This window comes from Erigeron canadensis, chromosome 4 (genome assembly GCF_010389155.1).
Source record: "Erigeron canadensis isolate Cc75 chromosome 4, C_canadensis_v1, whole genome shotgun sequence".
Lineage (NCBI taxonomy): Eukaryota > Viridiplantae > Streptophyta > Magnoliopsida > Asterales > Asteraceae > Erigeron > Erigeron canadensis.
In genome coordinates, this window is record NC_057764.1 from 22,448,955 (window position 1) to 22,521,043 (window position 72,089).

The 72,089-nt window shown below is 34.6% G+C and overlaps 5 protein-coding genes across 9 annotated transcripts in view; 3 read left to right on the top strand and 2 right to left on the bottom strand.

The window, feature by feature from the left end:
• LOC122595145 (G-type lectin S-receptor-like serine/threonine-protein kinase At4g27290) overlaps positions 1 to 2,853 on the bottom strand; it is a 3,511-nt gene extending 658 nt beyond the window's left edge. The window contains exons 1-5 of one of the 3 annotated variants that reach the window (XR_006323200.1): positions 1,350 to 2,853; positions 948 to 1,210; positions 536 to 743; positions 134 to 367; positions 1 to 39 (exon numbers count right to left, since the gene is read on the bottom strand). The exon at positions 1 to 39 is cut by the window's left edge and continues 112 nt beyond it. Coding sequence is in view for 2 of the 3 variants with exons in the window: in XM_043767463.1 (XP_043623398.1) it covers positions 1 to 39; positions 127 to 367; positions 536 to 743; positions 948 to 1,210; positions 1,350 to 2,682 (2,084 nt within the window). In the remaining variant the exon portion in view is untranslated. Of the gene's footprint in view, positions 40 to 126; positions 368 to 535; positions 744 to 947; positions 1,211 to 1,349 lie in introns of all 3 variants that reach the window. The other 2 variants (XM_043767463.1, XM_043767464.1) reach the window with 2 other exon arrangements.
• Positions 2,854 to 14,541: 11,688 nt separating this feature from the next.
• On the top strand, positions 14,542 to 22,451 carry LOC122595415 (AP2-associated protein kinase 1). Of its 2 annotated transcripts, none has more exons than XM_043767769.1 (9): positions 14,542 to 14,763; positions 14,864 to 14,888; positions 17,828 to 18,316; positions 18,647 to 18,812; positions 18,899 to 18,949; positions 19,419 to 19,601; positions 19,732 to 19,825; positions 20,596 to 21,278; positions 21,905 to 22,451. In XM_043767769.1, the coding sequence occupies exons 3-9, from the start codon at positions 17,850 to 17,852 to the stop codon at positions 22,241 to 22,243; spliced, it is 1,983 nt and encodes a 660-aa protein (XP_043623704.1). In that variant the 5' UTR covers positions 14,542 to 14,763; positions 14,864 to 14,888; positions 17,828 to 17,849; the 3' UTR covers positions 22,244 to 22,451. The 2 variants fall into 2 exon arrangements, with proteins under 2 accessions (XP_043623704.1, XP_043623703.1); XM_043767768.1 differs by having other exon boundaries at positions 14,550 to 14,763; positions 21,902 to 22,451.
• A 6,161-nt stretch (positions 22,452 to 28,612) lies between these two features.
• On the top strand, positions 28,613 to 33,935 carry LOC122595880 (protein EMSY-LIKE 3-like). Its single transcript, XM_043768353.1, has 10 exons — positions 28,613 to 28,826; positions 30,447 to 30,658; positions 30,740 to 30,849; positions 30,934 to 31,174; positions 31,635 to 31,850; positions 31,924 to 31,992; positions 32,419 to 32,652; positions 32,747 to 32,815; positions 33,262 to 33,325; positions 33,653 to 33,935. Exons 1-10 carry the CDS (start codon positions 28,793 to 28,795, stop codon positions 33,697 to 33,699), a joined length of 1,296 nt encoding a protein of 431 aa, XP_043624288.1. The 5' UTR covers positions 28,613 to 28,792; the 3' UTR covers positions 33,700 to 33,935.
• An 11,131-nt stretch (positions 33,936 to 45,066) lies between these two features.
• LOC122595984 (zinc finger CCCH domain-containing protein 14-like) lies at positions 45,067 to 49,322 on the top strand. Its single transcript, XM_043768476.1, has 3 exons — positions 45,067 to 45,280; positions 46,656 to 46,716; positions 48,422 to 49,322. Exons 1-3 carry the CDS (start codon positions 45,220 to 45,222, stop codon positions 49,152 to 49,154), a joined length of 855 nt encoding a protein of 284 aa, XP_043624411.1. The 5' UTR covers positions 45,067 to 45,219; the 3' UTR covers positions 49,155 to 49,322.
• A 1,570-nt stretch (positions 49,323 to 50,892) lies between these two features.
• Positions 50,893 to 53,226, bottom strand: LOC122595404. 2 transcript variants are annotated; one of them, XM_043767757.1, is made up of 3 exons: positions 53,068 to 53,226; positions 52,818 to 52,854; positions 50,893 to 52,541 (listed from the first exon to the last, which is right to left on the bottom strand). In XM_043767757.1, exon 3 carries the CDS (start codon positions 52,497 to 52,499, stop codon positions 51,153 to 51,155), a length of 1,347 nt encoding a protein of 448 aa, XP_043623692.1. In that variant the 5' UTR covers positions 52,500 to 52,541; positions 52,818 to 52,854; positions 53,068 to 53,226; the 3' UTR covers positions 50,893 to 51,152. The 2 variants fall into 2 exon arrangements, with proteins under 2 accessions (XP_043623692.1, XP_043623691.1); XM_043767756.1 differs by lacking the exon at positions 52,818 to 52,854.
• Between the last annotated feature and the right edge of the window lie 18,863 nt (positions 53,227 to 72,089).

Genomic DNA, 72,089 nt, shown 5'->3' on the forward strand with positions numbered 1-72,089 from the left:
AAAACACCATCCAATGCGTACTCTGGGGACATGTAGCCGCTGAATGCAACAAAATGTTTCTAAGATTATTTTTAATTATAATCTGGGAAATATACAATAGATAAACATGTAGATTTTGTTGCTTACTATGTACCAACAACTTTCTCTGTGTTTGCTTCATTCTCATTTCCTCCAAAACTTCTAGCTATACCAAAGTCTGAAATCTTGGGGTTCATGTCAAGGTCTAGTAGAATGTTGCTAGCTTTAAGATCTCTATGAATGATTCTTAATCGTGAATCTTGATGTAGATAGACAAGTCCTCGTGCAATTCCTTCAATGATGTGGAAACGTGTTGTCCAATCAAGTAGTGTGCTTCGTGTTTTATCTGCTAATTAAATATGTAGGTTATTTCAACATAGGTTAAATAGACGAGTATAGTTAAAGACGCCTGTAAAAGAAAGTTACCATTTTATCCTACTAATCATCTTGGAGATAGTTTCAGTAGACAAGTAGTTGTCCGTGTTAAAAGAATGAATGGAAAATATATGAATCTCACCGAATATAAACAAGTCTAAGCTCCTGTTAGGCATGTACTCATAGACCAAGAGTTTCTCTTCTCCCTCTATGCTACATCCAAGGAGCTTTACAAGATTACGGTGTTGAAGTTTGGAAATGCAGATTACTTCGTTCTTGAACTCGTCTAGTCCTTGACTGGATGTGCTGGAGAGACGCTTGACTGCAATTTCCCCGCCTTCTAAGATACCCTGAAGATTACAATACAATAGTATGATTTCCTCCATATCTTTCTTTATTTTCGGCATGCTTACACTATATAGATCACATCCATATTATTTGTCATGCATGCGTATTAAATTAGAGTGTGGCTTTACAATCTCTGAGATAAATGTGTTAATCTTATGAACTACACTAGTACTTAATTATGATGGGGTACTATATTATGTTGTTACCTTATAAACTGGTCCAAATCCACCCTGTCCAAGTTTATTATACAGTGAAAAACTAGCTGTCGCTTTTTCTATTGTAGAGAAACTAAACAGCGGTAACTCCATAGTTTCTCTCTTGCTTTCATGGACTTGCAATGATTCCCCTTTTGGTTCTAAGTTATCTTTTTTTCTCCATGTGTAGCAGAACCATCCGGAGCTTAAGCTTAATACTAAGATGGCCAATAACACTACAATTAGGATGATTTTGATGTTTAATCCTCCTTTATCTGCGATTGATCAATTGCAGGATCTTAACATAAGCACACCATATTTTACTCCAAACATATACAAAAAACATCAAAATCAACAAATTTGTCTCATAAAACATGTAGGTGTGAATTTGTTAACATAGAAAGAAATACTTACCTAAGTCAGAGGAAGCCATTCTTATAAAGATATATTGACCACCCATGCCCTCTGGTACTAATTTGATGTCTATGAGGTCATTAAACCAAAGCAAACAACCGGTTCCTTTTCCTCTGATATCGGTATTTGCATAAGCCATGCATGTACAGTTTTTTAAGCACATTGCTTCACATTCCTTTAGGGACATGCTCATATTAAACCAGGAAGTTTGTGTGTTAGGTAGTTTCACATTTGAATACCTTCTAAACCCATCAGTTTTGCAATCCAATGGTGTTCGCCTAACACAACCACCTTGCCACTCTGTTGTCTCCCAATTTTTTGGGTCTCTTGGAATAAACTTTTTTTCATCGAAGCACAAACAAGTTTGTAAGCTCATTACAATGCAACGTCCATAAGCCCCGCAAATGTTGTATGTATCACATATATCTTTTGGCAACGCAAAAATAAGCTGCCATGTTTTAAGCTCTTCTACCCACACGGAACATTCAAACTTGCCAGAAGAATTCAGGGTTGACCTCAATAGGACAGAATTGTTTACTAGATTATAAGTAAAAGCCACTTCTGTTTTATTTATAACCATATTGTATGTAAAGATTGTATTTTGTTTATATCTCGACCCACTAAACCATTCACCGTTCCATGGGCCTCCCACGTACTTGACCACCTCACCTAGTTTTAATACGTGTTGAGGATATCCACGTGTGTCGGTACTCCACGTGAACTCACCTGGAGCCGGATCTTTGCTATTCTTCCATGAAGTTAGATACCATTCCTTTCCCGTCAAGAAATTTTTCCCAAACGTCAAGCCAGGTAGAAAAGTACCACCAAAAGTCATGCCAGGTAGAAAAGTATCAGTTGGATAGTCAAAACTCATCCAAATAATCTTGTTGTTGTTTCCATTTGTCAAAACTAGATTTCCGCTGTCGAGAAGCTTTGCAACTGTGTTCCCATATGAATATGTGTTTGATGACCACATTATATGATCAGTATTATTATTCATGATGACAAGATTACCTGGATTGACTATCTTTACCACACCTAATGATCCAACAGTGAGTGGGCGGTCTCTGTTGGCAACCCAAACCACAGTTTGAACAGAGACTTTCGTATACCAAATACCCAAGTATTTATTCTCCGTGCCATTTGGTCTGAAAAATCCAAGCTCAAACGTTCTGCCTGGCGACACCAATTTATCTTCTTCTCCCAAGAACTGTGAATCTGAAATGATGTTGATTTCGGCTGAGTAGGTTTGCGCAATGTGACGTAACATAAGCAACAAAATTAATAGAGTTGCTTCCTCGATTATAATCTTCCTTTTCATCAAGATTCTCATTTTTTTTTCTCCAAATTTGTTAATTATTCAATAATATTGTTCCTGCCTTTCACTAGAAACTAATGAAGGTCTTTAATTATTTTCCGTTCTTTTTTTCTATTGTTATGGTAGGTGCAAGGTGGTCTTTTGCTGGCCAAGAAATTTTGAGTGATCGAAACCTGGGTATCTTAATGAATCAGGTTCACTTAATGAATCGGGTTGACTCAGTTTTTTAGAAAATATAGTTTAGTTAACCCATAGGTCATAGTCACCCAAGGGCCACATAATAAATGTTATGCCATAAGACCAAGGCAATTTTGAATCAGACAGGTGATCGATCTTGTTAGCTACTCAATAATTTTGGATTCAAAATGCAAGTTGTTGTGAATTCTTCTCCCACCTTCTACCCCACATTATAATTAGCAACTCTATCTCAGAATATACATTCAAAGTTTTTGCTTTTAGAAAATGGAGACAAAGGTTTTTATTACGAATGAGGAAAGTTAGTTTGAGAACCCTTAAAAAAAAAAAGAACGCGAGAACCAATCTTGGCCATTGATTTTGATCTTGATGATATTTAATTTTCTCTCCTCATTTTCACCCAATTCATTCAAATGGTTTTATCTCACAAACCGTACATCGTTAAACGAAAAAAAAAGCATGGGTAGTCTTAAAATTTCGTGCTCTTTCATTAGAGATGCGACTTGATATACTTTTGACAAACTTTTAAATTTCGATTTTTTTTTTTAATTTTTTTTTTTAGCGATAATCCTACACATGTGCAGGACATGTGTAGGGTATACATCATACACATGTGTAGGTTATACATCCTACACATGTGTAGGTATGTCCTACACATGTGCAGGTAAAAAAAAAATTCGAAAAAAAAAAAAATTTCGAAATTTAAAAGTTTGTCAAAAGTATATCAAGTCGCATCTCTAATGAAAGAGGACGAAATTTTAAGACTACCCATGGGTTTTTTTTCGTCTAACGATGCACGGTTTGTGAGATAAAACGTTTTGAAAAATTTGGATGAAAGTGATGAGAGAGAAAAAAGGAGATGAGATGTCTGACCCAGATTGGTTCTCGCGTTCTTTTTTTTTTATGGTTCTCAAAATAACCCACCCCTGTTACGAATATATCTAAATTTTTACGACATACCATACGTTTAATTAGTTAGTTTCATAATATATAACCAAAACTAACGGTATCCACCATGGTTACTTGGAATCTATTTACAAAAGGCTTTTACGTACTCTAGTAATATAAGCTTAAATTTAAACTCAAAATTTTTTAAAATACAATTAAATATGGAAAAAGAGAGGAATTCATATGATCAATAGGTTGAAGTTTGTAACCTATTTTTAAAAGTTGAAGTTTTTAACCTAGCTAGTTTCAAAAAGTTTTTATAAATTAAAAAGGTTCATATTAGGGAAAGGAGAGTGAGGGGAAAAGGGGGCAGCCCTCGGCCCGATCATCCAATTCGCTCCAACAGACAGGCAAGCAACTTCGTCACTTTCGTGTACCCATTGGACGGCAGCCCTTTCGGGGGTTCCTTAGGGACCGATTCACTCTGCGTAGATTGATTGAACGCAGAAAAATTTCCACTGGCAGACGATCGTGTTTTTCACAGGATTTATCGTTACTCATGTCAGCATTCTCACTTCTGATATCTCCAGGTCTTGTCACCAAAAACCTTCCCGATTGACAGAACGTTCCGCTACTGACACTTGAAAACGCTGCTTTCAAGGTCTCGTCACTTCGGTGAATCACTTGAGCCCTGATACATTTTCGGTGCCATGGAGCTAGACCTGCAGTGAGTTATTACGCTTTCTTCAAAGGATGACTAGTCTTTACAAAGAGTTAGCGTAAAATTAATAAGTCTTAAAAAGCCTTCAATACCCCATATCGAAGGGTATACAAACAAAAACACATAAAACTACATATAAATATATATACAGTAGTATATGATATCTAGCCATACTATACTAATAGTCTAATAATGCACAAAAGTTATGTTGCACGCATGCTACCAAAATGAGAGTTTAATGGGTAGAAAGGCGTCCACGGTGCATTTTGAAGTATAAAACCCCCTAAATAATTTTATTCATCTTATTATTGAAGCAATATACTTTTATGCGATCTCAAACTACAACTTAACAATGCGATAAATCAGGTCTACTAATCAGGTCTCATGAGTTGGAAAAGTAATAAATAGTCTTCTCACCTAGGCTTGTCAAGCCGCGTAGTAGAGCGGAATAAGACAACCTACATCAAATTCATTCAAATAAAAACTAATATAAATGCACATGACGACAAGTAGCAACTATGCTTAATAGTTTATACGGTAAGGGGGAGGGAGTCGGAGGGCTATCTCCCTCATCTCCTTTCAATTATCCAATCAAATTACTCCACCTCATTTCAATCCTTTAACTTTTTTTCAACCAACCTTTTTTTTAAATTTTCATAATCTATCCTTAACATTATAAACTTTATATAATTAACCTTTTTTTCCAATTTATATGTTTTATTAATAACAAAACACATTACGTAATATTAAAAAAACATTACGTAATAAAAATAAAAACACTAAATAATTAAAAAAAAAGTTTATACTATGTCAAAAAAAATGTTGAAAAGAAAATAACTTACAATGAGCTAATAAAAAAACATAACTAATTTCATCTTGTTAGATAAAATTAGCTACATTTTCACTTTGTTAAAAAAAGAAGCTAAAAGTTGGAGAGAGAAAAAAAACGTTCAGAATAAGAAAAAGAAAAAAAAAAAAAGTTTGCCCAGTTTTACACATATCGTCCCTGATGCCTAATTTCTTCCAGAATATAAGTTTGGGAACCTGCCACTTCTGGTCCCTGTCTTCAACCTCCCCCTCCATCTCCCAACGAGATCCAAGCTCGCTCCCCCTCATCTCGCTGCAGTGGCGGCCATGATCGAGCTCCCTTCCAGCCTTTCCTCCATCTCGCGATCGGCTCCCTCCCCTTAACCATATCATCTAAAAGTTTTGACCATTATACAAATCAGTGGAAAAAAAAGGTTAAGGCCTTCCATGATTTTTGTATCCCAACAATTTAAAAATCTTAGCTTGTTTTTTTATAGATCAATTAGGTATAGATTGGAGAAAACTCATATCATATCCACCTCTTTGAGTTTAATCCTCCCTTCTTATTAATCCTCCATTTTTTTAATATTAATCTAAATTAATTTATACTTTTTGGTTTTCCATCACCAATTTACACTTTAACCCCAATTTAAAACAATTAATTTACACTTTTTGCTTTTCCATCACCAAGTTACACTTTAACCCAATTTAAAATAATTAATTTACACTTTTTCATTTTTCATCACCGATTTACACTTTAACCCAATTTAAAAATAATTAATTATACTTTTATACAGTTTACACTTTTAGAATATAAGAAACTGTAAATTTTTTAATTAACTAAAGTTGAAAAAAAAGGATAAACTGGAATCAATATTTATATGAAATTAATTTTCATATGTTTCTTCTTTGGGCGAATATGTTTTGGAATATTTTGACCGATTGGGTAGCTATTCTATTAGCAAATACTTTTTAACTTTGATTAATATATTTTGAGACTACCCGTCTATTGGACGGGTCTGAACACTAGTATAGTTATATTTAGCATGACTCTCCCTTACTACACATCGTACAACCATCTCGTATAAGTCCAACAAAACCAATTACCAAATCTTCAGCATAAAACTTTATAAATTATAGCTATATTAATGGAGATAAGTGACATACCTTAATCAAGATATAACTATATCCCATAATTAAGCAATCTGACAAATCACTGCCCGTATTTTTTATTTATTTAAATGTCAATATATTAAGTAGCTGCATGTATAAATAATGTTTTTATGTATTAAGTAAAAAATAGGTAATTAACGGTTATTTTTGTTTATTAAGTAAAAATAAAATAAAATTTGACTGAATGCATTAAGTTTTTAATTATTAAGTATATTTGAAAAAACGGGGCCGACATTTCATGAAACACTTGTTGTTCATGCAAAAACAACCGACGTAATAAAAATTTAAAAACCAAGCAAGTAATTAGCTTACATTTTGGATTCATCTGAATGGATGAAGTAGATAATAATGATAACATGAAAATCTTCAATATATCTCAAAACTTGTACAATCTATAAATAAGAAAATGAGACCTAAGATTGTTAATGTAAAATTAATAATCAATCAAGAAAGAAAAAAAGGTGATTGCTTGGTTACTATGGAAAAAAAAATTCAGATGAAATATATATATATATATATATATATACGAGAGCAAGTATTGCGCGTTGCGGCAGTGAGATAACGGGTATGATAGGTCATAGAGTGTGGTAGCCAAATGCCTTAACCGTACGGGCTCCGCCCTCGGATTTAAAAATTCGTCAAAAGTATATCGAATGACATCTCTAATGAAAGAGAATTAAATTTTAAGAATATCCATATAATTTTTATAATTCGATGTACGGTTTTTGAGATAAAAGATTTTGAATGAATTGGAGGAAGAAATGATTTATGGAGAGAGAAAAAAAAAATGATTGATTGAGATTTGAGGAGAGAGAAAGGGTGTTAGGTAAATATAGAATTGATATATGAGCATTTTAAAAAAGTAAATGTTAAAACTTAAAATGTAAACAGGGAAGATCTGTTTTATGATATAGTATAGATATAGAAAGTCCATCAGATCTTTGAGAAAAACAAATTCAAACATGAAGGACGATGTGCAAACAATTGACTCTAATAAAGTAATAAATGGGCAGATAAGCATTGGGAGACTAAACTCTCACCTAAACCCCATTGATATTTCGTTAACAAGACAGGTTGGAAGTGGCTCAAGAATAAGATTCTGGATCGATTTATGGAAAAGACAATCACCGCTCTACATGACCTACCCGAAACTCTTTAGATTGGAGAAGAACAAAGGCTGCCTTATTAGAGACCGATGCACAGGAAACGGAAGATTCTCACAGTGGGAGTGGAAATGGAACTGGTCTAAACCTCCATCATCAACAACCGAGCTCCACCAGTTACAAGACCTCCTATCGAACATCCAAGACCTTTCTCTTTCAGACGAACATGACACATGGAAGTGGAAGGCAGATCCATCTGGTCTTTTCTCAGTGAAATCAATGGAAACCCATCTACAATCATCCATATTTGGGCAAAACCGGTGGACCTTCCCATGGAACAAACTCGCTCCCTTAAAAGTGAACATTATGGGATGGCGACTTCAGATGAACAGGCTGCCGACTTCAGATTTATTGTTGAAGCGTAACATACCACAAATCTCTTGCTTATGCCCGTTGTGTAACTCCCTCAACGAGACAGCTCAACATTTGTTTTTAGACTGTAGACTCGCTCTAGTCACATGTACAAAATTGGTGCCATCTCCCAGCTACAAAACCATCCAACCCAAGAGAACTCTTTGAGTTTCACAAACCACCGATCTTCAACAAAAGAAAAGGCAAACTCATAAATCTCATCATTTTATCCTACTGTTGGACGATTTGGAAAATTAGGAACGAATGTACCTTTGCCAACAAAGCCCCTTCAATTCGGTTTGCCTTTAAAGAGACTAAAGCAACAAGCTTTCTATAGATGTCTAATAGAAAGAATTCACCAAGCTCACATGATATCGACTGGACACATTGGAGTTCTTTCGATTTGTAACTCATTCCTTGTAAAAGTTTAGTCTACTAGCTCCTTAGCTAGCATTTTATGAAATAAATTGACTGTTCGAAAAAAAGAAAAAAAAAACCCTAAGGTGGTTTTCCAAATATGAAACAACAATTAGCGTGGATTAATTGGCAAACGTGATGGCATGTTAACCCGGAGGTTGTGGATCCTATCCCCTCCTCCGTTTTTTTTATAAATATTTAGTAAATATGTTTGTGATGTTGGAATAAACATCATTCGTATTATAAATATAATGAAAATATGACAATAATAATAATAATACCTGATCCAGAGGACCTATAAGAGCAATAATGTTTGCCATTGATTGCGGGTTCCTAAAACAAGATGATTGATTATAGTGGGATAAAGATTTAGGAAAGAAAATGCACACAAGAAGGATGGAAGATTAGAGTTCAAATGGTTGGAAATGACTCTCTATTTATAGAGAAAGCATTTACAACTTTAGCCCTTGGTGTTTAGTATGTGCAATATAAGTCCCCGTAGTTCTAATCATCTAATGGGAAACCCTATAGTATGCCTTTAAGAGTAAATACGCCCATCGTATATTTACTAGACATAAGGATTTCAGTTATCGTCAATTATCATATCACAAATGATAAACGATCAGTGACGGTCACATTTAACGTGGTTCTAACATGTGACCTCTGCAGTAAGCTCACGTAAGCATATTAGTTGCCTATGTGACTGCTTACGTGTCACTCGATCAATATGGTGACGCCACGTAGGGAAATGCTGACGTGGCGGGCTTAGTGAGCGCCACACGTAAACTTTCTGTTAGGCTCATATATATATAGATGGAGATAGTGATATCACAAGATGATTATATTTCGCAAATCAATAGATGATATTAAGAATATAGGAGGAACTATACATGATGTAAAAATAGCTCGGGTTATGGTCAGTTAGATGTATTTAGTGTATTTTTTGATAAATGTAGTAACTTTATTGGTGTTACGGGTCAAACAAATATTGAATAGATGTAAGTATAAGTAACTCTAAACTTTCGAAAGATTTTCTTTAATATAAAACTCATAAAGACGTTATTGTGCAACTAAATGAGTAATATTAACTAGCAAAGTACTGTCAAAAACGTTTAAAAGTCAGTAAAAGTGGCCAAAAATCCTTAAATTTGATAGAGATCATATATAACAATCTAGTCATTATCGTTATTTATGTCAATATAAGACTAGTGATACAATTTTGTGTGTGGATTACCTTCGGTCCGAGTTTTTTCACTAATTAACAAAGAAGGTTAGTGAATTCTAGGTGTCATATACTTGTAACTTTAAGACAATTTTTAGGATAATTATATGAAAATTAATCATTTTCCATATTAGATAGACATTCAATATTGCTACTCCATAATAAAATATTTAAACTAAAGTATTAAATTTTGAAATTTATGAAAATATGGATACGAATATAATACTATCACCAACAACATCACGAAATGAAAACCGGTAGCTCCGTCTTCGTAGGTGGAGTTTTTTCTTATGTCCCGGGCTTCTATAATTGGCATAAGTTTTTTTCAACCCTTTTGTGACCTTAGCAATTAAAATTCAGATTAGGTTCTAGAATGTGTAAAGTTTTATATATCTAGATTATGTATCGTTACCTCTAGCATCTTGTGGTGGTTTTATTAATAAAATATAATGTATTGGCGTTCAAGAAAAAATAACTTTATTAAATTGTTTTTATTGAAACTAAAGTACTATTTGTTTTTAAACTAAAGTAACAACTATTTTTAGATTATATATACTACGTTATAAAGCATTTAGTTTTCTCCAACCTTTTCAACTAAATTGTTGATAACCTAAAAGTACCCCTTCCTTTTTATTCAATAGTTTAAAGATCTTCACTTGAAATGCCTATAATATGTCCACTTGAAATACCTATGACACTCTTAATGAACTTAATTTACACCATCTATGATTAACTTTTAAATAACTAAACTACCTCATTTTATATCAATTACGTTTAGATTAATAACCACATCATTACCCTCCGCCACCCGCCACCGCCACTGTCACTGCCACTGCCACTGCCACTGCCGCCACTGCCACCGCCACTGATGAACGTTCATTTGTGATAATTTCCCCAATCATTTGGCCACATTTTAATGTCTAAATGAGTTTATAAGTGTGAACTTTTGGTACTTAATGGTTGATATGTCCATTTATATGTATATATATATATTCCAATATCGTTTATAAGTCGTTTTTATACTTTATTATGTGTTAAATGCATGTATATTCAATGCTTTTATGGTATTGTTAGTAATTTCAGCTTCATGACATGCAAAATGGAAAAGAATGGCCTTATACGACTCAAGGATGGTTCAAGCAAGCTTGTAGATGAGTTTGTGAATCGGTTTGATGAAGAGACGTATGATTTCAGCATAAGAGCAAAAGTTGCGCCGCAACACGCCAACACCCCTAATGTTCACCGCAACTATGAAGTCAGAAAAATGGGAAGAGTAAAAGTTTTGGAAATTGTTCTACAACTTTTACATGGTTCGGCGCAACTTTATGTCGGTTCAGACTTGGGCTTTTGAAAACACTATAAATACAAAGCCAAAACCCTACAAAACGGATATCTTTGAATACCAGTCGAATTTAGGGTTTTTTGGAGGCTTTCCAAGCAGCTTTTACATCTTTGAAGATCATAGGGTTGCTCATGAGTTTCAAGGCATTCGGATATCGATTTTCTTAGCTTTCAATTATTTTCTACACATTGGTACAATATGTCTTCCCATACTTTTACTCTTTGTGTTATGTTTATGATTATGAATAGCTAAATACTTGATCATCTACTGAGATGAAGTGATATAATTAAATGATGGTTGCACAGTTTTTAATCCAAGTTGATTTTCATTAACGTTATGTCGTGATCTTAATGAATTGTTTTCTTGTTCAATATTATTATGCTTGTTGGTGATATTTATATGCTTTGTCGATTGTGTCGGAAGTAAATAAGTATGATTTCAATTATTTGTTTATGAATAATTGGTGCTAGGTCGTGCAGTGATAGTAAACGACATAGTAATCATAGGAAACGATTTGTTAATTGGGATTGATAGGTGATGGTGTCACATTAATTTCAAGTAGACATAATTTTTAATGTTTAACCAAAACAAATTAATTGATTAGGGTAAATTATATTAAACGTTGGTGGTGCCGGTTTTCTATAATTAATCTAGTTAGTTAATAGAATTGAATAGAGTCATAAGTTTGTTGGCCACCAAGTGAGTTTCTTTGTTTGAGTCTAGGTTACTTGTCAACACATTTGGATTAGGTCTTAATTTAAATGCAACCGGAGTTAATGTATCATGGAGTCGAAGTAGATGGCCTTTAATTCTTATAGATAATACAAATTCTCTTTCAATTAAATTATTTGGAATTGCTAATCGTTTAATAATCAACTAACTTCTTAAAAATCCAATATGACGGGAGTCTTTAAAATCTAAAGTTTTTTCTAAACTACTTAAAACTCGCTTACTCTTGATTAGTCTTTGTGGTTCGACCTGAACTTACTTTAAACCTATATTGCATACGAACGGGTCCACTGCCCGATTGTGTGTAGTAGTCGGTTCTGAAGTATTTCTTGTTTTTAATTTAACTAGATTTTCACACATCAATGGTTCAATGTTAATGCAGGTTCACGGAAGATGCGAACGAGGGTGAATGACATCTATCAACTGAACATGAATGCCAATGGAAGTTACAAGACACAAGAAGGCGAAACAAGAGTCAAATGAAAAATGTGAATATACTCTTATATTTGTATTGTGATGATTTGCTAGGTAAAAAGCATTCTCAACTGTTTGGTGGTTATGTTGGTTTTTGATTCTCGCGGAGAAGGCGAGTAATTTTGCATACACTGTGTTAGGTCGATTCCCATATGATGATGGATTTCGTGTGCGGTAATGGATTCGGTGTTTAGGCCTAAGTAGTAGTTCAGGCCTAAGAACCTCTTATTTGGATTGTTCTATGCATTGTGGCGTATAAGTTTGAGGTTTGAGAACCTCTTAAGTATGAAGCCTAAGAACCTTTTGATTATATTATTAATGTATACGGACCCATGTATGTTTTGCTAGTGCAAAAGGTGAGTATGCAAGTGATGATATGACGGTACCATTGGCTAAATACGAGAGTCCCTTTATCTTTTTGTCTTCCTTTGTATGTATAATTGAATGCAAACTTATTTACTAAGCATTCTCTTGTATTTTAGTTGTTTACTACCCATTTTATAGGTGGTTCCGGAAGCGAGAACTAGTGACTTGTTGATTGAAGTTGTTGATATTTGGAGTTGCTAATAATTGAAGGTATTTTGACCATTCACTGAAGAATGGAACTTTTGGTAAAACTTAGCTAGTCCCACTTCAATGGCTTTTGATACAAATGTTGCATTTTGGAACTTGTTAGTTATATGTATTTTGTACAAATCTAATTCTGTAACTCGGTCATTGTAAAGTAAATGTCAAAATGGTGGTTCGGGACAACATGAACAAAATGGGTAAATGACTCATTTGATTGTGAATATGAAGAACTGGTTATGCTTAAGTTGAATCATGTGTCTTTAGTTCATTTTAAAGTTTACACTTGATTTGAAGTATTGAAATGATTGGAGAAAGTTTGCAAGTTGTATGCAATGTAAAAGTGAGTAAAAGTGAGTGCTTTTACTGTTAGATGCTCATACACGACACATACTGGGCATATGCAGGGCATTTTTGGAGTTTTGAGGAGTCTAGGATCATTCATCAAAAAATGTGGCAAATGAATGCGGCACATATTTCGTGTATGATAAATGCAGCACATGTTTCTATGCATGCGACATATATTTCTAGTCTGAGCAAAATATGTGACGTATGTATAAAAACATGTGACGCAACTTTAAAATAAATTTACTTTTACTTGCATTTTCGTCGAGTCGAGTCCTTTTACCATTACATCAATTTCATTTTCATCAATTCACATCACTTAACGACGCCACCACCGGTAGTCGCCGTCATAACCACCCGTCTCCGCCAGTGGAGACCCGGAAGAGGGGCAAGCAAGACCTCCAACCGGGGCGCACAATATTAACGGGGGCACAAAAATTTTAAAAAATTTCTATGTATATTAACTGTATATATAAAAGTATAAAAGTATATATATATATTTGATTCTAATAACAAGTTAATGCTTAAATTATAAATATACAATATTTTAACTATTAAATATGTATATACATACAAAGTTATGTCTTTGATAATAAATTATACTAATGTACTTTAATTAATAATCAAACATCTAAATAAATTTAGAAGATAAAGAGTAAATCCTCCTGACACTTTTTCATCCACCCAAAGGGTTCATATTGAGTTCTAAAAGACTATAAGTAACATTAAAAAGATTTAGATTTATTCTTAATTGTTAGAGGTATGATTATGTTAATGATCTTTTCTTGATTAGATTTTATTATTTTTTTTATTTTGATCATATATTGGTGATTTTATTTATAATTTCGTTTGATATTATTAAGAATTTCATTTGATTAGAACTTTTTTTTATTTGTTCTATCTCTAGTCTGATATAAGGTTTAATTAGATTAGAACAATAAATAAATAAGACAGATTGGAAATTGATGCCGATGGACTTTATATGGAGTTGAAGTTATTTGACACGTCACAAATTGATTAAATTAACAACCCTATAGATGTTTTGAAGGTCTTGAAACAACTTGGTTATTTCCCGAATGCAACCATTGCATATAAAATATTATTGACTATCCGAGTCATGATTGCATCTGCCGAAAGGAAAATTTGAAGTTATTAAAATTTTATTGTTATAACGTTTTAGTTATATATAAAAATATTCTTATATCATTGGATCCTAAAAGTAGGGGGCATTTTTTCGCGGTTCGGACCAGACACCTGAATTCTCAAGGCCGCCACTCGTCTCCGCTACCATCATATCGTCGACGTCGCCATCATTGTACGAGAGTCTTGTTATATTATATTAGTGTTTTTATGTACTTCCATTAAATTATAACATTATCCGGTTTTTAATCCCGTTCGACCGATTTGACTAGTCGGATCAGTGACCAGTAAAAAGACTCACCTTTGGTCCGGTTGTGAAAACTTTGGATTTTCACTAGAAACCAAACTGACCTGAGCCGAAATACACACGTCGATTATTCGGATCTACATCCACGAGTATCTCTCGATATTGTTGAGATCGCACGCTATCAGCGGAGGATCTCTTTTTCTTTCCAAAATTGCCGTCCCACCGAAACCTTTCTTTTTCTTTCAATTTCTTTTACTCAACTCTTTACTAAAATTCAGATCTATTCATCTCTCACACACGCATACACACAATCAGGTATCAAATCTATATCTATCTATCTATATATATATATCATTTCTCGTTACATTTTTATAATCTCATCACCATATACTAAAATTCTCACCTTTGATCTCAGATCCATACGGTTCTCTCATTATCAGGTTCGATTTTCATTTTTCTTTAGTCTTCATATTATTATTATTATCATAAAATTTCAGTTTTTCGATATATGTGATTCATTTTCGTAGTTTAGTTTATGCTTAGAGTTGATCATATGTATATCTATATATATATATAGATCTAGGTACCTATTTGTTACGATCTGTGTGTAGAATTTTACTTAGATTTGTGTGATTATTAAGGATGCAGAGAACTAGAGATGTTATGCGTATGCAGGTATCGAATTGTTTCGATCATGTATTTAATTGTGTGTTTGTAGGCGTATACTGGTTATAGTATAATCATAACACTATCTCAATTTTCAAGTTTGCGGAAAAATGGTACTTGATTAGGACTGAGTGAATTATAGGACGAGATTGTGGTTTGATCAGCGAAGTATTGAGAATTGACGAATGATAGATGTTGATTGGTTTGCAGTGGTTTGATTGAGGGAGGTTAGTTGCGCGGCTATATAAATGTGTTTTTGGCCGTTTCAAACTCAAAATAGTATATGGTTTGGTCTTGGTTTGAAAAAGCGAAAGGTTCTAGCATGCGATAAGGGCCTTTTAGCCGAGAGAAGAGGCAAGTGGCGAAACCGACTTCCTCACGTATAAGAGGTGCACTTTCGTGCAAATACGTTATACGTTAATATTCTACATGCAACATTTTAATTCTCTAGTAGGTGTAGAAATGGTGGAGGGAATCAGAAAGATAAGACACGTAAAAACCAAAAATGCTTCTTTTTTGTCAAATAAAGTGGCTGAGGGCTTTGGTTATGGGGGAAAAAAATATATTTTTAGTGATATATATGAATGAGCTTTGAAAACGGACGCGGGCTTAAATATTAACTCTGGTATCCTTAAAAGCTTGATCTAGCCTCAGGAAAGGAATTAGTTAACTGTAGCGATCGCCGCCGAGGGAAATGCCTAGAGGTGACACGTCATCCTCGCTTCCGGTATTTATCTTACCTCTATGTATAAGAGGCTTTTACTTATTTGCCTCTCGCCTTGCTAAACTTGTGCTTTTTCAAACTGATTAAGTTTGAGGTTTATAATCCGCTGTTCAGTTGAATATATTATTGTTAGCAGTAAGAGTTCTGAATGTAGGACCTACAATGTAGGTTGTTGTTTTAGGTGATATTTCTTTTAACAACGAGAAAATTAAGAATGTAGCTTTATCTTTCGACTACTACTTTGCAATTAGATAATGATCATTCCTAAATTTTATTTTGACTATTGGCTTGCAATCAAGTAATGATCGTGCTTAAATAGGTTACTAAATTTATCCTTTGAATGGATGTCAAAATGAAGAAGTTTTGATTGCAAGTTGCTGGCTTTGTTAGAATTTTGTTGTTTTGAGAAATGGCTTGGTTGAAAAGGAAAAAATGATCTTGGTTAGATAGGATGCCAAATTTAGACATTGAGTGAATCTTCAAATGAAGAAATCTTGATTGCTAGTTGTCGACTTTGATAGATATTTCCTGTGTTTTTGAATTGGATGAAATTCCGTGTCTTGGCCCTTGGGGAACTACTGAACGGTACTCCTTATTTTTATAGTTTTATTTATAGTATTCTTGTATACTTGATATTGGAAATGATCTCGTACATGGAGTCGTGGAGATATAAATAAGAGCTCCTTATGACGGGGGGAACCCTTCGCCTACAAACATATCTTTTATGTATTAAACTTGGATTATATGTTTTAACAGTTTCTGGTTGGAGGATGGCCATGGTTACTGTTTTTATGTTGCTGGAGGGATGTTTGTAATTAGATATCTACTACCTAGTACCGACCCAACTGGTCATGAGGTCATCTCCCTGTTCTGTCATTCAACGTCCCCACTATTTAGTTAGTTGTTTGAAGAATCTGTCAAATTGAATTCCATTTTCTGTGGTATCTTGCTCTCTGCGAGTTCTAACCAAATCACTTTGCATTTAGTTCAGAAATAGAGATTTGAACTTTGAAATTTCAAAGACAATTCCACAACCTTATGTTTGAATTGACAGTTTGTATCCTATGAGCGAGGGTTATCTAGTGATACTACTACTACTACTACTACCACTACCATTTGATTATTACAAGTTCCATGTGCTAATTTTACTAGTAGGCAATAGCCGTATAGTTTATAGTCCTCTACTTGGCAACGAGAGTGATGACTACCAGCTGTACATATAGTAGCTTTATACACGTTGTATGATCACATGGGATATTTTTGAATCACATGTTGATGTGTAGTCTGGGAAATTTCCATTTAATGCTTTATGAAGCGATATTAAAGGAACTACTTCTTGACATCAAGAGATATGAGCAGATTTATACCTTTTTTGATCTAGAGAAGGTTCTTAATGACCGTATGTCCAAACTAGCATTTAATAAGTTCTATTGCAGTAATTAGTAAGAAGAAAGAGAGGAAGTAGTGGGCATGTATTTTCTCAAGCAAGATAGACCTACCCATAGGAAAGAAAGCTGGTGCAATGATTAACGTTTATAGGATATGTAAAATGTGCTTTAATAATGAATAGGGAAACCAATTTCACTTGAAAGAGAACATGACGTGTCTAGGGATGCTTGAGTAGATAGGGTGGATGAACAAAGAGGATTAACTCCTCGATATTTTAATTCTTTGTAAAATCATATTTTCTCTTTATCTGTTCAAAGCAGAAGGAATACACCCCTCAAAAATCCCATAAAGCCTTATAACGTAACTGATATTCTAAAAGCCACTATTTGTTATCAGTTTATCATATTATATATTGTTGTGTACTTCATATATTGGTCAGTATATATATATATATATAGCTTTTCCGTCTATATTATATATATATCCATGTTTGCCCCCCTTCACCTCAAGTTATGTGGAACTCAATTTTATGTTGTGTTGATTCACATGTACGTCAACACTTACGAATATGCATTTTTAAACTCTTATTACTTTATGCAGATTAATTTGTTTACTGTCAAATATGTGGCGAATTAAGGAGAAGTTCATGCCTAAGGAGAAGTCTGGGCTTGAAGGTCGTATGATTGACATTGGAAATCTGAAAATTCATGTTCGCAATGTCATAGCTGAGGGTGGATTCTCTTGTGTTTATTTGGCTCAGGATGCTTTAAATGCTTCAAAGCAGTATGCACTCAAGCACATGGTATGTAATGATGAAGAATCTCTTGAGCTGGTGAAAAAAGAAATATCTGTGATGAAATCACTTCAGGGGCACCCCAATGTTGTTATGCTTTATGCACATACCATCTTAGATATGGGGCGGACAAAAGAAGCACTTCTTGTTATGGAGTTTTGTGATAAGTCTATGGTTGATGTGTTAGGGAGCAGAGGTTCTGGGTTCTTTGAGGAGAAACAGATATTTCAAATATTCAGGGATATTTGTAATGCAGTTTTTGCCATGCATTGTCAGTCACCACCCGTTGCTCACCGGTAAACATAATATATTTTGGAATATGTGCATCAGTGCATGCTATCTGTGATATATTGAAGAGCAAAGTTATGTTGACAAATTTAATTTTAAACAAATTTTACAAACTCAATTGTCACCAATGGAATGAAGAAAAAGAAAATGGTTTTAAATGTTCCACTTAATTTGCTACATCAGTTTGTAAAAGTTAGTTGTAATTAGGTTGTCAACATAACATTGCTCTATATTGAAACACAGCACCTCTGAGTCTCTTCAAATACTCTATCATATACCTTGCATCTTCAAGAACATAATCATTGTGGCCTAGTAGTTATTTTATATTGCAACTGCAGTGACTTGAAGGCAGAGAACCTCTTACTTGGATCTGATGGATTATGGAAGCTATGTGATTTTGGTAGTATCTCTACAAATCACAAGCGATTTGAGAGGCCAGAAGAAATGGGCATCGAAGAAGACAATATAAGGAAGCACACAACACCTGCCTACAGATCCCCTGAGGTATAATTAAGAACTCTTCTTTCTCACATAACAGTTAATAATTAAGTTTTTTTTTTATTCATTTCTAACTTCTGTTCTTGATTCAGATGTGGGACTTGCTGTTGAGAGAAGTTATTAGTGAGAAAGTTGATATTTGGGTAAGACTAGTGGACCTCTTGTGTCTGTCGTTATGTTGTAGAATTAGATCTAGCTAGAGGTGGCAAATTGGGTTTGCTGGCTTGGGTTGGGTAGTGAATTATAACAAGGTCCGAATTAAATGGTGGGTTTGACACAGACAATTTTTTTTGGAGTCTTTCTTTTCAATACATAATTAGATATGTAGATAACACAATGGCAATTTATTTTGTAAAATAAAGTGATCTAGGCTGTATGCATGGAAATTACAGTTTGGGCTACTTTCCACCTAATTGACGATTGAATTATTTCCATCTCAGCTAATTTTTTTACTGACCCGTTAGGATATTGGGATAAACCATGGCCCATAATTATTTACTCATATACAAGAAATTGGTCGAAGTTATCATCTCTAGATCTAGTAGTTCAGCTTTTACTAGAAGAACCAAGTAAGTTCTACGAATGCTGATATTGAACTTTCTGTGTCTGCAGGCCCTTGGGTGTCTCCTTTTTCGCATATGCTATTTCAAGTCTGCATTTGATGGTGAATCCAAGCTACAAGTTTTGAATGGAAATTATCGCATTCCTGAAATGCCGAAGTACAGCTCGTCAATGACAGATCTCATTAAGGACATGCTGCAGTCCTCACCAGAGGCCAGACCAGACATCACGCAGGCAAGGCTTTGCTTGATTGGACATTCATCTCCATGAATTTAGGTTAGTTAGAGAATATATATGTTCATGGAACATAGTGGCCATGTTTGATGTCCATATATACTCATGCTACTTTATTTGATTTGTGCAGGTGTGGTTTCGAGTTAATGGTCTGTTACCAGACGGGCTACAGAAGTCATTACCGGACAGGCCACCTGAAATGCTTCAAGGTGATGTGCATGAAGGTGAGAACCAAAGTTTTTTCCAGTTTTTTTTTTGATGGTGGTTGGCTGGTTGCCTAAAATACAGTGTGCACTTGGTTGATGCAGCCATTAATGTGTTCATATCTGAACTTTTTTTAGACTATATAAGTCTACATCACAAAGAATTGCCATATATTGTTTTTTATATAGATTAGTTTCAAAATAGGTATGTTTGATTATCCTTCATACATCCCTTTTTCATCAAATACATGTCGTGTCATGTATGTGTGGCATGGTCTATTAATACTAAGGTGCTATCAGTTTTTGAAGCTGAGGAACACACTCTTGAAAGTAGCGGGCAGGATTTCATAATTAGAATTTCATACAGTAGTGTTTAAGAGTTGGACCAATACATTTTGTCTTCCCATTTCCGACTTTTAACCCAGTATAACTTGGAATATTGCTACAAGATGCACTTGAGGCTGTATTTCTTTTATTTATTATAAATTGTCAAAATTGTATATACATATCAAGTAGATGTAGCAAGAGGAGAGGTCGGGCATGTTGGTTAACAGGTCAAAAAAGTTTGATACCAAAAGCGTTCATTTTTTAATTTCGATATATGCCTGGTCGAGTTGAATCGACCCTAAATTTCTTATTTTCTCCTTGCATTTTCTCAAATAAGATAATGCATTAGTTGGGATTACTAAACAGTATCCTTTAAGCAATCTAGATAGAAATATATGAATAAAAACGATATTGGAGGTTGTATTCGTCAAATATAGACTTTGGTGTTTATGGTGGTTTAACAGGTCTTCCAAAGTCTGCAAATAAATCTAGTCCAGTGCCTCGTAGAAGTCCCCCTCCCCCTCCAACAGCTGCAGAACCAGCTCGGAATGTGCCTCAACCAGGAGGAACTGGTGGGCCCATGGGTGCTTTCTGGACCTCTCAGTATGCTAAGGACTCTACTGTTGTTGACGAGCTTAGCAAAATCAAATTTGATGAAGAGCCAGCTGGTTCTGACAGGAGTCGTTTAGAGAGGTTTTCCTTGCACAGAACTAGCCCCCCTAAAGATGAAACTTTTCATTCCCGCCCTTCGCAAAAGAACATTCAAGGAAAGTCAGGCCCTTCTAAGGACTTCGAAATGAACTTTTTCCAGGATGGTCCAAATGCTAAATCCAGTGATGGTTTTAATGCTTTTGCAACTGAATTTGGCATTAACAAAGTCAGTCCTGGAAGGAATAGTGTTGGCATTGGGAAGGAAGAGCAGTTAGAGGCTGAGGTAGAAAAATTGAGGGAACAGTTGAAACAGGTTAATATGGAGAAAAGTGAATTAAGTTCCAAGTATGAAAAGCTATCTGCTATTTGCAAATCACAGAGACAAGAGCTACATGACCTGAAGCGAAGTCTTGCTTCTCGAACTCCGTCACCAAATCACAGCGTCTCTAAAAGCCAGCCATCCCCTGTAGTTCAAAACCAGTCTCCGTTGCAGCAGGTAAATTTTTAGCATCTCATCCGTCTCCATGTTTATTTTTATTGATATTGCTATCGTCCGTAATTAACAATTTAACATACGTACATATAGATGCTTATTTTAATGAGCCCCCTGTAACTAATGAATGTGATTAATAATGAAATTTATAGTTGCCTTTTTTTATTTTTTTTATTATTAAATTACTTTTTGTTCTTAGCTTTTATTTTAATATTCATGTTTATCCTCGAGCAGATTTTTATATGCTAGAGGTCGTAAGACCCTTTATAGATAAGTGGGTTTTTTTGGTGTTATTTCTTATCTTCAATGTGTCAAGTTTGCATAAAGATAAATAAAAATAGATGAAATGGATAGTAGTTTTTCTTTTTCAAAGTGTATTTAAAATGCATAAAACTTTCTAAAGCCCTGTATTAAATTGATTTAGTTTGTCATTATCTTTACACATTGTCACATCGATTATGTATTAAGTTTAAAAAGTATTAATGATTTTTGGTCAATCTGACACGTTCTGACCCACCCAATCCGAACCCCTAAATAATGCTGGCTCCAACTTTGTTCGATTGTCAAATTCAAACTTATTTTTTGTTATTTATTTTGATCAGCCTTTAACTTATTTAAATACACAGCAGAAAGAAGGAACCATTCGGGAGCTACAAAAGGGATTGTTTGACAGCTCCCCAAGCGCCGATCAAAACTCATGGCAAGCATTTTCTGAGGATCCCGCTGCTCCAACTTTGACAGCAAACAACTCTAAGTCTGTTAGAACCAGAAATGGCCATCAGAACAAGCAGCCAGCTGAAGTAGCTCCTAGTTGGGGTTTCGGAGCAGAAAGCTTTACTGCAGTTCCTACTGTCAGCTCTCAGGTGAACACACCCATCACCAGTTTGAATAGTTCTCAGCGTTTCGGGGAGTCAAAAAACAAAGAAAGCAAGCCAGCATCACAACCTGCTGGATGGGCTGGCTTCTAGATGTTATAGAAATTCCATGTTACATTTACCCCTGAAATCATATGTTCGTATGAAATTTTTGGGAAATTTGGGAATAGGAAGAGGAGCTTAAGAGACGACGTTGGGGGTTATTTTTCTGAAGTTGCTATTGTGTGTTCTTGTATATCTTTTCACAGATTTGAACTTGTTACTCCATATTATTAAATGACTACCTACTTTTATTGTGATATACGAAGTGCTTGGTTTTGATATATACTCATTAATATTGGCTGAAAAGTCTACTCCACCACACAAGTTTTGGTGTGATTGACTTGTGCACGATATTCGTTATCGTTAGAAAAAAAAAAAGATTCTAATCAAAGACACTTATTTTTTGTGATCTTTACAGACACAAATATTCACACGATTTCTTTGAGGGAAGAGTAAATCTAATTGTTTGCCGATCATTTGGATTAAAATTTAAATTACTTGATATTGTAAATTTAATAACTGGTAGATATCTTGACATAAAAAAGAACCAATTAAATATACCATATGCCAGACACCACATTTCGGAGTGCTTCAACCCCTTTAAGAGTTTAAAGCTAGTGATGTACTATATATCATATCTTTCTCTAAACTTAGTAAACATAAACTCTTAATTATAAACCTCCTCATGATAAACTCTCTTATAAAACATTCATTCATTAGGGCAGCAAGAAGTACTGATAACCCATACTGAAGTAAAACAAATTGTTACGAGTATTATTTTGATGAAAAAAACATATGTAACAATCCTAAAATAAACCTTCGAAGTTAAAAAGGATTGTAAGAATTATTTCATTCTTGTAAGAGCGTTTGTAATGGTGGCAGTATGAACTGCGTCAAAGGGGCACGATCCTTGTGTCGTGGTGTCTTCCATTACAGTATCGACATCATGGCTAGGTTGGCCCGGCGTGATTAAAGTTAACGTTGAGGTGAAGCGACTATAAATATGTTACTAAACCACATCTATTTCATCAAACCATTTTCATCTATTTCATTAAACCATTTCATGTAATGTACTTTTTAAACACAATATTCACATGTAATCTTTCAACTTTTATGTTTTCATTATGAGTTTCGATTAATGAATAAATTGATACACTTTCTAATGTAATTATAAATTTCCTCTTATGAGTAGTTGAGTACTTGCTTTGGAAGCCAAAGAAGAAAAACTGGAAGCTTTCGGACCACCTTTTCCAGCCACGTTTGACAACGCGATTATAACTACGAGTATATTCTAGTAAAACGATTTTGTTTATATATATTGTTGTATTTCGTTATTCTCTTTTCAATTATTGTACTTTTTAATAGTATGATGTAATTCTTTTAAAGTTAAGTTTGATTGTGTTATCTTTAATATATGATATAAACATGTTACATTTTGATATAAAAACTATGGATTAAGGCACCGGATTGTAACCAACTATGAACGAATGGTTATGTAATGTAGTGACCTACGAAAGTGTTAAATTAATGTAAGAACCTTTCTGTTTTGTTCACTTGATGTATGCTACTGACGACTTTATACTCTGGCCATCTTCCCCGGCTAATTTTCGACACTATCTTCGGTAACAACAATTTTTTCCGTAAAGCAGATGTGAAACTGTTACTTAATGTCTAACTTCAATCCCGAATACAATTCAACACTAGATATAAATAGATGTATATATACATTTATTGAAGGCGCTTATTGAAGTCGCATGTGGAGATAGAAGTAGATTCATACTGGTACATATTCAAATAAATTAATATGGTGGTGGGGGATGATGATGATGATGATGATGCGTGTATGGATTTGTTGAATGGTGGCGGTGTCCACTTCTGGTGGCAGGTCTTTTGAATGACACCTCCACGTTGATAGAATGATAGATATAGGTAAATTATATGAAGAAAAAGATATTGATAATACTGTAGTACTTATTTCTTTGTTAGAAGCTTTGAACCGTTACATTGAATGAACAGAACAAAGAGGTTCTTACATCGATTTAACATTTTTGTAGGTCACTACATTACATAACCATTAAGTCATAGTTAGTTACATTCCGGTGCCTTAATCCCTTAATTTTATTACCTGCTAATGGTACAACCGGTCACCCGATACTTTAAAAGAACAAAAATGGAAGATACTTACATCAAATAGCCATTTTAAAAGGTCACTACATTACATAACCATTGAGTCATAGTTAGTTACATTTCGGTGTCATAATCCCTAAAAACTATGATATGTGCTTATTATTACAGATTTGGTGTTAATGTTGAATAACTGTTGGGTGATGTCAGTGGGGTTGATGACTCATTGGTAAGCTCTATGACCTTGAAAAAATGCATCTGATTTCAAGTCTTACTTAATAAGAATTTGTTGAGAGTTGTGGGTTTTATTCTAAACATAATGTAATTTAAAATAAAATTATGTAACACCCCAATATTTTTAAGGTAATAGAAAATTAACCTTTTTTTTTATAGTTTTAACATTTAATTAAATTCCTAGTATTTTATTTTGAGATAAGGGGTTAATTTAGTTGGAACTTTAGTGATTAGCGGGTATAATACCCTTATTTTTTTTGATAAAAGCGTGGCATGAAGGGGGATATATAGCCAGCCACTTTTTGTTTGATGATTCATGAACCTAATTACTTCCAAAAAACTCTAATCCTTTTCTCAAATCTTCTACTCCTTTCAAACTATCAAAGATTAAGATAAGAAATTCATCCTCCTAAACTTAAGTGACTAATTCAAATAATAAAGAAGCAAATTTAGGGTTATAGTGGCTTGGTGGTGGTCGAATTCCACAAGAAAAAGGAGGAAGATTTGGAGATTCATATTTTTTTGATTGTTCTTTGAGGTAAGAAATTCTCCCTACTTGTTGAATAATAAGTTAAAGTTTTGAGAATTTAAATTAGGGTTCTTGACTAATGAAATTGGGAATTTTGTAATTTGGGGATTTTCTTAAGGAACCCTAATAGAATTAAAAGGGGGAAATTAGGGGTTTTTGCAATGAGTTATTAAGATGATGAACCCCATAGTAATAACTTATGTATTTTAGGTGTTTGGCTAAAATGTTGTTATGAATTTGATTATGAGAGTTATAATGAAATATTTTGTATAGCTAAACACCATAGTGATTTAGTTCATGGTGAACTTAGTTAGATGGTTGTGAAAGAAATGAGTTTATAGAATTCATAGTCATATGATATATGTTGTGTAGGTGGTGAAGAGCATATCATTGTGCATAATAGTCAAGTAAAGCCTATTAGCCAAAATCAAGATGAGTGCATATGTATATGTTCATAGTTGTGATATGGAGGACATAGATGAATAATTCCTATGACCCCATTTGTATGATTGAATTTGTGTAAGACTAGTAGATGAAGATATACCTACTAGCATACATTGGTTTTGTGCAAGACTAGTAGATGATGATATACCTACTAGCATATTTTGTATGTAAGACTAGTAGATGATGAGATACCTACTAGCATATGTTGATTTAGTGTAAGACTAGTAGAGGATGAGATACCTACTAGCATATATCCTTGGCCAAGTAAAAAAAAAATCATGATCATGATTTTTTTGTTATTGCTTTGATTGTTAAGTAAATGACTCAAGTGTCTATATGTGATTAAAATGGTATAGTTAAATAGTGATCATACATATATGCATTCACTAAACTTAAATGCTTATGTTTTAGTTGTTTATCGTTTTTATAGGAGTGGGTAGTAGTAACAAGAACAAGGAGCCAGTTGGGTGAAGCTAGTGTGGAAGGTCTTGAAGATTTCGGAAGATTGACATTTTGGGTAATTTGATAGATAATCCCTTCTTGACCACTTGACTCTTGATACAAGTTTTATTTTGAATGAACAAGTCTAATTTTTTGTACCAATAACCTGGGATGTTGTTAAGCATATGGGTTTTTGGGGTTGTATATGAATATATGATTATTTAGTAACTTAATGATTTGGATAATTGACCCATTGTGTATCTCTTTAGATACTTATTGGTCAATTAGTGGTTGTAAATGTAAATTTTGATGTCAAATGTTGGATTGATAGATTAAAGAATGTTTTGATGCATATTGGTTGATAAGCAAGAAATGTTATGGGTTTAAACCAAATTTTGGAAGAAAAATGCTGATCAGGTTCCTTCTACTGCGCCGCAGTAGGAGAGTTTTTAATTAAATGAGTTTGGGTCTTACAAATTAGAATAAAATGTTGTTCTAAAAGGTAAAAATTGTTGGGTAATGCTGATATGACAAAAATATGACGTACCACCTTGATGTAGTGGTGTGACGAGAGATGACGTGCCCACTACAATTCTCCACTACATTTTTAATATGTTTTTTTAGAAATATTGTTAATCTTTACATGCTTGTACAAATTATAATATTACTAGCTAATTAACCTGGGTTCAACCCGGGCTTATTAATAAAAGTTTTGTAACAACATGTTTTTGTCATTGAAGTTGCGACGAAATTGATTGGTAAATTCTTAATTTTCTATGTTATAATTAACTAAAACATTTTATAGTTTTGATAAGCAAAATGCATATAGCTACCTTTAAATTTTTGTATCAAATATACTTAGTGTGCGTAAACAACAAAATAAATATATTATTCATAACCTCAAAATATTATACCTTATGTTTCAAAAAAAATAATTTTTTTTAACTTGCATAATAATTTAAAAACTGTTATGACAAAATTATGTAGATGATGAAAATTTAACATGTATAAGTTATTAGAGTTTTTAAAAAGAAATAATACAAACTTTTTTTTTAAAATGACATCATAAATAACAAAAATAAAAGTGAAATAAATCATAAACTAAATAATCACATTTTAATTTACATGAAACTTAGGGTAGAAAAAAAATAAATTATAAATCATAATTTAATAAGAAAATGATTTAAACTTTAAATAAAGATGTTGTCATAAATCAAAATAATAAAAAAAATAATTAATATAAAAAGTTCTAATATTGATAAGTGTGTATTGCTTAGAAAATAATGATGTCATAGAATTTTTTTTTTTTTTTTATATAAGAGAAGAAATTGTAATTCCCTCCATAAAATAATTTTGGTAAAAATTATATCCAATCTTCAATTATTTCATTAAACTAATAAAAAAACACAATGTAAATGTACCAAAATATTAAATATTTAAAATTGGATATTGATGGTCAACCATTATTACTTCATCACATCTTTCACGTATATAAAACAATTTTTTTTTATTTTTTATTTTTTATTTATTTTTTATGGATTTTGCTAAATGTAGCCTTAAAAATTTTAGTTAGTTAAGATACATTAAATAGTTGTATAGTTACTACAAAATTTAGAGTGAACGTTTGATATGAAAGGTACAATATTTTTATGCGTGTTAAATACAATCCTAAGGCCTGTATTTAACATTTTTCCTTTTCAATTATGAAGTTTAAGTTATATCGAAATTTAAATACTTTAAAAAGAAAAGTTTACTAATCCGATCACTTTTTACTCACTCGATCACCTTTAGAAGCGATTTTATCTTTCTGATAACCACCTCTAACAGCGATACCTTTAACAGCGATGTCGCTGCTAAAGAGTCACCAAAAAGTGGCCAGGAATGGATGTCGATCTGATGAGGAAGAATATAAAGAGGGGTTGTGTTTTGTTTCCAAAAGAAAATAATGTAAGGACAACATCGTTTATTAACAAGAAAAGAAAATAAAGAGACATGAGTTGATGACATTTATTAGTCTTTGATTAAATCAAGATAACATTTTAACAACGATAAGTTAGGGGTCAAAGTAAAAAAAGCACTTAAAAACCTGTCATTCTGTTAGTCGTGTTTTTTCGTACTATATATCTTTCGCTGCTAAAAAGTAAATGGTCCGATAAGTAAAAATAAAGGTTTTGGATTCGAATGCCGCTATGCCGGTTAAAAAAGAAAAATGATTAATCTTATTAAAGTTTTTTTGAAAATCCTCTTAAGTCTTTCAAAATTTAACATATAAATTAATGTTTTAAAATTTAACATATGAATTCCATTAATTTTCTTATTAATCCTTTGATTTTACCCCATATCATAAGATTATGAAAGTTTTTAAAATTGATTAGTTAAAAAATATATCATTTCTCGTTAAAAAAAATCATCAAACCCCCTAATTGTTTTAAGGTATTTGATCTGACATGTGTTTGAAACACTTTGACCATCATACTTTAAGCTCACAAGTCACAAGTACAAAAGAATAAAAGTAAAAAAAAAACCCCAATAATTAACCAATTTAATTCCCAGAATATCTTTTTAAAATCGGTCCCTCTCTTTTCTTTGATCACTCTCTTCTTCTTCTTCTTGTTCTAAAATCAAACCCTAATTCCCCCCGAAATTACAAATAACCATTAATACTTTCATCAAATCATATTGATTGATTTCGTTTCTATTAAAACGAATTTTCAGCTTTAGGAAAACACCAATTGACGGTTAATTTCAATTTATTTTTTCATCTTTTTTTTAGGGTTTTTGTGAAAATTTGATTAATTTTCCGAGAGTTTAGATATATAATTTGAAAGATGGCTATGGACTATGAATCTTTTGATAGCAGCGGTTAGTTCTTTATCTATCTCTCTCTCTGATATATATATACATAATATGTATGTATATTGCTCATATTGAATCAAATGGATAATAAATAGATGAAGCGTGAAAGCGAATAACTAATACGGCCAAAATAACTTAAAATTTTTTGGACTTGCTTTTCGACTTTGGTTTTTGTATGTAGGGGGAAATCTTACTTATGAACCTAAGAATCAATCCTTTAGACGGCTAACGTGAATTTAGCATAGGGCGTTACTGCGCGTGTGTTGATATATGTATATATATATATATAGAGAGAGAGAGAGAGAGAGATAGAGCAAGATGGTCTGTTTATTGAGAGCAGCTACGTTTCTTGGTCATAGGTGTACTGTTTAGAGCAGCGATTGTTGGATTTGTTTGGATTAATTTATAGTTGGGTAGTTTGTTAGTGCATTCAAATGTGGGCTATAAATATGAATTATAAAATCAAGTAAGGCACTCTAAGCTTATTTCATCCGTTATTTGTTTACGTTTATGACTTGGCCATTTGTAGGCTTATTTTGTTACGTGGCTAAATTCTATATTTTATATAGAATCGAAATTTAGGCTGCCATTTGTAGGCTTGGCTAAATTCTACATTTGTAGGCTAAATTCTAAGCATCAATAAGAGACTTGGCCATTTGTAGGCTTATAAAATTGAAATTTATATTTTATCGATTAGATAGAGCTAAATTCTATTACTCGTATTTATTAGATTGTTTGTATTATCGATAGAGATTAGGAATTGTAGTTAGGTTAGGAAACGGATAGGGCTTTTAGCGCTGTAATCCTGTTATGCTTAATTTACTATATTGTTCTTGTATATAGTTCGGAGTGTTGGTTTAGCTCTCAAAACTTGACTGCTATCAGAGAATCAACATAATATAAAGTTTGTCTTTATTGTTCCATCTATCTGTTTTATTTTCAGTTGACCAGTTTTTTTTTCATTTTATTTTAGAGCTGAGTCTTATTATAGTTAAATAATGAACTGTGAATCCCTGAATACATATCTGGCATCTGCAATACCATTTTAACTGGATGATTTATGATGTAACCAAATGACAGACTGTGTTTAGTATGCAAATGCTTAACTTTGATTTGATGGTATTAGATAGCAACCCTTTCAGCTTTGTTCCATGTTTCTTCCCCCCTGGAAATTGTGCATCTCTTGCCAATGTCTAAGTAGATGCAAATTACCAATGTCTAAGTAGAGTAGTAGACCTTCTCTAAAGGAAAAAAACAAAATAAACTATATGCTTTTGCTTAAGCAGGGTAATGGATTGTGATTATGTATTTTGTTATTACAAGTTATAGCCAATTGGTGTATTGAACGAATGTTTACTTTAAAGCACTCATGCATGCCTCTGACAGTAATAACAACAATATATATAATTTTGAAACAGAAAGTACATGATAGTGTTTTGTAATGGAGGGAACCCTAGCCCCGGTACAACAATTGGATACCCATTGACTCACCCGGTATAAGTACATGATAGTGTTGGATCATAAGAAAACAGAAAACACATATGAATATTGGAGCACTCACTTAAGGATCACAGATGGAAAGGGACTGAATGATGATTATATGCTCCCTATTTTGATTTATTGCAGGAACCGACGATGATCTTCCGCCGTCCCATCAAAATAGAATTGCAAGAGGTGCACCTGTTACGGGTAACGGAAGACCTGCGGCTATGGGTTCTGTACCATATACTAGGATGTATGGGGGAACTGATATGGCAGCTCAAATTCACCTTCTCGAGCTAGAAGCATATAGTTCAGTCTTACGGGCTTTTAAAGCTCAAGACAATGCAATTACTTGGGTATGATTTGTCATTGTATATGCATGAAGATATAAATTCATCAACTTTCGGTTAGATGCTCACTGGAATGTGTCTTTTTAGGAAAAGGAAAGTGTAATGACGGCGCTTCGAAAAGAATTGAGATTGTCAAATGAAGAACACAGGGAGCTTTTGGTCAAAGTAAATTCAGATGATGTTCTTCGTAGAATAAGGTTCAGTAGTGTTAAAATACATATTCGTCATTTTGGAAAGAGTAACTTGTTTTCTTAATTTCTGTTAATGCGTGACGACAATAGGGAGGGGAAACCGTCAAGTGGGCCTCAATCTGGGATGGGCAACGCAGGGCAAGCTGTTCATGATTCATTGCCGAGCCCATCTGTATCAGCAACTCATAAGAAGCCGAAAATGAACCCCTCGGAACCTACTCAATCATTTAGTGGGCCATCTCAGTCTTTTAATGCACATGTACCTATACAAACCTCTTCATCTGGCAGAAGAGGACCCACGACAGGGACAAAGGGGAGAAACAAGAAATCTGTAAGTTTAGGTTCCTGATTTTGGTAGTCTAACTGTCTAATATGAGGTGGCAAGATTGTCTGGTGATTGGGAAATGGTCATTTTCTAGTATCAGGTGGAAATGTGCTGGGTTGGTTTGACTTACAAATACCTGTAGCCATTTTCGTAATTACTTTTTTATGTATTTAATTTTAAAAAAATTATTGTGAGTAATTTAATTTTTTTTTTTTTTCCCATTTGAGTATAAAGATATTCCGGATTTAGGAGATAGTATGTATAAAGTAGACTTTAGGCGACTTTCAAACCATTTTTATCGCTTATGCTTTTTATTTGATTTGTATGAAAAAAAAAAAAAAAAAGACAACCGACCCATTTATTTGTAAACGGGTCGAATTTGCCACTTGCGGCACATTACTATTTTTATGTATTTTTTCTAAATTATGTTTCTTTGGAACTCACATCATTGTGCTGGCATGGTTAGATATTGGGTGGAGTGTCTTCCATGAAAGAGCAACACCCTCTATCCGTTCCAACCGGGAGGGGTCACTTTGATAATCGTCTAACTTCTGGTGCATTTGGAAATGAGTCTGCTGAAACATCATCATTCTCTTCATTGATTGGGAGAAAAGTGAGAACCAGGTGGCCCGATGATAACAATTTCTATGAAGCAAAAATAACAGATTACAATTCTGTTGAGGTAATTTGATTGCGCCCCATGCATGCATTGATTACTGCATCTTGTGCTGAAACTCTTCTTTTATGATTTATAGGGTCGGCATGCACTAGTGTATGATATCGATACAATAAATGAGACATGGGAGTGGGTCAATCTTGCAGAGGTAAGTGTAGATATAATCTCTCACACTGAAAGGCTTAATTATAATCAACTTACACCCTGATAGTCTTTCATGAGTCTACTTGATTCCCCACTTTTGATATTTTTAATGTCAAATCTAGTATATGCATATTCAATATTAATACTGTACTATTTTGCATTTATGTGGCAATATTTAATGTTCTTATGCTCCGATGTATCTAACAAACAAATTTGAAGGACTCATTCTAATTTAAAATTGCAACGAGTTTGTTAAAATTGTTCGACGTCGATTACCTGTTTCTCTACTTGACAGTTGACACAACCTCAAGATGTATATATATGGTTATGTTTGTATTATTGTTTTTTTCATCAGACAAATTTTGTAGTCCCCTGAAAGGGTCTTTGACTGGGAGAGGTCTTACAACTGCAATTATGTATGTTGATGCAGATATCACCGGAGGATATACAATGGGTTGGTGAGGACCCTGGAATTTCTCATAAAGGGGGGTTTGGCAGATCGGGTAATGGAATGGGCCAACCCATTGGCGGTCCAGGTGGAGGAAGAGGTAGAGGGATGACGAAGGGTCAAACTAGAAAGGATGTTCCACCATCACAGAATGGCATTGGAAAGAAGAAGCTAGATGATATTCAATTACTTCAAACTGATACTTTAATAAAGGAGGTATGTGAACAATGAGAATAAGTTGCAAATCTTGTTAAAGCTCACCCTCATTTGTAATAAATAGTTCATTCATTGATGGATAAACCTTTGGTAGGTGGAGAGGTTATTTGTCTCTAGTCATCCAGATCCTCTTGAAGTAGAGAAAGCAAAGAAAGTGCTCAAGGTTAGAAAAACACAAGCTTGGAGTTTGTGTAATCTTTTCTTATTCTATATGATTACGTATGTGGTTACATACATGTTAACACGGTCTAGAGGCATAACAAACAACCCCTTTGGCCCATCTTAGTTTATATATTATATTGCTTGAAGGAAGTGGATGACAGCCGTTTGGGTCAAGACTGGTAGATTTTATGTGCAAGCTAGGTTGGGTTGAAACGGCTTCTTTTTTTGTCGGGTCTTTTTATATTTTTAATAAGCATTAATGGGCCATATATTATTAGAAAGGTTATGCTAATTTGATGATATATTAATTTTGTAAAATGTTGGAAATGGGATTTTCCATTTATGATTATGCTGTAGGAGTTTTTTAAAGCTGCCTAATGGGATGATTTACAGCTCTAGGTTCTTACTATGTGTTGAATATTCTCTTTAATAATTTGCATTATGCAGGAACATGAACAAGCACTTGCTGATGCCATAGCAAGGCTGGCAGATATCTCTGATGATGAAAGTGGTAAGCTCATTCGACTCTACTTTGGTTTCATTGAACACATAATGCTTAAATCAAATGTTTTGCTTTTGGATCTTTTGAACGTATCATAGCTATAAATGGTCACACCTTGAATTATCTGGATTTTACGATTGCAAAGAAAGAGATAGCAGTTAAGCAAAAGCCAAATTTGCATGTTCTTTTTTATATATGCAGGAGTGTGCTGAAAATATGTGCGATAACTGCTATATAACAATTTACCCCCATATGAAACCACTGCTTCTCTTTTTTGACTTGGTTAAAATAAAACAGATTATATTCTATCTGATGACCTTGGCTTTTATGTTACAGATGAAGATGGCAGATTTATGAGTGGACAGCGTATGGGTCGAGTATAACCCAATAATGAACAATTAGAAGTAGATACTAATGGTATATGGCGCCGGGAATGTGGGAGTTCTTGTGCCACATATAGACATGTTTACTTTAAGGATAGATCACAATTACATTGAAGTTGGATAGTAGTAAAGGCATTTTAAAAGAACATGGTAGTTGATGTTATCCTTAGAATGTGTAGCAACATTTGTAGCTTTTTTTCTTCTTTCTTCTTTTATTTTATCCGCTAATTACCATAGAATGGAAAGAGGTCCATATTGCTACTTCATATAAATTCTTTTCTGTATGCTTTTGTATGGGAATTATATCATGCTTTTTCTCTGTTTTTAGTGTTAGGTTCAGTGTCCTGTTTTATTTACTAATGATCTTCATTTAATTGGTTTTGTCTTTTCAAAAGGTCTGTTCTTTTTTACATTTTCATAGTCAGGCGAATAGTTAAACTTTTACGAGTAGACTCTTACGAATCGAGTCGATTTAGGCAACTCCCTAGGCGACTCTAAATTCTCCCGACTCTTACTGTCTAGAAGTGATATGATAATCAAACTGATGAATTTTATTACAGACCTCCAACTACTCAACTACATCCTGAAAATAAGGTAACAAACCCCAAGACTAGGACTCAGACACTACTTCCTTGAAATCAGGTAACAAACCCCAAGACTAGGTACTCTACTGTCTCAGCCACTATTTGACTTCAATTTAAATTAAAACAATAATTAAAACGTGCATAAGACCCAACTACTGACTTCGGGTAACAACCCTTATTCGAACTGACCCATGAAATATCCAACATATCCTTCCCTTAAACTGAACAGGGATTCATCTTTCAGTTTGACTCTTCTATCTGCTCCACGCCCAAGGACTTTCTCATCTTCCACAAAGCTTTCCAACTTGAGTGGTTTAGTCATTACATCTGCAATTTGTTCATCAGTAGGACAGAACACCAAGTTAATTTCTTTCTTGTTGACCAACTGCCTCAAGTAGTGATATCGAACATCAATGTGCTTAGTTCTTCTTTGCATCACAGGATTCTTGGACAGATTTATAGCAGAATTGTTGTCACACTTTATTTCAGTAGTTCCCAGCCTCTTACAAGTCATTTCCCCCAAGATTCCCTTTAGCCACAAAGCATGGCAAGCACAATTCTTAGCTGCCACATATTCTGCCTCAGTAGATGAAAGAGTAACCACTTCCTGCAACCTGGAACTCTAGTTTATTGCAGCTTCACTTAACATACACACATAGCCAGAAGTACATTTTTTGTCTTCTATATCTCTGGCATAATCACTATCAGTGTAAATATCCAGCCTCCCACTGTAGTTTTTCTTGTATATCAGACCAAAATCATAAGTACCCTTGACATACCTCAGGATTCTCTTAGCAGCGACCATATGTTCCATTCTTGGATTAGACATAAATCTAGCAATTAACCCTACTGAATACATAATGTCTGGTCTGGTTACTGTTAAGTACATAAGACTCCCTACTAGATACTTGTATTCAGTGGCATCAGTTTCTTCACTATCACCTTCTTTTAGCAAAACAGTTCCTGGAACAATTGGATTCTTTACTTCATTGCCTTCCCATAAACCAAACTTTTCCAATACATTTCTTACATATTTTTTTTGACAGAGATTGATGCTATTATCTCTTTGATGAACTTCCACTCCAAGGAAATACTTCATCTCACCTAGATCTGTCATCTCAAAGTTCTTTCTTCATAGACTTGCTGAAATCTTCACACAATTGTTTGTCATTTTCTGCATAAATTAAGTCATCAACATAGATTGTAACCATGATCACTTTATTCCAAACCTTCTTAATGAACAGTGTGTGATCATGTTGACTTTGCTGGAATCCCTCCTTGATGAAATAACCTTCTATTCTTGTGAACCAGACCCTTGGAGCTTGCTTTAGGCCATAAAGAGCCTTCTTTAGTTTGTACACTTTGTTCTCCTCTCCTTTCTTGATGAAACCCTTTGGCTGTTCTACATACACAGTTTCTTCTAACTCCCCATACAAAAAAGCACTCTTGGCATCTAGTTGGTACACTACCCAACCATTAAATGCAGCCATAGCTATCATAGTTCTAATAGTGTCCCATCTAGCTACAGGGGCAAATACCTCATCATAGTCTTTACCCTTTCTCTGCACATAACCCTTTACCACAAGTCTGGCTTTAAACTTATCAACTTGACCTTTTTCATTGTATTTTGTTTTGTACAACCATTTTACCCCTATGGGAATTATATTGGTAGGGGCTTCCACCAAGGTCCAGGTGTTGTTTTTCTCTATTGCTGCCATTTCAACTTCCATAGCTTGCACCCGCTTAGCATCTTTGGCAGCCTCTGTATAGTTATGAGGATCTCCAGCAGAGCTAAACAGAGCAAGGTTAGCTTCTTCATCTAAGTAATCATCCAAGTACCTGTCACCTATTTGATAATTCTGCATCCAGGTTGGCCTCTTTCCCACCCTGGCAGATGATCTTCTTCCCCTAACTGCAACATCATCTTCTTCTGGTTGTTGATTAGGTGCCTCTTCTGTTTGCTGAACAGGAACCTCTTCAGTTTGTTGATTTGTAACTCTATTGTTGTCTGCTATATTGGTTTCAGTTGCAGGCTCACTTGCTTCTTCTGTCTGGGCACCTTCTTCTTCAATCTGAATGTATTCTTCAGGTATGATCAGTTCTGGAACTCCAATATCTTCTTTCCTCCATTCCCACTTGGCTTCCTCGTCAAAGGATACATCCTTACTGATTTTGATCTCATTTTGACTTGGATCATACAACCTGTAATCCTTAGATTCTGTGCTTATTCCAAGAAATATGCACTTAACACTTTTCTCATCTAATTTCTTTCTCAACTGGGCAGGAATGGCGGCATATGCTATACTTCCAAATACCTTGAAGTAATCAACATTGGGTGTTTTACCTGACCACACTTCTTCGGGTACCTTATCCTCTAAAGCACTTGTTGCACACCTGTTAATGACATGTGTGGCCCAACTAGCTGCTTCTGACCATAACCATTTTGGCAGAGATTTCTCTATTAAGAAGCACCTGACCATGTTCATAATAGTTTTGTTTCTGCGTTCAACAACCCCATTTTGTTGGGGTGTGAATGCTGTGGTCAGTTGCCTCTTGATCCCATGAGAGTCACAAAATGAGTTGAATTCCTTTGAGGTATATTCCCCCCCCCCCCCCTATCACTTCTTATCATTTTAATTGTGTGACCTACCTCATTTTCTATCATAACTTTAAACCTTTTAAATGACTCAAAACAATCTGATTTGTTTGATAGAAAGTAGGACCACCCCTTTCTTGAATAATCATCAATGAAAATTAAAATGTACCTTTTACCACTAGGGGATGCTGGTGATATGGGCCCACACAGGTTAGTGTGGAGTAGCTGCAGTCTCTCTGTTGCCCTCCATGAGCTCTTCTTGGGAACATGTTCTCTCTGCAGTTTTCCCAGCTTGCATACTTCACAGATCTTAGTTTGTTCAACCATCTTAGGCAGACCTTTCACCATTTGCTTGTACTACATTGCCCTAACAGCTTTATAATTACAGTGCCCAAATCATCTGTGCCATAAATGAGTATTCTCTACCTCACTGACCTTGAGACAATGATTAGCTAGAGGTTTAATTATGGCATGTACAATGAACATTCTATTCTTAGTCATGCTGGAGCTGACTATTAGACCCCTAGTAGGATGGTAAATTCTGCATGTGTTTTGCTTTATCACAATAGTTAGGTTCTTTACTTGAAGCTGACCCATACTTAAAAGATTGGAGGTGAGTTCAGGGACATAATAGACTCTGGTGACCACTTGTACCAACCCTTTTACTTCAAATCTAATGTCACCAATTCCCTTAACTTCTATTCTCAAGTCATTGCCTAACTTGACTGAGTGTTTGTATGACTCATCTAAATTAATAAACCAGTCTTTAACACCTGTCATATGATTGGAACAAGCAGAATCCAAAAACCATATACCTTTCTTTATTTCTGGCTTTGATTCTGTCATGGCCATGAGTAAGAGATCCTCTCCTTCATCGAATTCAGCATAGTTTGCTTCCTTGTCATTCTTGGGACATTTCATTCATATGAAAAATGTCCCATCAGGTGGCACTTATAACACTCTATGGTAGACTTGTCAAAGTCAGATCTGGATCTGCCCCTTCCTCTTCCTCTGCCTCTTCCAAATGGGCTTCTTCCCCTGCCTCTTCTTCTAGCTTCATTCTCAACCTTCATGACTTGCTCTTCTATATATTGCTTTCTTCTGAATTTCTATTCTTGAACAATCAGGGAGCTCTGTAAGTCATCCACAGTCATTTTATCAATATCCTTTGACTCCTCAACCGAACACACTACATAATTGTAGGTTTCAGTCAAGGATCTCAGGATCTTTTCCACTATCTTTACTTCTGTCATGTCTTCTCCATAATTCTGCATTTCATTAGTCACTGTCATGACTCTGTTGATGTACTCTGTACTGCTTTCTCCTTCCTTCATTTCAAGAATCTCAAACTCCTTCCTTAGTCTCTGCAATTGAGCCCTCTTCACCCGTGCATTCCCCTGATACTTGGTCTTCATAGCATCCCAGATCTGTTTTGCACTCTCCTTTTGAGTGATGGTTCGAAGTATCTGTTTATCAATGGATTGAAACAGATAATTTCGAGCCTTCAGATCCTTTAACTTCAGGGCTTCGTACTGAGTTCTCTGTGCCGCAGTCACAGCTTCTCCTTCTCCAGGGTCTTTGATTTCACTTTTAATTACACACCAATACTCCTTTGATCGCAGAAGAGTCTCCATTACAAGCTTCCAGTGGTCATAATCCCCATCGAATCGGGGAACACTTTGATGCGAAACTGACACTGCCTTTTCAGCCATAAGATCAGATGAATACACTCGATATCTCACTAGAAATTTGCTCTGATACCACTTGTCTGGAAGTGATATGATAATCAAACTGATGAATTTTATTAAGGCTCATAGGTCGACTTAAATAGCAATACAGACCTCCAACTACTCAACTACATCCTGAAAATAAGGTAACAAACCCCAAGACCAGGACTCAGCCACTACTTCCTGAAAATCAGGTAACAAACCCAAGACTAGGTACTCTACTGACTCAGCCACTATTTGACTTCAATTTAAATTAAAACAATAATTAAAACGTGCATAAGACCCACCCAACTACTGACTTCGGGTAACAACCCTTATTCAAACTGACCCATGAAATATCCAACACTTACGAGTCGCGGTGTGAACTTGGACCGAGTTAATACGTGTTGTAAACTTATGATTGTTGTAGTTCGATTTTATGGTTATATATCATATTTATAATTAAATTATTTTGAATGTTATATATGTATTTTTGATCATTTTAATACGAATTTAGAGATAATCAAAAGTATTGAATATGTAATATTTTGTTAAGTGTATTAAGATAATCATCTTATATTTTATTTCTAAATAATTCACATATATATAACTATATAATATTTTGTAGTATATAAAAATGTCCTGACTCTTACGAGTCGCGTCATGTTTCGAGTCACGAGTTAATAAATCATGTTTTTGAGTTGAGTCAAAAGTTACAAGTCGACAACTATGCTTAGGGGCTACATAACGTCGGGACTCATTCCTTAGAAGGACTAGTCCCTGCCAACTGCACATCAACGCCACATCAGATAAGGATTGACCAAGGACTAATCCCCTAAAACATTCCCACCGCAAAGACTATGATAGGACCTACCATTTATACCGCTAATCCCTTAAACACCTCACACACACTTATACTAATGAATTAGTCCCTACAAACACCAGTCCATCTTATGGTGTTGACTCGTCTCTATGATAAAGACGAATGGGGGAATGAATGGCATAGTCTTCATTATGAAATGGGAATTGAATGGAAAGCGAACTATTAGTATTTACTATTTAGTATCACACGTTTTTGCCGAACGGGTTGGTGACCCATTGATAAGGTTTTGGACCCTGGGGAATTCCATTAGGGTTTGATAGGGCCACCCATTACAAGAGGTGGTGTGGAATCCTCAATGCGGGTGTGTCCGGGTGTGTCCATCTTGGAAAGAGTTGGGAGGTTGGGGTGGTTAGTTTTTTATTTGTTATTACAATATTACGGGGTATAACTTTTGGGGTTATTATTGGTTGTGTGCTTGTGTTGGAGTGTTGATGTCGTAACATTACCATTACTTATGCTTAGCGTTATTTTTACTTTCCTTTATGAAACAAATCGTTGTCTTCCTTTTTTAATTTTCTATTTATAAAATACCCAAAATGCCCCCTTTTTTAAAACCTTTTTTTCTATAATTAACCAATATACTCAAAATTACCTTAATGAAATAATTTATAAATATATATCTCAAGTTTTAACATTTTGATCATTTGAAAACTAAATTTTTTGTGAAAACTAGAAAACTGTCAAAAGACATTGTGTTCTGAATTTAACACAATGTGTTTTTAATATGTTTTTCGAAAACACATTGTGTTAAATTCATATCACAGTGTGTTTGAACAATTTTCTGATTTATAATGCTATCAAAAACACACTGTGATTTAAAACTTAACACAACGTATTTTAGATTACACAATAAAAACACGTTGTGTTTTATAAAAACACAATTAAAACACATTGTGTTAAATTCAGATTACAGTGTGTTTTGGCAGTTTTCTAGTTTTCACAGAAAATTTATTTTTCAAATGAACATTTCACTAACTACACTACCCCCTTTTCATAAATTATCTTTATATCAATAACCGTGTTGTCACCACCAGTCGTTGTCGTCGCCATCACCCATCTTCGCCGATACCAGCATCGACGTTGTATCAATAAACTTATGAAATTTATTTGATAGTATATCATTGACCACAACTTATACAATTTGTATATTTGGTCCCATCTAGGAGTGTACAAAAAAAGCGAAACCGAACTTGAAAGTCAAACCATAATCGAAACTGGTCAAACTCGGTTTCTCCAAAACCCGATGGTTAGAACCCGGGTATACCATATAGCCGTTAGAACCGGGTTGGACCCGGTTACTCCCAACCCGGTTAGAGAAACCGGGCTCCAACCCGATTATGTAACCGATTATTGGGCTTGAGAGGTGCTGGGCTTCACATTAAGCAATCAGAACATATGTTGGAGCTGTTTGCCGTTATATAGCGGTTGCCTACCTTTTTGTTTTTTTGCTTTCTTTTAACAATTGTTCCATTGTAACTTGTTTGCATGTACATACATTCATTTTGGTTAGTTTACAACAATGAAAAATTTCCAAACACTTCAAAATTATGTCAAAACACTAAAATCACTCACTCAAAAATCACTTTAACATGGCAACACCAACTTCTCAAGCTTCCACCCGTGTCGATCCTTCTTCGAATGAACAACCACATAATATGCATTTGTTCGCCAATTCCAACAGAATTTAAGGTTGCATATGATAAATTATTGTATAACATTAAAAACATTGAAGGAGGGTCAATCAACATGGCACGAGATGGGAGTATTTTTGCATACTCGGCAAAGGTGTGTCGTCAATAATTTGCACAATTCGTGATTCAAGAGGCATTGTCGTTCAACCACTTTGAAAACCCGCAATTCACAAGGTCATTCAAACCGTACTTCAACCTCGATATACTCAAGTAAGTCGTACTACTCTTAGACGTGATTGTATGAAGTTATGGGAAAATGCTAAAGATAATAGTTCTCAAAATTTAAAAACAAGTGTAAACTTAACTACCGATATTTGGTCCACTCCTCATGGTTTACCTAGTTCTTACTTATGTGTTACCGCCCATTGGATTTAACCCGAAACGTGGCAAATCATGAAGTGTACCATTGCTTTTGAAAACTTTGAATATCCTCATAAGGCTCAAAACCTATTTATCATGTTGAATGATGCAATAAAAAGGTTTAAACAATAAGAAAAAGTTTTTTCCATTTCATCTGATAATGCTAGTAACAATAATAGTGCTGTTAAAAAACTCATTCTAAAATACAATCCGCCTTTGAAGGGTGCTTTTTACCATGCTTGATGTGTAGCTCATATTATAAACTTGGTTATCCAAAGTGGGTTGGCGGTGTAGGAGGTGAATTATGCAAAAACTGAGTTTAAAAAAATGTTACAAGAAATATTCATGGGGGTGGAACTAGATATAAACAATATATAAAATTGTGTAAGGAAACGGATAACACGTTTTTGAACCCTAATTGGGACGTGGCCACAAGATGGAATTCGGCCTACAAAATGTTTATGTGTGGTTACATCAAAGAGATACTTTACAAGTTTTCCATGATATGCTTGCGGAAAAGCGTAAGGTTAAACCATATTCTGTGAAAAATTGGCCTATAATTGAACAAATAACCGACTTTCTCAAAATCTTTAAAGATGCAACAATTTTGTTATCGAGTGTTTATTATCCGACGTCTCATTTGGTTTCAAAACAAAAAGTTTGCTGAGTGATAAAATTGGTGAATTTCAGAGGAAGGGTGGTTCGTATGAAAAAATGGTAGATCCCATGAAAAAGAAACTTGCTAAGCATTTTAAGGAAATACCACCCACTTTTGCTTGTGCCACCACATTAGACCCATGTTTGAACGTTAGCGGGATGCAACTACTTATTGAAAAAATAAGCGTTGGTTTGGATTTGCATCTTGAGGACCCATTTCATGCATCAAAAGCAATTAACGAGTTTAAAAAGGTTTTTAAAGAGTTGCTTCAATGTTATTTTGCTAAACATGGTGGTAATGTTGGTTCAAGTTCGTCTTCATCGTCTTATTTTGTACCTTCTCGAAGCTCAAACCCAATGAATACCTTTTTTAAATGAGTTGATAAGTCAAAACACTAAACGGTCTAGGGGTGAAGGTGATACATCTAGTGGGGAATATGAGAAATATACCCAAACCGATTTTTTGGCCACCATGGAAGGCGATGAGTTTAAATCTTTTGATCTTTTGGCTTGGTGGAAAGTAAGGGAATCTCAATTTCCCATTCTAGCCACCATGGCACGAGACTACTAAGTACCCAAGCTTCAACGGTAGCTTCGGAATCAACTTTTTCTCTTAGTGGTAAGGTACTTACAATACGAGGAACAAGACTCACGCCGACATCATTAGAGATGTGCATTTGCTTAAGGATCACCTAGATGCAGCCGAAGTATACAGGACACATCATCTCTTGAAGGTGAACTAGAAATTAAGCAAGAACTACACAATGTTGAGGTTGACGAAGGTATTGCAATATCACTTTCGATAGAAGAAATTGCTCTCGATGAAGCTTCGTGCGAAGCTAGTTCCGAAGATGATGATCAACTCGTTGAAGTTTTGGCACTTCATGATGATTGAAGACTTTGAAGATGTTTAATGAAGACTTGAAGAATGAAGATTGAAGATTATTTGAAGACTTTTATATTAATGAAGACGTTTATTTTAATTATTAAGACTTGAAAACGTTTATTAAGTATTTGAAAAATTGTATTTGGTAAGTGTTTGTTAATGAAGACTTTTATTATCAAGTATTTGAATCATTGAATGTGTACTACAACTTTGAAGACTTGAAGGATAAAGACTAGTTGAAGACTTGAAGACCCAAAGTTGAAGAATTTCTATTAATGAAGACTTTATTAATGAAGACGTTTAATTTTAGTGTTTAATGTCGAACTCGTTTGAAGTTTGAATATGTTTTTATTGTGTGTTTGAAGGCTGCCTATTAAGTATTTAAATGTGTACTAAAACTTTGATATAATATAAAGTATGGATTTTTAAGCAAAAAAGAGACTAATTCAAGTGCGGCAATTCCTAACCGGTTACCAACCTTAACCGATTGGAACCCGACCCTAACTGGGTTCGTAGTCACATAAAACATGGTACGCTTCGGTACGGGTATGCAATTCGCTCTTTGTGACGAATTCGATACGTAGGGGGATACTCATTTCGGTACGAAGCGGTACAAAATGGTATGGTATACTATGAATTCGGTGAGTGTACCAAAAATAAAACACAAGTAAACAAAACTTTATAATAAAAAGATAAAAGATAACATCAAGAAATACAATAGAAAAATACACCAACTAAATCTAATCTACTCATGGCCTTTTTCCTTTTCCATTGTCACACTTTCATCATCAAGGTCTTCCCAAACATTTTTTTTAGACGAGCAAATAGTTGATTTTGTTAAGTAAATTGATTTTGTTTTAAAAGCTAAATAAGTTGTTATAGTTAAAACCTTGGAAAATGGAAAGTCTATTGGAAGATTGGAAGTCACGGGATATGTTTTTCCTGTCCAAAAATCAAGTCTATAAACAAGTCAAGTAAAGTCATGCGACATATCAATAATAAAAAATTAAAAAGAGACATATTTCATTTTTCTTTGACAATAAATTTTAAGCTTGTCGTCCTCAAGCCTATTTAAGTTGATTTTTTACTCTACAAAAACATTGAAATAGTTAAACAAAATTACAAATTGTTATTTATACTGTTTATAAAGATTATGAGCCTCCTAACCAAAAATCATACTTTTGGGATATGCAGTTTTACTAAAATAACCTTAATGATTAAATTAAATCATCAGTAATTTATCTAATACTTCTAATATCTAATACTATCATATAAAACATTTTGCTATTTTTTCAAATCTCAATTAAGTAATTGAACTACCTAAATTACCCCTCTTCTTTATTCATAAATAGAAACATCTTTACCTAATATACCTATAATACCCTTAAATCTTAATCATTCATTTCTCTCCCTCTCCTCAAATCTCAACCACCCATTTTTTTTTCCTTCATAAATCATTTTATTACTCTAATTCATCCAAAATTCTTTATCTCAAAAACATATAGCGATAAATTATAAAAATTGTATGGGTGTTCATAAAATTTCATGCTATTTTATTAGAGATGTCATTATAAATAGTTTCGACGAATTTTTAAATCCGAGGGTGGAACCCGTATGGCTAAGGCATTTGGCTATCATATTCAGTGACTTGACCTTATCATCCACCATTTTACCGCCATAACGCGCGAACACTATATCTTGTTTTCTAAAATATATCTCCACCAACTCATTTACATAATTTTATTTTTACATTAATACCCTATACTACTCGACATCGCCATCACCACCACCAGTCGCCGTCACCGCTGCCACCATTCGCCGACCACCAGATCGTCATTGTCGCTATCGCCGCATTACGCTGGTACCTGCTATTATTTTATTTAATTTAAACATCCTGGATTCGTGGGTGGAAGCCCAAAGGGATAAGGCCCAAATAAAACAAAGCAGCCTCTGGTCTCTCAGTCTCTGTACAAAAAGACCACGGCACTCGGTAGGCTGGTGGCTCGTGAGCAAAGTAAAAAGAAAATAAACCAAATTTGAATCACGATTTTGAGTTCCGCCAAACCGCCTTTCTTTTTCTCCCCTCTTTTACAAACCCTAAAAACTCTTCTTTTTCCTTTTTTTTTTTGTTTTTTCTTTCAAAATCCAGAAATTAAAATGGATTTCGGTGGACAAAAGAGAGGCGGTCGTAATGGAGCTTCCAAGAGATCAAGAGAAGGTCACTATTCTCTTTTATCCCTTCCTTTCATTATTAATTATTATTATTATATATATATACATACATATATCTATATCTATAGTTTATGTATCTAGACCTTTTTTAGTGGTTTTATATTATTGTTATTATTAACTGTATTATCTGTAGTTAAATCTATATTTATTTTAGGGAAATTGTCTTAATATAGTGTAATTAACTTTACTTGATTTTTCTTTTAGGTAATTATAACTAGCTAACAAAACCATTGAGTTCAATTTTTGCGGCTCGGTTGTCGTTTTCGATAATACTAGTGAAGTTTAGGTCCAAAATTTAAAGACAAAATGTCGTATGATAGCAATTGAGTTTGTATTGTTATCCGTTTATGTAAATTTAAACTTTTAGCTTAATCAACGCGTGAAGTCCAGCAGTTTTAAATGGTGACTGTAATTATTCTAGGCCCGTTGGTGTAAATCGGTATACGAAGAGGGATCCCGGGACTTTTTTTGAGCTTTGAAAGTAGGTAATTTTAAAGAACTTTAGGTTAACATACCGCTAGGCCACCTTGGTAATTGTTATAGTTGTAAAAAGCGAAGGCGAACTCAAAACCCCAAATGGGGTGAAGGTGAGAGGCGCAAAAAAGCACGGGCCTGAAAAAAAAAGTGCACTAAAGTAAATAACAAACTAAATATCATCTAAATAACCCATAACGTATGATAATGCAGATAATTTCAGTTAAAGAAATCTGAGGTTTAAGAAGAGTCTTAGTAAATATAAGAAAACTGAGTTTAAGAAAAATAGAAGAAAACTTGCTTGGAAGTTGAATGGAGAATATGTTGATGAAGGATAATCCGAAAATATTGATGATATATTCTGATTGATTTCGATATTTGTGACAAAGATACTCCTCTCATGTTCCCAAAATATACGTGAATATCTTTTTTCTTAAAATCTCTCATAGAAATACCAATACCAATCGGTTATATAGAAAATTGTGAGGTGCCGCCTTTTATGTGTGTGGGCCTGGGCCTAGAGTTTCAGGCGGCCTAGGTGCTCCTCACCTTCGCCTTGCTCCTAGGCGCTTTAGGCAACCGCCTTTGACAAGACTGGTAATTGTTGCATTGGTGTAACTGTACAATCTTATAAGAAATAAGACTCGTGTATGTTTCGTGTTTTTTTTGCGTGTATAGAATGTTGATGTATGTTTATACCATTATATGCTGTTGGATGAAATATATAACTGAAGTACCATGCTCTTCTTTTCAGGCTTGCTAATAATAATTCTGGAAATATTCTTAGTGAATAATTATTGTTAATATTGTTACTCAAAGTATATATGATTTATTTAAGAAGTTATACAAGTATCAACTGAAATAAATTAAACACTTTTATGTAACAGAAATGGAGAACTTTACACTTGGTGTAGGAAGCAAATCAAAGCCATGCACGAAGTTTTTCAGGTTAAAATCTTAACCTAATATGAGATTAATATGTTATAGTTATCTAAAATTGTAATGGTGAATAACTGCATATCTAATCTTGTGTGCTATTAAAATATGATCATGAGATGCAATTTGAGAATGCATACATAAACAATGATGGTTGAAGTAAAAGTTGCAATATTGATTGAAGCGGTTTCATAGTTATGTCAAGGGCTGTTAGACGAGGTTTAATTCTTTTGTTTGAATATTATCATAAGTTAATAACGTTATTGTTAAAAAAAATTAGCTAAAAAGTCTGCTACCTGGTAATTTAGGTGCATTGCTTTTTTGGTAATCACTTATACTCGATTTATGGATATGGTTACGTGTCATCTGAAAGTATAGCTAGCATATGTTCTGACCTGGAGTTGCATTGTGAACTTCATATAAACATTTTTATTTTGATTTACCAGTATGTATTATGTATTTATGTTTGGCTGCATATGATCTCTGATTACTTTTTGTGTGCTTTGTTTAGAATTCTTATATTACTTTATCTTGTATGAACCTATGAAGTTTCTTAATTTGTAACAGCATCAATGTTATAGTACCTTTGGGCTTTACTAATATTTAATAGTCATATAACAAGTTTGAGGCAGCCTTCTCCAAAAATATTTGCTAGCCTCTGCACATTTACTTGCCATTATACTTTTTATTCTTAAATGCCCCTGGTCAACATATATAACAGCTCATTTTCTCATAATAACTCCATGACTGCCAGTTGCTCTCAGTATATATGTTGATATAAAGATAATGTTAACTTTTAAAGCTTAACACATTTCTTTTGATTCTGATGTGTACTCTAGAGGATGATAGTATTAGGTGTCATTTAGATGCACTTAAAAAATAAAGTACCTTGGTGCATCAATCATTAAATCTACATGAAAGGTAACGATACTTTTGGAGATGCTGCTGGTGTTGTCAACTGATTAATGGAAATGATCAAAAACCGAGATGCCATATATGATACGGAATAGGGGATAGTACTTTTGTTACTTATTTACATGAAATAACTCAGTAAGTGATAAGTTATAGAGAACATTGTGGGCATATGGATCTACGTTAGGTTCTTAGTTCTTTGTGAAATTTGTACTTGTCTAATAATATTGGGGTGGTGCAAAAATTTTCTGCTGAATGCTAAATTAGCAGGCGTTCTTGAGTTTTAATCTGATTTTTGCCCTTGGTACTTGTAAGGTTTTTTATTGTTATTCTTTTTCACCAATTGTCCGGTACCTTAACGATATGTAGTGAAGACTCTTCGAAAGCTTTCCTGGTTACTTTTTATTGGTCATAGTGTTGGTACATACATTCATTTTTCTAGTATTTGTAAAACTTGTAGACATTCTTCTTCTAACCAGACTTTTTTGGGTAACTCCTACAAAATTCTCCATTGTGTTTCTTTCAGCAGTCATTACTCATTATAATCTGTGTCATCATTTGTGACAAATCTGAATTCGTGTATGATCCATATTCCTAATCTAATTGTGAGGTAGATGTTTTTGTGAGTAGACAATTTTTCTCATATATTTTCAGCGTTGCATTACTTTGTAGATCTTAGTGTAATTTTTTCCAATGACATTTTGCTTTAATTTTCTGGACCAAGTTAGGGGTTTTTTTTTTTTATGTCAAGTTATAATGAAAATATTACCCTTTTGTTTATAAAGTTCTTTTTTGATTAATGCAGCACTTCTGGGTGTCAATTTGGTGAAGGATGTCACTTCTCACATTATATTCCTGGCTATAAAGCTCCAAATCCATTTGCAAACATGGGTGCGCCCCTTAGTAGAAATCCACCGATGCAACAACCTTTTACTGATGGTCCAGCTCCTTCAACGAAAACCAAGCTTTGCAACAGAATGACCGGTCCAGAAGGATGCAAGTTTGGAGACAAGTGTCGCTTTGCTCATAGTGAGGCTGAGATTGGAGGCAGACCATCTTTCCCGCAGTATGAAAACCAACGTGGCCCAATGAGTTTTGGGGGCTTTGGCGGCTACCAAGGGCAGTTTGAACCATCACCTGCAGCAGCCAACTTCGGTCAATCTGCTACAGCCAAAATCAGCATTGATGCATCTTTGGCAGGGCCTGTGATTGGCAAAGGTGGTGTAAACTCGAAGCATATATGCAGGGTTACTGGGGTGAAGCTGTCTGTGAGAGATCATGAGACGGATGAGAAACAAAAGAACATTGAGTTAGAAGGAAGTTTTGATCAGATTCAAGAGGCGAGTGCAATGGTTCGTGAAATTATCGTAAATCTTAGCGGTGGTGCAAATGGTGGAAGGAAAGGAGGTGGCTTCCAGCAGCAGTCTGGTGGAGGAAATAAAATCAAGACAAAGATGTGCGAGAACTTTGCCAAAGGTCAGTGTAGTTTTGGTGAGAAGTGTCATTTTGCCCATGGAGCGGAGGAGCTTCGTACTTGATCTTGTAGTGTTGATGCGGGGGGTGTGATTGCTTAAATTTTGGAGATATTGTTGAGTTCTGACTGTAGCATATTAAGATTTGTTTCACAATATTTGATACGACAGATGAGACCGTAGCTTTATTTTTTCTTTAAAAACTAAATGCATTTACCTTTTTTGGTGCTCAAAGTGTTAAACATAATGTCTTAGATTAATGTGAAAAAGGTAGGTTAATTTTGATCAACTTCAAATTTGAGTATTAAATTAAATGGTTTGACAAAAATTATATATGTTCCAATTTAAAGTCTAACAGGACTTGAAGGTATAGTCGTATAGATCATGGAGTCTAACGAATGTCACTTGTAGCGTTGGTAAAGATATTAGAGAACACTGATGAATTGTAATTCTAAAATTAATCCAGTTTTGGTGGTCAAAAGTTGTCTTGAATTTCTAATCTTTGTTTCTACCCCAAAATCTAATGAAATTTTAAGTTGTACTGTATTAGATTATTGTGCAGACCATAACCAGGTAGCCAAGTTTTCTGCCTTAAAAATTGAAGTTCTATTTTCTGCTTTTTACATTTTACTTTTATATGATCGTTAAGAATACAGCATTAAAAGTTAAACACTTGGTGTAGCTTCGGTATCAGCCAAAGCACCACAACGTTCATAATATTCCCAACCAGCCCTCAAGTGGATCCTAACAATATCCTATTTTTCTCCTGCTAAACACTTGTAAAATTGACCCATAAGATTGTTCCGCAAATGTATAGCCAAAACTGCAAATTTACCATCGAAGCAAAAAGACTACACTAAATGCCCTAACATATACAACCACTACAGCTCAAGTAAGTGGGTCAAAAGGGTTGCACTATGTATTCAGATGCATAAAAACTCCTAATGCTTTAATGTAAAAAATATAGATTACTATTGTATGAATATAGTATTTAATGTAAAAATTATAGAGGTCACCTCTCTATAGACGACAGCTCGTCTACATCTCATCGGCCTCTTGCGGGATTGGGTATCAATCTTGTCATCGTATTTGAAACATCGTAAATTTAAAATAGGGAAATGATCCTTACACAACACAAATTTACCATACACAATAATATATGCATTAAATAGTTGTACAGTACAACTGTCTGATGCATATATTGTTAAAGAATGAGAAAGTGAATACATCTAGATATTACCTTTGACATACCCAAACCCATTTTGACCCGTTACCCAGCCTGCCCATGACACATTTAACAACCCTGGTGCCATACCTCTTCTCCAAAACAAGATTGCTTGAATGCCCCAAACCGTTGGTTAGTATGGTTGGATAGGTTTTTAAATTCCAATCAATTGTTATAAAAAAATCATCTTAAACTAGCTTTCCCTGAAAAGTGAAGCTCACCCAACTAAACAGGCGAGAACACATCAAGTTAGAAACCATCAACTCACTTCCACACATCTATATATGAACAGGGCTAACCTAGAAATCTAACATACTTTGGTTATATTCAGAATACATCAAGAAAGAAAAAAATGAGCACGACTAACAAAAACAGCCACTCAAAGCAAGAACTATGACCGGAGAAGTAGGAACTAAGAATACGATGTTAATATGTTTAAAAGCAAGACTAGAAGCAAATTCCATAAGCCTATAATTCCACCGTAAAGCTACATATCTGCTGTTTCAAAGGCTGATAAAAATATTAGTAGCCAGACCCATAAAAATTTCATCGTAGACATATGTATTAGCTTTCTAAACATATGTAAACCATCACTCCATCAGCAGTGATGACATGCAATTTGTATATCAGCAAATCAGGTATTACAATATTCCAAATCTTAAACACGTTACATCATATGATATCCTGAATAACATGAACGGCTACAGAACAATACAACACTCCCAACATCTAAAACATGTTCACTATGAAAAATCAATGTAATAACGAAAACATGACTAAATTGCAAAGGGGAGTTCATTCCCATTCGAATGAAAATTTCATTTTTAAAAAACATCTAATTACCTCAAACGTCTCCTCCTGAGTTCCCGAGATGTTCCACCTTCTAAACTCGATGCTCGTGAAACAGCACTTCTCCTAGAAGATGATGTTGACGGATGCGATATAGTCAGATCAATCTCTACAGCACTATCAGTTGACACGTTATCTAAGTGCACAACAGTAGTAGCAACGGATCTTTGAGAAGATGAGGATTGCGGCATAGAGGCATTCATCTCTGCATTTTGGGGCTCAGGTTGAGCCTCAGCAGCATTTGCAAGAAACGTATTTATTTCTTGATTAATTGGTGGAACCTGAGCATCGGCCCTCCTCAAAAGACGGTCATTGATATAAGTCTCAAGATCCTCAACCAATCGTTCTGCATTGTTTAGTGCAGATGAAATGGAAGAAAGTGAAGCAGCACTTTCAGAGATCACCCTAGAGAAATGACGAGAACGGTGTCGACGACTACCCCCAGCATCTGAGTTGTGTAAAACTGAGGAACTCGTATCAGAAGCATGACCTATACTGTTAAGACCCTGCAGAAGCGGATTATCCCCAATAGAACCTATCCCGATCCTAATCCTTCTAAGTGCTTCTGCTACAGGAATATGAGAAATCCCCCTAATAACCCGTTGCTGTCTAATACTCTCCACTCGACGAGCTCGAGGCCTCGGAGGTATTTTCACCCCAGATTCCAATTTCAACACCGGCTGATCTTTCCCATTACCATAAATTGGCGTGATGCTCGAATCAGTCACTTCCCCTTTGCAAACTGGACATTCTTTAGCACTCGAATCCACATACGACAACTGATAAAAACAACTCCAACAAAACAAATGACCACAGCAAGTCAAGATAGGATCCTTAGCCATTTCCAAACAAATATTACAATCAAAGAAACCTCCACTCTCGTCCTCCTCACCACCTCCATCGTTATCCACCTTCTTTGAATCCAAATCCATCTCCAACGCTTTTGTCAACTGACTAATATCCCTTTTACTACTACTCCTCCCTCTTTCTTCAACCCTAACCTCATCTTCAACATCATTTCTTTCATGAGTCTGATTCTGATTCCCTAAACCAACGCTAGGTTCAATTACCGACATATAACTCAACTCGGGAATATTCCTAGCCTGTCGCCAACGTTGGCGTTGTCTAGCTCTAGCCGTAACCGCTTCAAGCTGGCGAATCCGATCCTCAATCCTACCATGTGCAGTCTCTAACTCATTCAACAAAGGCCCGTAACCAAACGTTGGAGCTTGTACCGGCACAAGTACAGGTAGCGGTAATTGTTCAACTGAAGGCTCTTGATTTAAATCAAGATCCATAACCATATCTTCATCATTTATGTTTTCAGCATTAGCCATAATATCTATACTTTCACCGATCCCTTATTCTCGATTTTTCAACTACAAAATTACACAAAAACCCAACACAATTATCAATAAATTTTCCACCTTTTCACTTTCAAACATACATTCAACCAAAACCCAATAAAAGTAACACTCATTTTGTTTTACTTTTCCATCTTCAATTACAAATTTAACACATAAGAATCCAATAAATCTAACAACATATATTTCATATTCAGATTAAAAAAAAAAAACTTAGAAATTAACAATAGTATATATATATATATATTTTATTTTTTTTCATTTTTCAGACACAAATACACAAATAAATACCCATTAAATGCAACAGCAAAATTTTCCAACTTTTCACCTGCAAACAAAATTAGGATCAAAACTAAATAAAACAACAATAAAAATTTTAATTTTTTTAATCTTAATGCACAAAATAGATCAAAACCAAATGAAATTAACAAAAAGGTTTGATCTTTTCATCATAAAACACAAATTAAAGAAAAACCCAGTAATATTAACAACAATTTATACCTAAAAAATGAAAAAACTTAATCGGATTGTAGAATCTGACCTTATTGAACAAGATTTAGGGCTTCATATTGATATTGATTAAAAAAAAAAGAATCGAATTGAAACTTATATTGAGAGAGTGGCGACGGCGGATGGTACGACGGCAACGGCGGAGATCCACCGATCGGAGTAGCAAAAACACATACCTTTCTTTGGCGCACTTTTGGGGGGGGGGGGGGGGGGGGGGGGTACTATTGAGTTTTGAGAAAGTGAATTTTCGGATATTTGATATTTTTTATTTGGGGGTTTTCATGGAACGGTGTCGTTTGGTAATTAAAAAAACGAAGAGATGACACTTGCAAATATCATCATGACCTTTGGCATGTATGGCTCGTGTTTGGTTGTGAACTCTCCATCCTAGTGATGAGTTGGCCTTTTTAGCATGTCTTAACACCCGCGCAATACAACGGTAATATCGTCACAGCGAATGCTGCAGGTAATTGATATAAATTTAATTGATTGTAAAAATATTTTAAAAAATAAACTACTATCATGTAATTTTTTTATAAAAAAAAATCGACAAATGTTAGATGCGTATAATTCGAACCTGAGCATTGACATTAAAGGGGAACATTATATTAGACGTTGGAACCCGCAATTATTACAAAACATGAGTGATAACACGTATATGGTTATTTCACATGTAACTATTTTCAAATGGAAGGTTAATGAAGAGTATTTTGGTCAATTCGCAACTAACATTTTTATAACTCTTTCTAAGAAAAAAGGTGTACAAATTTTATATAGTATACTCGTAATAAAGATAATGATTACTAGCACGATACATGCGCAATGCGACGACGCTGGAAATAGATTTGAAATTTATAAATTCTCATTTTCGATTAACAAAAATAATGATTATTTGTGCCATATATTTTGATGCATAAATATTAAAAAACAAAAATAAAAGAATTTCGATTATTCACCCTTTTGAATTCAAACTCTCTGGAGTTCATACTTCATAGGTAAAACCATACTTTCAATAAAAATTGGAGGTGATATTTTATAAAATCATGATTCGAATATGAAAAACTAATAAAAATTGTTAAATAAATAAAATTTTGCGACATCTCATCTATCTATATCTATATATATATCTATATCTATTAATAAACAAACTACCATTCCCTCTTTTCAACTCTACTTTTAAAATACCCAAATACCCTTAATATTCAACACATTCCTAACTCACACACTAAATCTACCCAATATATTCCTAAAATATTTTGCACTCATATTTATCAAAACTAATTATCTCCTTTATTCATTAATTTAAATATTTTTTTATCTTATATCTCTATAATATTCTTAATTAAGTTATTTACAAAAGATACATCTTTTAACCATAAAATAACTACACTACCATTTACATCAATTACTTTTAGATTAATAACCATATCATTACCACCACCGCCACTAGCACCACCTGTTGCCGCCACCATCGCCGCATTGCACGGATACCCATCCCGTTTTACTTTAACACTTTCCTACCAAATTCAACATTTATTTTTATGTAGTTAATAAATAAATATCTAGTCTAAATGTAAATACTACTAAAACAAGATTTTTAGAAATACGCTTGACATTACCATATTCTCTATGAAGATATTATTTCCCCTCTTTCTCTCCTAATATATTTTTTTTCCCATTTTTTTTTAACCTTATCTCTATTTTTTTCCAAATAAGCATTAATATTAATATCCTTTATATAATCTCTATAAATATATTAAAAAACTATATTTTTATTTTTGCTTGAATATTCAGTATTTGACCTTACTATATAATGGTAAACCTTGCACAAACTATTTCTTATTTAATTTAATGTTTTGTGATAATTTTACAACTGACAATATAATTAACTTCACACAATGTTTTAATAATTTTTACTTTATAGATCAAACAAGGCGCCAAAATAAAATGATTCAAGAGCACCATCTTTCATCACCGATCATGAAGTGTCCCGACTCCCGTCGGTTGCATTATGTGGATACATGTTTCTGTTGTATGTATGAATTAAAACACACTAGTATTTGCAAGTTGTAACGAATGATGATGATGTTGTTGTATTTGTGTTTGTAAAATTATTGGGAGTCACTGAAAATTGAAGTGAGCCTTTTTTTTAACAGGTTTGGGCTACTTATCTTCTACAGGCCCATGGCTTCTTATATTACGAATTTTTATTGAAAAGAATTTAAAAGAGAGGAGAAGAAAAGAGAATTGAAGAGATTAAATTTCTTACATTTGGAGTGTAACATGATTTCGGACCTCAATGAAAGACTCATATTCACTTTTATTTAGGGCAAATTACGTAAACGGTAATCAGTGTAACTTTTAATAAAGGAACTATAAAATTTGGTTATTTAATTTTAAGAAATCTAAAACTTATTATATTCTTTGAAAAAATGAGTAATGATAGACATGTCTAGCAAATGTGCTTGAAAGTATGTTTAATCAATTCAATTTTTGACACAGGGATTCTATATTTTCTTTAATTTAATCTTTATCATTAATGTTGTCATTTGTCAATCCTTCCTTATTAGACATACCTTCACAGGTTTTGGTATTTGGATTGGTATTTCATTAATGGATTGGTATCTGGGTACTAAGTTTTGGGGTCAAATCTTGTTATGAGCAATGATCCCTAGACTGGAGACACAGGTTTCCCAAAGATGAGTTTTCTTTGAAATTGAAGTTGGATATACGAGGAGGCATTGAAGTCCAAATTTGTTGTTTAAAATGCAAAAATCAAACTAAGGGAAACTATTCCGGAGCTATTCGAAGCATAGATCTTGCATAACCCCTACAACGTGTTTTATGATGGAAATGGAATTATTTTTGACAATATGGTGTTTGCTTCAAATTGGTTTTCAAAAAACGTGTTTAAGATTATGGTAATACAAGACTATGGAACCCGTGGTTTCCGAAATGCAGCTTTAAGCATTTTGGATTTTTCCCAACCCTCATTTGGTCATCAAACACATTTTCTCAATTATTGCAAAAGTACATTATATAGTAGTATTTTCGATCTCAAACGGCATTCTAAAATGCACTTTGATCAGGGAGCTTTAACCAATTCATTAAAGCAATCTGCCTGCGAATGACTACTTTTTAACCCCAAACTGCATTTGTGAATAGGAATTTAAAGTTACAAGTAGGTTGCTTTAGGTATAAATGTTACAACAATTGATAATAGTGTTAGGTTTGGGCTGAACGGGCATAGTGGGTAGCTTTTAATTCAAATGTTACATACACTCAATTAACATTAATATCGCCAGGTTTAAGTTATATGTTGTAACAACAGTAGATAGGTTTTGTAAATAAACGAATGATGTTGCTTAGTAGTACGTACTGTCCATGTAACTAATTCAAATGATACTTCATTTTAAGTGTTGAAAGTATTCCACATTATTCTTGCAGCAATCATATATATGATCCATTTTAAGTTATAATATGTTGAATCATCTGATTTTAATGACTTCTGCGCTATTCCGTTCATATATTTGTTTTAGGCCGGTCACTATAAGGACTCCTTCGGAGAGTCCTTGGAGCCTCGGACGCTGGACACTATTATTTGGCATCCAACTTCTTCCGTCATGCGTTCTAAACAAACTTCTTCAGGAAGAAGTTGGGAGAAGCTCAAAGTGGGACCATATTGGGAGAAATGAGAGAGATAAGATATAAAATTGGGACCGAGAGAAGTTCTAAGAAGCTTTTCTTATAACGAAGGAGAGTCATGAGGGGCGGAATCCTGGGTGATGTGACGCTGACTTGTAAGACAAGAAGTTCCAATAAGCTCCCTTTATAATGACCGGCCTTAGTTATAATTGTATTAGAAATAGATGTCCCTAAAATCCTAATGTATGACTTTCCATCCTATTGCGTTATTTTATTTCTATCTTGCTGATCTCTAGTAACTATTAGGTAACTAGTTTTCAGGTAAAATAAAATAAGTATTAACGTAAAACAAATAAAACAATATGTTTCTCTTCATAAAAAATCACCATGCATCACTTGGTTCATGAATCTTTGTGCATCAGTTTAACCATGATCTAAGGGTCAAAATCTTGTCTTATTTGTTTTACCTTAATACTTGTTTTACAATACCCAACCCCTATATAAATATTGTATAACGAAATGAGTTATTATTTATAATAAGGAAGAAAACAGAAAGATGGAATAGATAAACAAATTAACCCGTTAAGGGTGAGCATCTCTCGTAACAAACAGGCCCTAATTAGGGTCGTCATTTGGTTCAACGATTTCAATGGAATTTAATGAAATAAGGAAAATTAAAATTTAAACAAAGAAGAAAACTTAAATTTCATTATATCAAATTCCATTGCAATCTTTGAACCAAACGGCTCCAACTTGATTGAGAGAGGATGAAATTCATGAACCATATATTATTGCTTGAAAAAGAACAAAGACGAAGACGAAGAGTTTCAAAACCCAAAACCTCCTAGTCCAGCCCCCATTAATCCACCAAGATCACAACCACCACCTCCAAGAACCGAACTCAAATCCAAGCCTCCAAGTCCACCACCACCCGATCCATTTAGTATTGATTGCACCAAGTCACCACCACCACCTCCTCCTCCACCTCCACCCATGAATGCTTGAAGTAATGGATTACTTCCACCACCACCACCTCTTCCTCCCAAAATCCCTTGCAGGATCTGATTATTAACGTTATTACTACTTCCACCAATTCCGCCCATCATTGCTTGCAGATATTGATTTTTTTGATTATTAAAATGATTCAAGAACATATGCTCAGGCCCATTATTAATAACACTTCTTTGATCACCTGCATTGATCACTTGTGGCACCACCACTTGTACCTTCGACGTTGCGCATGACAAATGAGCATCAAAACCGCACGAAACACACCTATACAACCAACAAAAACTCCCACAATTTACACCACACACATCACAACAAAAACCATTGTTCCCATAAGGTGGCAAAAACACAAGACTTAGTTGGTGACAATGGCTAGGATGAGATACATACAAAGGCAAGGTAGCACACATCACATGTATATTTATATTACAATCTTTACAATTATACAAAAATCCATCGCCGTGTTTCCCACAAGCGTTGCATGAGAAAATGCCGTTAGGGTGGTTTATTTGTGGTTTGGGGAGAAGGGAGAGAGGTTGGTTATGGTGATGGTGGTGGCATGGGTGAGTGATTCTATAAGGAAGTTGGGAACATTTGAGATGGAGGAAATAGGTGCATAATGGTATTTTGCATGTGTAAATTGGTTCTGTGTTGTTAATCAAAGTTTGTTTGCAAGCTGAACAATTAGTATTAGTTTGAGAATATGGGTTTGTAGTAGTAGTAAGATGTAAAGGATGTGGATGGCTAAAGTGGTTTATTATGGCTTCACATTGTTTCCCCATACTAGATTTTGCCTTGGAAAAAAAGAACAAAAAAAAAAAGGAGAAGATGGTGATATGATGTGTGTTCTTAATTCCTCTAGCAAAATTAGAGGAATTCTTTTTCTTTGTTTGTGAGTGTCAATGTCAATTTATGCCTCCCTTGATTATGCAATTATATATCCTTTGTAGTTACTAAACATATACAACAACAATAATAATAAAAGTTATAATTAATTTCTTGAAATGGATTAAATATTGATATTTTGACATATTCAGACTGAAAATTGATGTACTAATTGATCTCGGGGTGTTAATGAAACTTTTATATGTCAATTTGATATTACAAAACAATTTCTTAGCACGATTAAAAAGATGCCATAGTTGGTAGACTATATGAACATGAATTTAGTCGAGTATTCAATATAACGATTCTCGACAAATTGGATGCCTTTAGACTATATGAAATTGATGAAGTCGAGATGATCGAACTTGGTTATAGAAGAAGTCAAGTCAACCCAGATTATTAAGCGCAATTTGTGGGTCTTCTTCACTTCTCAAGTCTATGTGGGGAAGGTAATATAGAAGAGGTTTGGTGTCTCTTTGTCATTATCAAAGTTAAAGGTCAAAGTGTTGACCCTAAATTACCCTTTTCTATTAACTACGTTTTCTACCATCTCCTTTCCTTAATTTATGTGCATACTAGATCATATCCGTCCGATGAACGGGAACATCGTAAATATTACGTAATTACTAACTACTTACGTATAGTATTTTATCAAATGATAAATCAAATCATATGAAAAATCATGTAAATATAATAAAAGATAACTAAAACTATTTTTATGATGAGGTTTGAATGTAACTGCATGTTGATGAAATTCACCAAACATGTTTTACATTATTGTACTTTACAACACCTTAATACATGTTTAGTAGCAGTTAAATGTTGGTGATGTAAAATAGGCTGGAAAGAATTAAAAAAAACATATAGTATGCATATATTAATTAAACAATAATGCACTAAAACAAACATTATAACATTGTATACCTTAAATTAATAAAATAAAACTTAGTTAGAAAATAGTATTAAAAAAATATATCTATATGAAGTGTTATATATATATATAAATCATGCATGTTTGGTGATGTACGGTTAAAAGTTAGTATTGTAAAATAAGCTGGAAACTATAAAATAACATATAATATGCATAAACTAATTAAACGATAATTCATTAAAACATACATTATAACATTGGATACTTAAAATCATAATTATCTTATTGATGTGAGTTTTTATTTATTGTCTTTAAATTTATGTTGTACAAGTAACTATCTAACCTAAACACACGTAACGAGCAGAGAACCCGGTTAGTGTAATATAGCCTAGTGGTAAGTTACAGGATCGTTCGCAAGGACGCGTTGCTTTACCTAATCTAGTAGTATGTGTAATTCTAGTTTGTTTGGGGGTTTGTCACTAACTCCTAATAAACTAATTATTTTGCAGTAAATTAAAAATCTAGCCCGCCGCTTATTCAGTGTGAGGCTAATCTGAAAGTAATTTGAAAAAGCAAATAGTAGTAATTAAATTAAAATACTTGCTTGGCATCTCCGATCTCATGATACGACCAAATACTATCCTACTGGTTTGCTAGTCTGTTGGAAACTTCATCACGGTTCAGATTCTCGTTAGATTCACTTTACCTAGTTAGTAGTGTTGTCGCTAGACTCACACTACCCTTTAAACAAATTCTCGCTAGATTCATTGTTTAAGAAATAATGTACTAATTCATCTTTTAGTTACCTGACTCTTAAGCCATGACCAGATATAATTCCCTCCGGTGACCACAGTGCTCAGTTACAAGTCAAAGGATTGCGTCTGGCATTGTTAAGCTTCATGTTCAATTCATCTTAATTACTATGGTTCTGGATCCATCGGCTACAAGTGAATCACTTTTTACTTCTAGTTAAAGACCGACTAGTCATTTTCTGTCCTAGCATATTAGTCCTAGTGTATGATTATAGACTACCATCAGAATTAAACTAATATGTTCAGATATAAAACCAATAGCAACATGAATTACTAATAAACATGGATCTACGATAAACTAGTAAAACACACTCCAACAGTATCTAAACAAACACAGTAAAACAATAAGCGTCTATATGATCACATCGATCCAAACAAGTATTCAGCCTACTAGCCTAGCATTATTAAAGGAATAACAAAGTCTGAAAAAATGAAAGACATTGTTTGATAATATAAAGTAAATAAAGATGAAAGATCTAGACCAAGAGTGAAGATCGGAAGGTGTTAGAAGCTCTAAAACCTCCTTAGAATCTGCAAAGTCGATCTAGGGTTGTTGCTGGGCGGCTAGGGCTGCTGAATCGGCTCTCTCCTAGGGTTTTGAGGGTTAGTTCGACTTATATAGGTGTAAAAGTCTGTTTTTGATTTGGGCTGACCAGCGGCGCTGGTCCTAGGCTTTTCCAGGCTAGCGGCGCTGGTGATGGCCAGCGGTGCTGGTGATTGCTGTTCCTTGTTGTTGCGTCTTCGTTTGGCTCCCGAATCATTTCCTTGTGTCTCGTAACTTCATAGGCTTCCTTCTTGAGTCAGTTGATGTAATTTACCCTCTCTCGCATCTTCCGTGAACCTGCATAAACACATCATTCATTAAGTACCAATAGTTCCAGAATAATAACTCATTTAAGCATAGAAATGAAGCCTTTCTGTAACACCCCAAATATTTTAAGGTAAAAGAAATTAACCCTTTTTCATAGTTTTGACATTAAATTAATTTCCTAGTATTCTATTTTTGGATATGGGGTTAATTTAGTTGGAACTTTAACGAATAGCGGGTAAAATACCCACAAAAGGTGGGATGGGTCGTGGCATCTCCAAAGAGTGCCAGCCATCCTTTTGGCTTGTGAGTCACTTCCCACTCTCTTTTTTTCTATCTTTTCATGCATTCCTTCCCATTTCTTTCAAAATCAAAGCTCAATTCCTTCAATTCAAGATAAAAACTATCATAATAACCATCACCAATAATCCTTATCAAGCAATTTGAAGAGTTAGGGTTTGTGGGTGTTGTAGTTTGGCTAAAAAATCCTAAGGAATTTGGGGGAGAAGAAATTGTAACTTAAAGTCTTGAATTAGTTCTTGGAAGATTGAGGTATTGAATTTCCTAAACCTAGTTTTATCTCCTTTTTCTCTTGAAATTAGGGTTCTTGGAGATTTCCAATTTGGGGGGGTTTTTGCTAGAAATTTATTATGGATGGATTTTTCCCAATTCCTTAGCTAACCTAGTGTCATTGAGTTATTTGATGTGTTTGATTATGAAATTGATAAGTTCTTGTGATAATTTAAGTTTATGAGAAAAGATGAGTTTTTCTAGTTATTGAAATAGTGATGAAAATGGTAGGCTGAACTACCTTTTTGTAATTGTGGGTAATGAAAGTAACTCAATGACAAATGGGTTGGGTTAGGTTTGGAAAGGCTAGTGATTTAGTATGACTAGGTTGAGCTAGTCAAGTTGTGAATGAAAGCTTATGCATTTTATGATATGATCATAGGTTGAGCTTGTTGAGCATTATTGTTTAGCGTTGTTGTCTTTGTTGCGGAGGAAGTGAGTATATTTGCATACCTTTGTGTATACGTTGGGTCAATTACCATGAGATGTGAATGTTCCAAGCATGGTAATTGATTTGGCGTTTAGCCCATGTGGGGTATGAGGTCTAAGAACCTCCGACGCCTAAGAACCCCGAGAGTTGATCAATTGAGGCCTAAGAACCTCCGGTGGCCTAAGAACCCCGATAGATGATCATGATTATGTTGTTTAGCTTATATGGATCCATATATGTATTGTTAGTGTAGATGCAGATTCGTTGTGACAATCGCAACATAGATTTGATTATCGTTTATGTTTTTAGGAACTTGTGTGTAATCATTTAAATAAGAACGTGTGTTGATATTTAATGATTACGTTCGAACTTCAATATTATATTTGTTTATGTTTTGTATTGTATTTGTGTGTTATATATTGTTTTACAAGTACAAGAACATAGAATCAAGGTTTATAAGTGTCATAGAACACATAAACGGTGATTGGATGTTATGTACGAGTCAAACAAAGTCAAACAAAGAACAAAGGATCGTCCCTCGTGCTGACGTCATCAGCATGTAGGAACAACCTCGTGCTGACGTCAGCACGAGGCAGAACGATTGTTTATTGTTTCGGGCCTAATACGTATTAAGGCCTAAGCCCACACGATCCAATACTTAACTAGTATAAATACAAGACCTAATCTACGAAATTAGGTTAATGATTTACGAAATCTTGAGAGATATTCACGAAGTAACGAGCTAAGGTTATTTGTTCCTTCATGTGATCTTCTACACGAACCACAAGCCTTGTGCATCTCCTTGGGTTGGTTAATTGCTTATTAATCAACAAAAGGCAATAGTAATCTAGTTATCTCAAGAGGATTCCGCACTCTTGACATAACGAATCACGTCTTATTACGATCCACGCAACAATAGGGCACCTTACAAGTGGTATCAGAGCCCTAAGGTTGATTACCAGAAGGTTTAAGATCGTTTGATTGGCTATTGATTGCAGATTTGGTTGAAATTCATGTTAATTATCATTTTCGTAATCTTCTTCATGTCACTTCGTGCTTACGTCAGCACGAGGTGTACTTCGTGTTCGTGCTTACGTTATCCAGTAACTTCGTGCCACGTCTGCACAAACTGCTCTTCGTGCCACATCAACACGAACTACCCTTCGTGACTTAGGTCGTGACGTGTGTACTTCGTGTTTCACTTCGTGCGTAGTGTACTTCGTGTTTCACTTCGTGTGTAGTGTACTTCGTGTTTTACTTCGTGTGAAGTGTACTTCGTGTTTCACTTCGTACCACGTATACTTCGTGCTTCGTGCCAAGTGTACTTCGTATCACACGAACTTAGTGTTATTTCGTTTAATTTGTTACCAAAAGATTCGAAATGACTACTTTACCAGCTGCCGCAAACTCACCCAATGCCTTACTTATCAGCCAGATGATCATGCATGATCATGAGGTTGGTCGGGGTAATACACCTCCAAAGCTTTTCCGTATGGAAAGTTATTGGATGTGGAAGAGACGTTTTGAAGACTACATTCGTCTCACTGACATGGAAATGTGGCTAGTAATAACTCAAGGTTTTGATTGGCCTTCATATGAGAAGAATGAAGTAATCAGTAGGTATACTTATGCTGATATGCCTATTGAAGAACGTAAAAGATACGCTGTTGAGGGAAAAACATTGTCTACTCTAACTATGGCATTGCCTCAAGATAGTGTACATCTGTTTAAAAAGTACACTACTTCAAAGGATTTATGGGATGCTCTCGAAAGATATTGTGAGGGCGATGTAACTTTGAAGAAAAACCGTATCAAGCTTCTCAAGCGTCAATATGAAGCCTTTAATGGACTGAAAGGGGAATCTCTTGATGAGATTATTATTCGATTCAGTCATCTGACCACTGAATTGTCATACTTTGAAGTTGTTTATCCTCAAACTGAGCTAGTTGATAAGTTTCTGGATTCACTGCCTAAAACTTGGACTGATTATGTTCATCAACTTCAAGATGATCAGGAATACAGTACATGGGATTTTAAGAAGGTAGTCTCCAAGCTGAAGAACAGAGAAATGAAGAAAAGGATTAAAGACACTCACTCGGATTTTACACAAGATCCATCCTTATATCATGCTAAGTCTGTTCATTTAGCAAGTTCCAGCTCAAGAAATAATGCATTTCTAAGTGGTGCAGAAGCTACACCAATAGTAGATGCTGATGGTATTGTCGTATATGTTGCTTATGACAATACAAATTCAAATGTTAAGAGCAATGCACAATCCTTTCACTCTATGCCAATGAGTATGAGTTCTGCGGAAGGAAGAATGAGTATTTACTCAGCCTTTTGTAATGCTCATGAAGCATTTATTGGGGGAAAGGTTACCGAACCTGCAGTAATTGATGAGGATTACAATCAAATAGATCCTGATGATTTGGAAGAAATGGATCTACAATGGCATCTTGCTATGCTTACTATTAAGGTCAGAAGATTCACTCAGAGAACTGGTAGACCTATAGGTAATGGCACCAAAGGGTTTAACAAATCCAAGGTAAAATGTTATAATTGCTATGGATTTGGTCATTTCGCAAGAGAGTGTCAACGACCTAAGAGGATTGATAATACTGTTGCTGGTCGTCAAAATTACAATCAAGGCGATATTACACCGAATAATCATAAGACGCAAGCAATGATTACATATCCTGTTACTCCACAGCAACCAGTTTCGTCACCATGTTTAGAATCAAAGGCTGTTGTTGTTCAAAATCCAGATGGTACTTATCAATGGGATACACAATCTGATGATACCTCGAATCATGCCTATATGGTAGAATTATATGATGAGGTAGCTACAATGATTGATTATGCCGTGTACTCAAGTGAAGAAAGTGCATCTGAGATAGTACAGAAGAATATGTGTAATGTTGCTGAAACAGTAAGATCTGAGAGTGAACAAATGACTGCAGTAAAAGCTTCTGAAGAAAAGGAAGAGTCATCAAATCCTGTTGATGACATTTCTATGAAGAGCATTGAAGAACAGATGAAGAACTTTGAGATACCTGAAGGTATGACAACTGAAGACTTTGTTGCATACATGGCAGATTGCAAGGCTGCAGATCAGAAGGTATCTTGTTCTTTATCTTCTATAATTGACGTGTGTAGAATGGTGTCAGATTTAAAACAAAAAATATTGAAACTAAAAGAAAATTCAACTAGTTTAATTGCTGAAAATGTTATCCGTGAAAAGGAAAGTAATGAGTCTAAAGATTCCGATTTACTTCTACAAGATCACCAACAAACTAAATTAGTTTTTAATCCAGATGAAGTAGTATACTATACTTTGAAAGACTGTGATACAGTTTTTTATGATAAAGAAGTATCTATAAATAGGATTGAACCTAAAACAATAATTGATAAAGTTTGGTGTGTGGAAAATAAGGAAGAATGGTTAGCTGAACAAATTCCATATAAGGATAGACATTATGCTCCTTTTAAACCAATAACAAATATGGAAGAAACAATACAGACGCTTGATACCATAAATGAAATGAAGGAGTATGGTATACCAATCCCTGAAATAGAGAATGGTCAATCTAGAAAACAACAAGTAAATAAATGTTATACTTGTCGTGAGAAAGGCCATATAGCTATTGAATGTCCAAATATGAAGGTCAAGAATCCTAAGAATGACAGTCAAGTCAAGTCAAGGGATGTTAATGATATTCCTAATACTAAAGGGAAGGGTAAACTAGTTGAACAAGTAGCTTCACCAAAGTTTATGAGTGCATATAAAAAGGATTATTATGAGGAGTACGCAAAAAGACATCCTGATAATAAAAATGCACAAAATTATGTTAAGTTACTTAGAAATGTGTCATATGGAGAGTCTATTGTTACAGATCAAAGGAAAAGTGTCAATAGATCTAAGACTCCAAAACGACAGGGACCTTCACAGAATACTACTTTTAGTAGTGTAAGTCCGAGTCGTTCTCGTACACCTCAAAGGAGTAATTCACCTAGGAAGATGACTCAACAAAATCGATCCCCTTCTGTTAGAATTAATAGTTCGTCTAAATTCTATGATCGATTAGGAAGTCAACCTAGATTTGATACTCACTCACCAAAGAATTCACCTCCTAAGACTCGTTTCACTTCACCTAAGAAATAGTCCGTGACACCATCTTCATCCAAGGCTCCATTAAAGAGCGATGGATATTGGACCGAATTAATCATTAGAGATGAATTCGGCAAACCTAAACCTCAAAAGGTTTGGGTTCCCTTTAGAAACTAACCATCTTATTGTCTGATGTGCAGGGAGAACCAAGGAAGCCTATTAGTCTTTGGTATGCTGACAGTGGATGCTCTCGGCACATGACAGGGGACAAGAACATTTTGTCCAATTATGAAGATGTAAATGGGTCGTATGTTAGTTTCACAGGTCCTAAGGGCGGCAACATCTCGGGCCAAGGTGATGTTGTCAATGGGAAGATTACGCTGGAGAAAGTCATTTATGTGGAACAGTTATCACATAATTTATTAAGTGTTTCTCAGATTTGTGACAAGGGTAATACTGTCCATTTTAATGAGAAAGAAGCACTTATATTGAAACCAGGATATGTTATTCCTGAAGACTGGATCCTGCTGAAAGCTCCTAGGAAGAGAGACATCTATGGCCTTGTGTTGATAATCCAGAGGAGTCTGTTTGCTTGTTATCAAAAGCAAATGAATCTGAATCGTTACTATGGCATAGAAGAATGGGACATATCAATTTCCGAAAGATGAATGACATTGTCAAACATGGTTTGGTTGACGGCGTTCCCATGAAGCGGTTTGGAATGGAATACAAATGTGTACATTGTCTGAAAGGTAAACAGCAAAAGTCTGCACATAAACCGAAAGAAGAAAATTCTATTGCCAATCCTTTCGAGTTACTTCACATGGATTTATTTGGTCCAGTGAATGTAAGAAGTATCGGTGGGATGTACTAGTGTTTGGTGGTTACAGATGATTACTCGAGATTCTCATGGGTATTCTTTCTTAAATCGAAAGATGAAACTCCGCAGATTTTGATAAATTTCTTTGTCGCAACTGAAAACATTTATGGAGTTAGTGTTAAGAGAATCAGGAGCGACAACGGAACTGAATTCAAGAATAATGTGATGGATGTCTTTTGTTTGTCAAAGGGAATCCAACATCAATACAGTTCTCCGTATGAACCACAACAGAATGGAATTGCTGAAAGGAAGAATAGGACTCTAATCGAGACAGCCAGAACTATGCTTGCAGATTTAGGTCTTCCTACTATGTTTTGGGCGGAAGCGGTGAATACAGCTTGTCATATTTTAAATAGGGTTACTGTAGTTAAGCGTCATAATAAGACATGTTATGAGCTTCTACATAAGAAGAAACCGAATTTACAGAATGTTGAACCATTTGGTGTACCGTGTACTTTCTTGAAGTATTTACCTCAGTCAAAGTTTGATTCAAAGGTTGAAGAGGGATTTCTCATGGGTTGTAAACCAGGAACATCAATTCGACTGGTTCACAACAAACAGACCGGCAAAGTTGATTTGGGAACAAATGTCAAGATTGTCAGTCATAAGCCCGCTATACATTCTAGAAGTGGCAAAAACTTTGATTATGATAGTGTGTTTAGTTCACTACATGGTTCTGATTCTTATTCAGATCCTGAGACAGTTGACGATGTGATTATTTTAAGAGATCACATGGATAATACTCCTACATTTCCACCTACTCGAAATGTCGATACTACTCCAACCAACGTTCAGTCTACTACTGATGTTGATGAAAGTGGTAAGGACAAGGATAAGACATTAGATTCAGACAATAATGAACCCGCAAACACTACACCACTTACTCCATCGAAGGTTACACTGCCTGATGATGATCCTATTTCTGAAGAATCGGAAGATGATTTCAGCTCTCCTGAGTTTCAGATTAGAGCAAATTTAGGAGAAAGTTTGAATGTTGATTCGGTTCCTCAATATCGAATTAATAAGGATCACCTAGTTGAAAGTATTCTTGGAAATGCTAAAGAACCTGTAAGAACTAGAAATCAGTTGAATAAGGATTTAACTAGTTTGTTCTGTGAAGTGAAAGACACTGGTTTGATAACTGAGTGTTTGTATTCTGGTTTCATTTCACAAGTAGAACCTAAGAATGTTAAGGCAACACTTCAAGATCCATGTTGGGTTGAAGCTATGCAAGAAGAATTAGCTCAATTTGAAAAACTTGGAGTTTGGGAGTTAGTAGATGTGCCTAGAGGTAAACCGATTGGAACTCGTTGGGTATATAAATGCAAACGAGATGACAAAGGGATCGTTACCAGAAATAAAGCACGTTTGGTTGTTCAGGGGTTTGCACAACGAGAAGGATATGACTATAACGAAACTTTTGCACCAGTTGCTAGGATTGAAGCTATAAGGTTATTTTTAGCTTTTGCAAGTTTCAAAGGTATAAAGGTGTATCAGTTAGACGTTAAGAGTGCCTTCTTGTATGGAGAAGTCAAAGAAGAAGTGTATGTTTACCAACTACCGGGGTTTGAAGATCCGAATTATCCAAGAAGAGCATATTGATTGGATAAGGCTCTTTATGGATTGCATCAAGCACCCAGAGTGTGGTATGAAAAATTGTCAACGCATTTGTTGACAAATGGATTTACAAGAGGATTGATAGACAGCACATTGTTTATCAAGTGGAAGAAGCGAGATTATCTGATTGTACAAGTTTACGTGGATGATATCATTTTTGGTTCGTCTAATATAAAGATGTGCAAAGAGTTTGAAATGAGCATGAAAAATGTATTTGAAATGAGTGTTATGGGGGAATTACAATTTTTCCTCGGACTACAAGTAGATCAACGGAAAGATGGATTCTTTATTCACCAGTCTAAGTATGTCGACGACATCTTGGAGAGGTTTCAAATACTAGAGTCCAAGACATATGATACTCCTATTCAGCAAAATCATGGTTTAGGAGTGCTTGATCCGAAAGATGAACTTGTGGATGCAACTTATTATCGTGCTATTATTGGCTCATTGATGTATCTGACTGCTTCGCGTCCAGATATTATGTTCGCTGTTTGTCTTTGCGCTAGATTTCAAGCTAGTCCGAAAGAGTCACATCTGACTGCAGCAAAACGTATTCTACGTTATCTTAAGGGACACCAAGGGCTTGGTCTATGGTATCCAATGGGAGGAACGTTTGATTTTGTTACATATACTGATTCGGATTTTGGCGGTTGTAACAATGACAGAAAGTCTACGATTGGAGGTTGTCAGTTGTTAGGAGGGAGATTAGTATTGTGGCAGTGCAAGAAGCAGACATGTGTTGCTCAGTCTTCATGTGAGGCAAAGTATATGGCTGCTGGTAACTGTTGTTCCCAGGTATTGTGGATTCAGCAACAACTTCGTGACTACGGTATGGATTTTCGTGATACTCCTATTAGAATAGACAATAAGTCAGCAATAGACATTACAAATAACCCTGTCATGCATAAGGTCACCAAGCATATTGATATTAGACATCATTTCTTGCGTGATTGTGCCCAAAAGAAGTTAATTCATTTGGAAAAGGTTATAACCGATGATAATTTAGCTGATCTGTATAACAAAGCATTTGATAAGACTCGATTTGAGAAGTTAATTCTTCTCAATGGGATGAAGAATGCTGATTTTTATTAAATCTCTCAAAAAACTAATTTTGTAAGTTTGTGTCTGTAAATAGCTAGAGTCATAAAAATACAAAAAGAGTTCTTAGTGTCATAAAAACCATAAAAATGTGAAAAATAAGAAAATGACAAAAATATGGGGAGATTTAAGTTAATGCTGTCAGATGATTAGAAGTGAGGATACTTAGCTTTTAAGTCTGCTTAATCGTAATATAACTGCTTAGTTCAGTGATTACAATTTGGGATATATTGGTAGACACAAAGTAGCAAGGTTTCCTTAATCTGAACTTAAATTATACAATGTTCTTGTGGGAAACAAATTCAGATATATGGCTGAGAATGCTTGCTTTTCAGTAATGAATTGATCTAGTCCTTAAATTTTGTGAAAGATCTAGCATTACTATAAGATTTGTTCAATTTATAGGCAAAAACTTCTACCAATCATGAGCATGAAATTAAATGTGATATTGTTATGCAAATGAAATGAATGAAAATTAAGGGGCTAATGTGGTCTTTGAGATTCGGACAAGTATGTCCTCGGGATGTCTTTGTATACCTAGCCTACCTAAAGCTTCCAATTTGGGATAAGATGTCAGAAAGTTCCCTACATGGGTCTCATAGAAAATCACGGGCTCCTGTCTCATGATTTGTTAAGGATGTTTTTGAATATACATTGAATTTTTGTTATCTTAGTGCTAGTATTGATTACGAAAGTATATCTGAATGTGGGTCACATAAGCTCGCAAACTATTCAATGGCATATTAGGCTACTCGGGTTACATGGTGACTGTCCTTGGCCAGGGTATGTCGAAAATGTCATAACTCAAAGGAAACTGGAAGTACCGAGTGTTTAAGAGGACAAATATACCGGTAATCGTGGTTGAATCACTGTTCATAATTAATAATAAGAGAATTATTTCTCACTTGCAGACTTATGTAAATGCTAATCTGATATAATCTGCAGAAACTTAGAATTTCTTGAAAATAAATAAAGTTTTTTATTTTTTATTTTTATTTTTACTTTTATTTTTATTTTTTTATTTTTATTTCCTTTTATTTTTATTTTTGTAATAAGTGTCAGTTTGTGTGTCAAACTAGTTCTTATTGCACGAGAGATTTGATAAGCATTAAATGTTATAATTCTTAGTGAATTGTATAAGTCTTATTGCTTATGGTATAAATGCTTAAAAGATGGATTTTCTAATTAATACATAAGTTGTTTAAGGTTAGAAAATGGAATGTTTTGAAAATTGAAAAGTCAAAATATTTTTGAATATGTTTCATGTAAATTTTTGAGATTTCAATTGTTTTTGGTTACTAAGTATGCTTGACAAAAATTTGACTTGCCTTAAATTTTATTTTATCGATAGGTTAAGATTTTGGTTGTTTTGCATATTTATGATATTTTGTTGATTTTGATGCATTAATGAAGTTTGTTAAGTGTGCAGGTTACAGATAATAAACTCATTTTATATGATATCAAAATTTTTGATTGTAATTGAAGGCAAAATTGTTTTCGCTTGTTTGTCAACCCATAGAATTGCATTGCAACGGACAATAAAAGGTGTTCAGAAATTGCTTCTACAGAGATTACAAGTGATACAAGGATGATCTGCTTTAATAACCTAGGACTTATAGTGATAGGTTATTTTTAAACAAGTGTTAAATCAAGATTAATCAAAGAAAAATTGTGTTTCGGTCACTATTCACACGAAGAACACAAACCAACTTCGTGTTCATCGAATTTGTTTCGATTTTGTTTTCTGGGCATACACGAACCATAAACAAGTCCACGATGATGTTTTTGATCGATTTTAACATCATATGGAGACGTTTTTGATCTTCGTGTTTCTGGGTTACATTTTGGTTCATGCTGACGTCACGACGAAGGAAATCCTCCTCGTGATGACATCATCACGAAGCAGACAAGCCAAAACCCTAATTTTTAGTTTCGTTTATTCTAACTTTTGTTTTTCTTGTCGTTTTTTTTGTCTGTTTTTGTACAGGTATGGCAGGACAAGGTAATAATGCTCGTGTGTTCATTAAGGAGCACAATGCTGCACTCGATCTTAGCATTACACAGACGGGGTGCACTTCAGAGTTTCACGGTGTCCTACAATTTCTTGCACGTTCTCGTGTTCATTTTACAGTAACAGAGAACCCTCCGTTGGTGATTAGTCTCATTCGGGAGTTTTGGAACTCAGCCCGTTTAGTGCAGATGGGTGCTCATACATACATTCGCACTACTGTTGGAGGGCGTTCATTCTCGTTTTCTGCTGGAGACTTACGGACGATATTACACTTAGGTGATGTCGCGATAGAGCAAGGTCCGACTGAGTT

Excerpts from the sequence above, each read along its gene's own strand:
- LOC122595880 (XM_043768353.1), top strand. The coding sequence starts at position 28,793 with ATGGCTATGGACTATGAATCTTTTGATAGCAGCG. Across the intron at positions 32,653-32,746 it reads CTGATACTTTAATAAAGGAG|GTGGAGAGGTTATTTGTCTC; the intron begins GTATGTGAACAA and ends AACCTTTGGTAG. Across the intron at positions 33,326-33,652 it reads TATCTCTGATGATGAAAGTG|ATGAAGATGGCAGATTTATG; the intron begins GTAAGCTCATTC and ends TTTATGTTACAG.
- LOC122595415 (XM_043767768.1), top strand. The coding sequence starts at position 17,850 with ATGTGGCGAATTAAGGAGAAGTTCATGCCTAAGGAGAAGTCTGGGCTT. Across the intron at positions 18,950-19,418 it reads GTGAGAAAGTTGATATTTGG|GCCCTTGGGTGTCTCCTTTT; the intron begins GTAAGACTAGTG and ends CTGTGTCTGCAG. Across the intron at positions 19,602-19,731 it reads CCAGACCAGACATCACGCAG|GTGTGGTTTCGAGTTAATGG; the intron begins GCAAGGCTTTGC and ends TGATTTGTGCAG.
- LOC122595984 (XM_043768476.1), top strand. The coding sequence starts at position 45,220 with ATGGATTTCGGTGGACAAAAGAGAGGCGGTCGTAATGGAGCTTCCAAG. Across the intron at positions 45,281-46,655 it reads TTCCAAGAGATCAAGAGAAG|AAATGGAGAACTTTACACTT; the intron begins GTCACTATTCTC and ends TTTATGTAACAG. Across the intron at positions 46,717-48,421 it reads CCATGCACGAAGTTTTTCAG|CACTTCTGGGTGTCAATTTG; the intron begins GTTAAAATCTTA and ends TGATTAATGCAG.
- LOC122595404 (XM_043767756.1), bottom strand. The coding sequence starts at position 52,499 with ATGGCTAATGCTGAAAACATAAATGATGAAGATATGGTTATGGATCTT.